The following is a 71,712-nucleotide window of genomic DNA, read 5'->3' as shown; positions in this document are numbered from 1 at the left end:
AAAATGCTTTTTATGTAGAATAAATACCTAAAGCTGCAAAATGTAAAGGATGATACAACAGCTGTTAATTTATTGTGCCATTGAAGCTAAAACAGAAAAACAAAAAAGGGTTCATAACAAAGCTAAAAACATCTACATTCATTGAAAAACTGCCCCAGCTACTGGAACATTCAATCTCTCTTTGGGATAAGAAAAGTATTTTTTCATTAAATTGAAATGAATATCAAGCGTGACGTAACACTGACTCTTGCTAGTTTGTGTGTTCATTATGTTCCTCCTCCTGTTGAGCTATTTCCTCATTCTCTACACTGATTTTTCCACATTCTGGCTACAGATCCTTTCCTTCCTGTTTACCTTCTGTCACAGAGCCTAGCTGCTTAATAAAAATATGCAGCCTTCTGTTTTTCATTTTGTCTTAAAGGTTTTCAGGTTGAGTTGAATAATTTTATGTTGAGTAATACTTCTCCAGTGTTTTTTTATGCTAATCTTTGATTTATTTTCTTGTTCTGATTCTATTATGGGAAGATGTTGATGATGAGACAGTAATAGTTATAATAATAGTGAATAGTGACTAACTGTATGTGCTCTCTTTCATCCTCTGACATGGGAGCTTGCTTGGAGCTTTCATGGCCGAACGAGGCCAGATGTTTTTTTGCATCTTCTCCTTGAACCCCAGTCAGCCTCGGCAAGATGCCGCTCATACTGAGCCCGGTTCTGCTAGAGGTTTCTTCCTGTTAAAAGAGAGTTTTCCTTTCCACTGTCGCTACATGCATGCTTGTTGTAAGGGATTGCAGTTGAGTCTATGCAATCAGCTGGTTTTCCTTAGATAGAAAACGTTGAATCAATCTGACTGTATGAGCTGGTTGAATTGACCCTGTAAAGTGCTTTGAGATTTGTTGTGAATAGGCGCTATATAAATAAACTGAATTAAATTGAGTTGAAAAATAAAAAATGTTGGAGCAAAGAAATTATAGTAAAAGTATTTAGAAATTTTATTAGTGGTAGTATTTTAATATTTTTCTATTTAGAACAGAAATCTTATTTAAGCTCTTTAAATGTGTTATTCAGGATTTATATCAGTTTTACAATATATCTTGAATAAAAAGAAAGTAAAGTATTAATGAAATGTATTATATAAAATGTAAAACAAAATACCTAAGATCATATAAATATTAAGTAGTGATATATACAGGAACATTTTATCTACAAGCTAATGTAGGTCATAATAAAATATTTAAAGTAGATTTTAACACAAATATGCTACCTGATGAACGTGATGACGTTTCAGTCGAGCTACGTAAACTCCAAAGGGTATGATGTAGCAGGACGTGGCTAGCAAGGAGCTAGTGACGGCACGACGTCCGAAACACTTAAAAATCCTTATAAGAATCAGATTTACTTAATGTCGGAGTAAGTAGATCATTTTTTTGAGATAACTCAAAACACCTTGGTGTGTAAATAACTGTTTTATTCTGTGCTACGGTTGCTTATGTCGAGAGCTAATCTGTTAGTTGCTAACAAGGCTAGCTAGCTAGTTAGCAGACGTTTAGATGCTAATCTTGACAACCAAGCTTTAAAGTGTCACACCTCACGCATATTGATAGTTTTTTAACGATCAGGCACACGTTTACATAGGTATAAATCCATGTACTATATGACTCAGTATTAAAAAACAATCGATGTATACCAATAGCCACGGCGCCTTGCTAACTTGTGAATGACATGCTGAGAAAGAAGGTGGGAAAATATCTGTAAATGGCAACCTGGCCTAAATGTCCTCCTTTTTCTAAAACTGGGTCAGTAAGGGGTAAACTAGGACATTACAGAGCTTGTTGGGGGTGTGTAAGGAGATGCACTAATGGAAGATAACCACGTAACTTTGGTTCCACGGTGTCATGTGAAAATGACAACGTTGCCATTGCAGGTTGCTTTTTTTGTATATATAATTATGCAGTATTACTTTGTAACAGTTAACTATTGGTCTGTTTAAATCAAATTGCTTAGAGTCATAGTGCTGTCAAAGGTTTCAATATTCATCCTGTCAATGTTTTAGCGAAAGAAGATTAGATAAATCTTTATCGTGGTTTTTTAGTATATCAAGTGCAAGGCAACGAAATGCGGATGTACAACATTGCATATGATTATATTTTCTATTTTTTGCGTCTTTTATGCCTCTAGTTTCGGGAATGCTGATTTCAGACATAGTTAAGCTGAGTAAATACAATTTAAAAAGTTTTTTTTTTTTTTTATTTATTTTATCTTTAATGTTTTAGGGGAAGTAAGCTATCTGAGCCAGCTTAGCAAAAAGCTAAAAACTGTTTTAAGTCATGATTTTCAGTGTTTAGCCACACCCTGGCTGTTTTATTTAGATTTAGGAAATCCCTTAAATAGAACCTGGCTGACAGCTTCAAGTAGAAGAAAGTTCTCAAAAACCAACAAATCATGCTCTTATCTTAAGAAAGTATTGGCTGTATAGACATCAAAGTTATTCTGGAAAAGGTTTGCAATTTAGTCCATAAGGCACTGGTTCTAGTAAACCACGTGAGAACCATTATCAACAAATGGGGAAAACATTGAAGATACTTAAACCTTCCCAGAATTGAGCAGTGTACCAAAAGTAGTTCAAGCTTGCATTAAATAACAACTAAATTTATTTATGAAGCTTTTGAGTCCTCAGTTGTCTCAGTTAAGTTTCTTGGTCAATGTTAAATAATAAACTGGGAATCTCTTTCCTCATTTATGCTATAGAAATTACACAATAATAAATATTATGAGTCTTAATTAAAATAAAACAAATATTTATTAACAAATCTAAGAAAACATTGATGATAGATAACACATGAAAGGAGCAGCAATATGTGCACATATTGGCCCAAAAAAATTAGGCAGCTGATTATTTGGTCTATCTTTAAATCAATATTAAGTTTTGAAGCAGAACAATGATCAGAATCAGAACTTTTTTTTTTTTTCTGTTGTATAAACAATTTATGTATAGAAACCCTGTAATGTGGCTAAATTAAAACATTGCTACAATGAAGAGATGGTTGAAGTTCCTCCATAGCGCTGTGTTACTCACCAGTAATGGTACACTGTTTGCTACCAGCTATGGCAGAATCAATCAATAAACTCATGTTAGAATAGCTACACTTTTTGCTTTTCATAAATGAGCGATCACCATAGTACCTGCTCTTCTATTTCCTGGGGTTACCTTTGTCTTATTTTACAAATTACTTTTTGTCTTAAACACTGTGTGACACAAAAGCAAAAGATTTTAAAGCTCTTTATGTGTCATTTTCAGGAGATAGATCGATTTTGCCGCTTGTGAGGCATTAGCTAAAGAAGGAAGAGCTGAATGGAAACATTTGAGACATTTTGCGCGTGAGGTAGGTACAAGCAGTGCTTTGCCATTTCATCCTTCACAAGAACTAGTTCGAAATACAGTTTAGCCAGGTCAAAATTAACAGATTAATTTGATGTTTTGGCTATAATAGGGCAAAAAGAATGATATGATTGTTATTCAGGGTATCATGCTGCTCTAAGTATGATTTAATTTAAAACAAGGGTAAGAATCACAGTGAAAATGGCCTGAAATTTAGAAAAGCTGTAGTGAAAATAAAATCTGATTAAATATAAAATATTTTGCATCTTGTTAATAAATGCTGGAGGTTAGTAAATATTTTTTCTTTACTTATTAAATCTCAAAAACTCTAACACTGGAAGCAAATAACAGGGGATTTTTAAAAACAAAATTGTGATATAATTTGAGACACAGAGGAACAAGATCCCACAGTTTAAATGGAGATAAAATATGCTAAGGATGTCCTGATACAACTATTTAATTTCCAATACGATGCCAATATTGCTGTTTTAAGAATTGGCCAGTATTTATATTGGCACAATACGATATTAGCATGAATCATACATACTTTTGTTACTTCTTTTTGTACTGTAAAATGTTATAAAGGGCTTGATCAAGTGATGTTACCAAAAGAGAGAACAAAAGTCATAAACAAAAGTTATGAGAACCACTTACCCACTTATTATTTACCAATGTGTTACAGAAACTTTGAACAGAAGCAGAGTGTTTCCATCAGCATGAAAATATCTGAGATTTTAGATGCCAGCAGATATAATACAAGATTCTTTTTTAGGTAATATCACACTGATATGCAATATTAATATCAGATCAGGACTCCCCTAAATATTTCAACAGCTGAGTCATCATTTCTGTCCACTGTATCAGAACTGTTTCTGTTCCGTTTCACCTGAAAACATACTTATTTGTTTTTTTCTCGTTCTTCTAGGAGGTTGTACGTTGTGTACCATGGGGTACGACGTTACAAGGTTCCAGGGTGAGGTGGATGAAGACCTCCTTTGTCCCATTTGTAGTGGTGTTCTAGAGGAACCGGTGCAGGTAAGGCTTTATTTCAAACATCACCCACTTTAAAGGCTGAAACTATTTTTATACACTGTAAAAAAAAATTAAAAAAATGAAGCCTTTCCTTTTTTTAAGTTTAACCGTTCTTATAGCAGGAAACCTCTTGCCCTTTTATTGCCACTAATTCAGACAATATGACCAAACAACTGGGAAGAGACAATAAAACGATTCTGTTTCTTCATCTAAAGTCGGATAGAGCCACATGTGGGTGTAATTTTGGGTAACGCCTCCAACACCCTATTTACTTGTAACATTATTGGTAAATCAAAAGAATTCTGTTAAGATATCAGGAAAAGAATTGTGGACCTTCACTTGTAAGGTTAATTCCTGGGTCCTTTTTTCAGATTCCTGAAATGGGGCAGTTTCTTCTGTTTAAACAATTATATGCAAGTGCAAACTAAATATAATTGTCCATACATTATACTTTCCAAGAAGGGGACAGTTTCAACTTGTGTTATACAATCAAAGCTAAGACAAATGGCCATTTAAATATGCCTGTTAAAGCTTGAAGGAGAGCAGACATGAGGTTAAGGGCCATTCAAAAGGAAATAGCTTGTAAGATGCACGCAGGTACATTTTTATATTTTTGGAGACATGTCCTGATTAGGTCTAATGCTGAGATTTATTGGCTGCAACCCATAGGACAATAAAGAGAGAAGCTTGCATCTCTGATAACTATTCCTTAAAGTATGGGAGTGGCAGTATTATGCTGTATGGATGTTTTTGTCTTTCGCTGGAGAACAAAAGTGTACAAAATTGAGGTTAAAACGTGGGTATCAATTGGTTTCCCACAAGGAAAATTAGTATTAATATTCTAATTTCATTAGGTATTGCTAATGAAATTAGAAAGCTGATGTGAAAATGTGAGACGATCGGGTGAATGTTTTAGATTGGTCATTACAATGCTCTGTTTCCAGGGCTTTGGAAAATTTGCAGGGATACATATATTGTTCTACAGCTTAAAAGACAAAATATTGAAGAAATGTGCGTAAACTTCTGAACCTAAAGAAATTATTCGTATATTTGTCAAATGTTTTTTTTTAATGTTTTTTTGTCTCTTATATTGTCAATTCAGGCTCCACACTGTGAACATGCCTTCTGCAATGCCTGCATAACCCAGTGGTTTGCCCAGCAACAAATTTGTCCTGTTGACCGCACAGTAGTGACGCTAGCTCACCTCCGGCCCGTGCCCCGAATCATGCGCAACATGCTGTCCAAACTACAAATCAACTGTGACAATGCCAGCTTTGGCTGCACAGCTACGCTCCGGTTAGACCAGCTACAGTCTCACCTCAAAGACTGTGAGCACAACCCAAAAAGGCCAGTAAACTGCGAGGAGGGATGTGGGTAAGGAGCTCCCATTAAGCAGAAAATAATAGATTAGTCATTTCTTTGGCATAAATATTAATCTTTATTTGTGTTTAATACTGGCAAATCTAGAAAAACACAACATAGCCTGAACAAAATGAAGATGTATCCCTGTTATTCCGTTTTGTTTCCTGTAGGCTTGAAATGCCCAAAGATGAGCTGCCAAACCATAACTGTATCAAACACTTGCGGAGCGTCGTCCAGCAGCAGCAGACCAAGATCTCAGAGCTGGAGAAAACTGTGGTGGAACACAAACACCAGTTGGGGGAACAAGTGAGAGCCTTTTACTGATATAACAGAAAGATCAGACAACGTTAGACCCAGATGATGTTTACCTTGTATGGATGAAAAAAAAGGGGTTTAAAAGGCTGTAAATATAGGTTGATAATTTAAGAGTTACAGCTCCATGCAAAATACATTTACACATAAATGTACAAACATATTTTAGGCAATACACAAACAAAAGGAACTGCATAATTGCTTAGTAGAAAGAAGATGATCGATTATTTTGAAAATGCTTTAGGATATTTTAATCTTTACCCCATCTCTGCAGTCTTCTGTAGCCTTTAACTATGGAGGACAAATCCTGCCATAATTAAGAATCGATAAAATAAATGAATACACGGCTAGTTAAAAAAAAAAATCACATTTTTTTTAATAAAAAATAAATGAGAGGGCAATGACATTTTTGGTCATTGTCCTCTAGACTTTTATATTTACATTTTTATTTACAAAAACTGAGTGCTTTAGGTCTTATTGTCTGGAATGCTTTAATTTGAGTTTATTTAACACATTTCCTGCTGTTTTAGACTTAGACTCAACTTTATTATTTCCCTTGGGATTACTCCTTCATGGACATTCTGGTTCCAGTAGCTTATATAGAGTACAGAGAGTTAAGGCAAGATGCCATTAAAGATATAAAATATGACAGACAATATAAAAAGAGAAAACAAAGTTGTAATGTCCTGGAATATGTTTCCCTTGGAGATAAAACATTTCTGCACAGTAGAGAAAGAGAATGGAAGACTAGCTAATAGTTGACTTGGGTGTAGCAAAATTACACAGGCTACTCAGTAGTTGGCATGTGTTATTGCACAGTGAGAGAGAAGATTATTGCACATAAGTGGCAATAGGTAATGTTTGCACAAGATGTCCAAGCAGGGGGTGCTCAATAAAAGAACATTAAAAGAGGGACAACTCTTTTAATGTTCGTAACACTTTAATTTCATCCTCAGCTGTTAACATCATTTTTCCTTTTTCTTCTATAAATATTTTATTTTGGAAAATACAACATACAAAAAAATGACAGTCAAATATTTTGAAACCATGTTATCATTGTCTCTTATGCTCTACGTTATGTTGGTCTATTTCATTGAATCAAAATACTATTCTTGATGCTTGTAATGAAATATGAAAGAGTTCAAGACGGGTCACTCTAACATTTAGATGCTTCCGTATCTGCTTCAAAAATACCATTCATGTTTTTAACATGAACAAAAACATGGAATTTTAAACTTGTTTTTTATCTTCAGACAATTTAATGTTTATACTTTTTTTTTTAAGTCTGTAGTTAAGATGTGGCTTTTTGTGCAGAAACGAGACATTCAGCTGCTAAAAGCCTACATGAGAGCAATCCGCAGTGCAAACCCTAACCTGCAGAACCTTGAAGAGAGCATAGAGTACAACGAGATCCTGGAGTAAGTGAAGTTTCTAGTACCCCCCCAGTTGATCGTCTAAACACCAGCCAGTTTCTTATTTTCACCTTGTTCTTTTCCTTCAGGTGGGTGAACTCCATGCAGCCAGCCAGAGTGACCCGCTGGGGCGGCATGATCTCCACGCCTGACGCCGTGCTGCAGGCTGTCATCAAGCGCTCTCTAATCGACAGCGGCTGCCCCCTCTCGATCGTGAACGACCTAATTGAGAACGCCCACGAGCGGAACTGGCCGCAGGGACTGGCCACTCTAGAGACGCGGCAGATGAACAGGCGCTACTATGAGAACTACGTTGCCAAGCGCATTCCTGGCAAGCAGGCAGTGGTGGTGATGGCCTGCGAGAATCAGCATATGGGGGAGGATATGATCCTGGAGCCCGGCCTGGTTATGATCTTTGCGCACGGTGTGGAGGAGATCTTATAACGCTGCAGCTCGCTGCACACATCCAGAGACATGGGGATCATTGGCTTTCACTCAGTGGAGTGATAGAGGGTTTTTTTTTTTTCTTTTTTTAAACCCTCTTTAAAGTGAAAGCTACAAAAATCTGGCTTATTTAAAACTAAATCTTAGGCTCACTCCTAAGCTTGATACTTATGCCTTAAAGTAAGGACAAATACTCTATGAACCTGGCAAATATAAACATAATCTAATGTCTAAGATGAAAGTTGAGATATGTTTACAAGGTTTATATATAGTGCATTATGATCTGATTGTTCTGCTACTAATATAGTAACAAGCCTAAACCCCCATTTAATTCCCTTGCTTGTACATATGCTTGTAAATAAAAATACTATATATTGAATTCTAACTGTAATACTCCTTATTGTAATTAGTTTGTGATTTGTTTATTGGTTCAGTTTGAGCCTGTGTTACTGTCTGGGGGGGGAAGTCCCCTCTAAAGATATATGTGCGCTTGCTTTATCATTTAATTTCCTGTGAATATTTCACAAAACATTGTGCTTTCTAGTTTAGATCAAGACCTTCTGTGCCATTTGTTTTATTTATTGTGTTGCCTTTCTTGTTTTTTTTTTTTTTGCGAACTTGATTGAAGATGTTACCATTTAGTATATGGGAAATTGCCTTTGGTAAATTTGAAGTTTGTTGCTGGAAGTAAAAAAAAAAAAAAAACATTTTTATTTTATTTTTTTTGTTCTGTTGTATGTCGGGTCCAGTTGAGGTGTTTAATTTGCAGTTTATTTGTAACGTCACTCAGTGCTATTATTTGGAAAATTAATATAGTTCACTTGATACATAAGGTGATTTATTTTCAGATTAAAATGTAGAAATTGAGGTTTTTACAGTCTGTGACATCTTTAAGTGACACACCACAAAAAAAAAAAAAAAAAACACAGTTTGGAGATTGTATAAATGTATGTGGAGTCTTTTAATACTTTTGGAAGTAAAGAAGATGCTTTGCCTTTTGTCACTGTTGTAAGAGGAACAAACTTTGATGATGGTATAAAAGCTCTTACAGGCAGACTGTACCCTTTTCTTTCTTAATGTTTTTATTTTGTCTGTAATGTACTGTGTTGTACAGACAGGTAATAAAACTTTAAACCTCATTATAATCATGATTTTTGCTTTTAAATGTTGATGTAATACCTATTTCTACCACAGTATGTCCTCAGAGATGTTTCATTCCTTCAGAGGATAACAGATGAAAACATAATATGTGAGTCAGTAGTAGACTGTGGGGGCGTTAAGGAGAGGCAGTGGGAAGTTAAGTGGTAGCGTTTAAGTTTACCTACTGGTCTCAGACGGAGAGGTCTGATCTAACAGATCGTCCTCTTCACCATCTATCCCAGACACCCACATGATTCCCTGTCTGGTATCCTCTCCTGCCAGCTTCATCCTCATTGTGTAGCCTAATCCCTCACTATTGTGATCAGTGGAATGAGAAATCATGTGCTTTACCAAATACCATGCCTCAGTTATTCTGCACCAACATTAACGTGGCATACAGCTCTCTCCTGTGCTGATGAATGTTCTGCACCTCAAACGATTAAACCCCAATTACAAATGAGTATTTTTCAGCAAAATTATACAAACCCAAAACAGTTTGCAATAATTACATCAGAAGATGGAACAATTCAAATGGCTTAAATCAGCTATTACATATACTTTTTGAAATCATCTCATCAGAAACCTTCCGTTATTATGAACATGATTAACATCAGACTCCTGCTTAATGCAGCGTTCCTGGAGAACCTTTGCTTTGTTTTCATTAAAAAAGGCCTTCAGGTTGTTGATGTTATTGTCTCTCTGTGTGCCTTGACAAATATAAGTTGCAGAGTCGTTCCTGGGAAGGAGATGAAAAAAGATGCTGACTCTTTCTCTTTTCTGCTTCTTTGTGAGTTTTCATAGACCTGTCCTCAGCAAGCTTTAAAAGTCCAAGTTTGCATGTTTACAGTTTTTTTTTTTGTGTTCAACCAGCAGTGTTATTAGCTTAAAGGTTTTAATTGATATGCCTTTACAATTGCATTTAACAGGGTTTATTAATTTCCACTTTAATCCAGCATATCTGTAAAGGAAATACTTCCAAGCATAATCCAAAGTTAAACTACTCTTTAGTGTCAGCAGCAAATAATATAAATATAACAGCCAGAAGTGGGTACGCAAAATTATTTAGTTTCTAATAGGAAAAAGTTTTCATCCAAGAAGTTACTCTAGTAAGAGAATAAAGTATTTGATTAAAAACGCTACTTAAGTACAGATAATTGTTTACTAATTGTGGACAAAATGCCCCTTTAAGTTTCAGCCTTTTGCTCGTTGAATAAGTGGCGTCATCATTTGAAGTCAGGTGACCACAAAGAGCACCTAATAAGTTTAATTATTATAATTTTTTTTCTAAAACCAAGCGTTGATGGCTGTGGCAGTTCTAGACCAAATTTACAAGGGAGGGTGGGGCTATTTTTTTTTTTTTTTTTTCCATCTGGGCACCGGGGCAAAAAAAGGAAACCAAAAACAGTTCAGATGAAAGTTCATTGTTTAATTGAACCAAAGAGCCATATGAAGCTAAAAGTGCAACCACCTAAAGGCCGAGTAAAATGTGAAATAAATATGCGGTCTCAGTTTGTCACACCAAAATGAGTTCTGAATGATCAAAAAGAAAACAAAGCATATAAAATAAGGTCTCATATTAGTGAAAAAACAGTTTTCTCTACCATGAGATGCTGAGGGTGCTTTCTATATAGGGCCACTGATTCCATGACCACTCGATAGTCTATATCACTGAAACAGTTTTAAAGGAGAAAAATATGTTTACATGCAGATTTTTATTTAAGGGCAATCAGTGGAAGCTTCAGGCTTGCGTGACTCATCTTCAGTGAGGAAACAGAGGAGAATCGCTCTGCTCTCTGACTTCAGACATGGGCTGCAGCTGCTGCAGGTGCTGCATCTGAGTCCCTGTGAAGAGGAAGAGGAAGAGGGAGGGGATAGCTTACTAACTGTTCACTAAAAAAAAAAATGTGTCACCAAAGTCTCCATCAAGACAGGACAAAGCTGCTAAATTTTATTGTTGTCACTAAAGGGGTCTCAAAAAGCTTTAAATATAGCAAAAAAGTAACTAATTTGGTGACAATGCAGAGGCTGCCTTGCTGTTTGTGTTTATTCTGCTGGGACAGCAGAGGACAGCTGCATGACGACATGACGCCACTAATTTAGACACACCCAGAAAATCTTAAAACACAGAAATATTGGAGCCCACATTTAATTCTAGCACCACAGTGTAGGGCTGGCTTTGCCAACAGGTAAAACAGGCTCATGGCTGCCTGGGGCACCAGCTGCTGAACAGGAGCAAAATTGTAGAATGAAAAAACAAATAAATGGATAGATGTATCATAAAAATCTCTATACATACTCAAAATTTCCCACCAAAAGACATTAAAATAAAACCTATATATATATATATATATATATATATATATATATATATAAAACCTATAAAATATATTTAGCAAAAATTGTATTTTCATTAGTTAACAGCAACAACAATGTTGTTACAATATGCTGTAGTTGGTCCTACAGCACACTGCCCCTCGCAAGATGTTTAAACAATAAATAATACAGCCTCTTGCACCACTTTTACAAATTAAATGTACTTTCAAAACATGTCCAGATGTAATGAGACAATATCATCTTGGGAACCAAAGAACTCTTCCACAGTGCGATCATAAAAAGGTTGGGAGACTTTTTACACGTGTAGAGCAACACATTTATGGCGTTTTAATGTGTTTACAAGAAATCTGGGAAAATCTCTTTACACTGTCTTTATTTGTAAAACAAAAACATTATACAACTGTAAAAAAAAAACTATAAGTGCATATCATGAGTCATTTATGATAAATGTATTCTGTATTATGTACTGTATTGGCCAGAATAAAAGACAATTTTATTTTTCGTTAAATAATGTGGGGTCGTCTTATAATCGAAGTCTAACCAATTATACAGGCTAACAGTTGTCTGGGGTAGCTACATGAAAGCAACAGCAGAGGGCGCAAGTAAAAAAAAGCCACTGACCTCACTGTGGCTGCGGTAATGTTTTTTTTTAATTACAACAGATAAGAAGTGACTAGAATGCTACAAATAGAGAGTCGCTACCCAGAGTGTAGTGGATCAAAAGTTACACAAGTTTGCAAACATTTGAGACATTGGATGATGCCAATTTTAAAATAACTGTGGTCAATGCAGCTGAGGCATCAAACAAGTGTCAGGCAGCAAAGACCTACAGAGTTACAGAAAGCAATGTCAGAAAATGGCACATTCAAAAAGAGAGGAAAAATGCAAACAGCAAAAGAAAAGCTTATCAAAAAATTGCAGAACTGCAGGGTGAGAACACATAGATGATGGACAAAATTTTGATTTCAGCATGTTTGACCATCCAATCATAGACCCGATACAGTAGCGCATCAGATGTTTGTAAAGTGAGCTTCTTAAGGCTGATTTATACTTCGAAACTAGGTCGTCTGTGTAGGTTTCACAGTGAACACAGAGTCGTCCCCGACCCCTCTGAATACACTCTGCTGCACCTCTCCCAAATTGTAGGTGACCGCAGAGAGAAGGCCTCTGATTGGTCAAATCTACATCTGCTCTACACCATGCATATTTCCTGTTTGGTACCTTACTTGCTTGTTTGTTTGTATGACCGCCATTGTGGAAAACGGCTTCTGAAGTTGGACCAGCTAGAAGAGCGAGGTGCGCAAGAAAGCTTGGACCCTTTAGGGCTGGTTATACTCCCCGCAGTAGTGTGTCGCAGTGAGCTTGACGCAGACATTTTTGATTTATGCTCAATTTTGAAGCTGTTATATTCCATGGCACAACGCAAGAGAATCAGGAACTAGCTGTGGGTCTAGATACGGCCGAGGCGGTGAGGAAGTGGGAGCAAGTTTGTCCGACAACGGAGGGGCATGAGGGCGAAAAAGAGCGGGAATCCAGGAGGAACAAGGGTCCCAGCGTTCTCGCGCACTTCGCTCTTCTAGATGGCCCATCTTCAGGAGTTGTTTTCCGCCATTGCGGTCATAAAAACACAACAAGCCAGCCTCTTGTCTGCAACACTGTCTGCGGTCACCTACAATTTAGGAGAAGTGCAGCAAAGTGTCTGCGGAGGGGGCGGGGACGTCTTTGCGTTCACTGCGACACACACGCAGACGACCTAGTTTCGAAGTATAAATCAGCCTTTTTTCCAACTGGATCCTCGCTCTTTTTCGCCGTCATGTCTCTCAGTTGTCGCACAAACCTGCAACCTCTTCCTCACTGCCTCGGCCGTATCTAGACCCACAGCTAGTTCCTGTTGTCCCTCTTGCGTTGGGGCGTGGAATATAACATAGCGCAGACCACGCTTCAATATTGGGCATAAATCAAAAATGTCTGCGTCATACCTGCGACAAAGCTGACTGCGATACAATGCGAGATTATAACCAGCCCTTTAGGAGTGACAGCGGTGACAGCCAATCACACAAGAAAAGACACAATCAGGAGCTAATGGGTGGTCTAAACTCAGGAAAGCAGGCTTCAGCTTGTCCTACCGTTTTCCACTTGGTCCTAGTGCTTGACAAATTCTGTGTGATGTAGCTTAACATTGTTTTTGGATAGTAAAATGTGCAGGGGACCAAAAAATGAAAAGTGCAAAGTTGAGATTGCATTTGAGTTGAAGTGTTGCAAGATTTCAAATAAATGTGTCATTACCATGTTTTTTTTTTTTTTTTTTTTTTTTTTTTTTTTTTTTTACTTTAATTGTTTAATTGCACAAATCTTTCAGTGCAGTATTATTTAAATAAAATTGTTAGCACTTAAATATAAAATATTTTATTAAAATAGTCCTTTTTTTTTATTAATTAATTTATTTTTGGTCTTTTTGTTTTGTTTCTAAAAACTGGTCCTGGAAAGAGGGGGTCGTCTTATAATCAGGGTCGTCCTATATTCGGGTCACTACCGTATTTGGTACAAGGGCCAGTTAGCCAGTTACTAGAGGGACACTGGCCCCTTTTGGCCCCTGTTTAAAACCGCCTATGCTTAGAGGTCTTTAAGATATGATTGGAATTATTATCCTGTTTAAAAGTCCATATCCAAGCTTCCTGACAGCCTCCACCATGCTTAACTGTAGTTGTTTTTCACAGTTATTTGTTTACTAAAAGCATGAAGTGTATCCTGCATCGATTTCCTTTAAGTGATCCTAATGGAAATGATTATTTTTAACGAGCATTACTTGACGGCTTCACAGCGCCTCTGTGTGTGTGTGTTGGTTTATGAGGAGGGGTGTGCACGCAGGGAGCAGCCGAGGCGGTGCTTATGGAGGGATATTCTCACTCACTCTCTGCCATGAACTACTTCACCGCTTTCAGTCCCTCCGACCTGCCGTATGAAGTTCCCCGGCTGCTCGTCTGAAAGGAGACATTTAAATAGACAAGATAAAAAAAAAAAGATTTAAAAGAAAATCAGAGGATTGGTACCCCGGGCTGTAGGGCTGCACTACGGCGAGCTCAGACACAGCGGAGCATCGACAGCAAGGTAAACGAGCCGACAGCAAACGCGCCCGGGACTCTATCTGATTGAACTTTCGTTGCGCGTTTTTTAGCCGCAGATAAACAGCAGCTTCACTCCCTGCAGCGGGATTATTTTAGCCATTAAAAAAAGAAGGGAGGCTGCGCCAGTAGCTGAATATAAACCCAACTAGTTCTGCACAGTAATAATAAATAAAGCGAATACTTCAGCTGAAAAAATAGACATACTGTATATGAATGCCTCAATAAAGACGCTCAAACAGCCATTATTTCAGTTCCTTTTGCAGGCTGTTATGTATTCTTTAATTACAATTGGTGTTCCCTGCTCATGTGCACTGACACATCTGATTTCTCTGGGACCCAACTGTAGGTGCTGCTCTGTTTGGTTTCAGTGTGATGATTTACAGCCTAATAAGTCTTTAGGCCACTAAACAAACAGGTTATTTTTCCCATGAGATAGGATCTTATCTGGGTGACCCTCATCTATGATCATATGTGTATGCATGGAGGGGGGTGCACTAGCTGCAAAACTGAAACCTGAACCAAAATACACATTAAACACCCCTCTGGTGGGGGTGGGGGGTGTTATGTATTTGGGTGTTTGTAGGAACTGGGATGGCAAAATCCTTTATGGTGGGGAAGTGGGCGGTGGTTTGTATTGCCACTTCTGTGAGGTCATAGTTTACTCACAGCTGCTTTTTCCAGTGTCTTCTAACAGTAAACGGTGAGTGTAACTTTCAGTTCACTCATTATCTGACAAAGACACATTTAATCTGACTTGCACCCCCCCCCCCACTTTAGCTCTCTGAAATTTGTTCTATCAATGTGATCCAGAATTTTTTTTTCTATCATAAGCAGACAAATTAACTTTATTTCAATGCATGTTGTCATTTGATGGAGACCAATGGTGTAACTATCAGTAAACTGAGATTACAGTTGCTTAGGGGCCCCTTCACTGACATCTGGTTGGCCCCCCTATGCAATTGTGGAATAGGATGTCTCTTTGCAGATGTAATGGTGCAAAAAAATCCTCTTAAACCCACCTGATACTATAGATTACCTGACCGGACCTTATTTATACCCCAACACATGGCAGATTTCAACATGATGGGGAGCCGTTTAAACACGACACCAATAGCAAAGCAGTGTGGGTGGTACTTTTAATTACTATGTTAATAACTGTGTATAGTTCACTAGACGGTTGGTAAAAAATACACTAATATATGTTTCAAAACGCAATAAAGATCTTAAAAGAACGGTGTACTTGAGTATTTTATTTTTTTACAATACGACTTGGAATTATGGGTAATCCAGAGCATAGATTGGGGTGCTGTACTTCATATGGGTCCCACCCCATATGTTCTCTACGTATTGTTGTGTTGTTACGCCATTGATGGAGGCGACTCCACTTTTCTGTTTTCCTGTGGTTTGTTTGAGGCTACTTGCCTTAAAATACTGGTAGTTTTGTGATCTGATCCTTTATAAATATTTAAACCAACTGAGAAATGGCTGTATGGATTATATGACGTTGTTAAAGCAGGGCTGTCTTGCATTTATCCCGCACTCCCTGTATTTTATCACCATGCATCTGGAATGATCTGTTAATAAAAAAAAAAAGCTGGGTCATACTTCATAAAGGACTTGAAGGGACAGTAGGGACACATGTTTTGGGAGGCACTGATGATATATTTATTTTTAAGTATATGCTTTTTTTCAAACATTGTAAATTAGGTGAAACTCATTCCCCCATATTTGGTGAGGTGTTTTTTTTGTTGGACCTTTTTGAAAGTAAACAATACTCATGTATTTGACTAACATGAGGTCACTGCCCCGCCTTTGACCGAACCTTAGGAAAATAAATCTAACAAGAGAAATAGGTAAAGGTCATAAAAAAAACATGAATATTTCAAAAATAATACATCCACAGAATGCCTAGAGTGGTGAAAAATATTAGTACTGTATATAGATAATTGTTTCATAAATGTCTTGCAGGTCCAAAATATATAAGTAAATACTTCTGGTTGTGATGCCAATGGTGACATAAAAGGATTCTGCACCAATAGGAATTGTAGGTTAAATTCACACGAGGAAAAGCTTAGGTGTTGCCAGATCCTAAAAGCTCCTTAACAGAGCTGAGCAATGCTTCTTTCCTTTGTTACATTTCTACGACTAAAGTGAAGGAAAAAAAAGAAAAATTTTGCAGTGAGGCCCAACATCAAGCGTTTGACGATTGGTGTTGACTTTAGGAAACAAACAACCTGCTGCTTTATGTTATAACTTGTAAGTTACTGTGTGCTTTAGTTATCATAACAGACCTGGGAACTGGTTAGCTAACAGCACAAAACGAGAGCAGACAAGTGCAAGGGCGCCAATTACTGGCCGGAAGGAGTTAAAGCTGCAGCCATCACCTTTAAGGGAACCTCCTCCTTGGAACGTTCTTTCTAGCGTTTAGTGGTTGCACATTCATGACATAAAGCCTGGCCTTTTCTGAAAAATCTTTTATTTTCATGGGCTAAACTTTTCAAGAAACACTGGTGGTCTGGTTTGACCTTCAAAATTAAGGCTACACCCTTTTTCTTAAAAAAAAAAAAAAAAAAAAAGCATGTGTCAGGGGATTAAATTGATGCTGCATCAGTTCTTATCAACTGATCTGTGACCCGACCGCACAATCAGTTTACTTTTGATGAGTTGAAGAGGTTTGTGTGGGTAGGGCACCAAAACTGGCTCCAGCCCAGGGGTCCACATCCAGCTGAATCCGGCCCTGTTCATAAAGTACCATGAGTTGTCATGAAAAAGTTATCATCATCATTTGACTTGCTTTCAAATAGGAAAGTGACTTTTTAAAACTTTATTTGTAAATGATTTGTTTTCTGAACATGCATAGTAATGTAATAGTACCTTTGGTGTTTTCTGCTTCGTTCTGATGAATAAGAAAATACATGTTTTATTTTTAGTTGGATTTGTAGGCGAACCGGTTAAGACCACCCCCTTTAGAAAAAGAAAAAAAGAAAAAAGCTGTGTGGTTGTTGTATGACAGCATTCTACCTCTCAAGTCTGGTCAGGTTTTCAGATTTTTTTTTCTTCTATATCTGAGAGCAGCTTGTCGTTCTACAAGACTGCCTCCACAAAAAAGAAAAAAAAAAAAAGCTATTATATAAGTCACATTCAAGTCTGAACTCAGAGTGATGGGCAGTCCTCACTTTGAAGCTGGGGAATGAGCAAAACCTCACCCACATTTTCCAAGAAATCCGTGATTCATACTTCTGTGAATGTAGTTTTTTTTCTGTTTTACAATCTATTTCTGTGTTGTTCCAATTTATCTGGTGTTTCTCCTTGGTTGAGCTTGTAGTTTACATAACATTGAATTCCTCAGATAACGCCATGCAGTAACAGACAAGGGGAAGCCTTGTTTAATAGATTATACATGGCTATGCCCACACAGTAACTATTTATTACCAAACAGATTTATTTATAATTATAAGATTATATTAGTTCCTCAGTTTCGTGATATCATGGTATAAGCATTAGGCAAATGCTGTGCTGTGCAAAATTATGTCTGTTCTGCTCTTCATAGGGTAACACAAGTGTTACAAGCTGGTGGTAGCTGGTTTATTAGCGCCTGCTGCTTAACAGAAGTCCTCTCCGCAGTTTGTTGAATAAAAGTCATAATCAGGTGTTAGTTCTGTAGTCTTCAATGTTTTTTGTTTTTTCTTTTTGCAGCAAGAAAATATTTACAAATGAGCAAACTGATCTTTCTTGTAAGTAGGGGGGACATTTTTTAAGCCAGCTGACGGTTGAAAATGTATGCATCTGATTTTGTCATGTTGAAAGGAACTCAGGACTGCAACATGAAGCTCTCAGAGATAGTTTGGGTGCATCTGGACAAGAACTTGGACAATGCTTTTACCAGCATTAGGTGGACCACTATTCTGACATCATATTAAAGGGATTTTATTCATTAGGTATGGTATAATGGGATGTTTTTGAAACCGTAACCTTTTAAAATCTGGACAATTCTTTAAAATCGGAGCGGTGGGGCGTAGTGGGGTGGTCTGCAACCCTTTTAATCCAATTTAATCCAAGTCCATTTGAATAAAATTGGTTTAAAAATGCAAATTTTACATGAGCTTTTTGAAATATTTGCCATAGGAAATCTGTTGCCATTTATTTGTAATTTTAGATGTTAAAACAATGAAAAAGTATAAAATTCATGGATTTTCTCTTCTATGATGTCAATATTTGTAGAAAATTATGTAAAATAAAAACATAGTTTTCAACATTCAGTTGATACCAGAAAGAAAAAAGATCTATAAAACAGATTATTATTTTTTTTTTATTTAGTTCTTTAGAGAAAATCTGTCTCAGAAATTATTTAGAAGAGCAGCTAAAGCTTTGAACATAAGGTATTGTTTTTATACCACATTTTAAACCTTTAGTTGATTCTTTATGATGTTTAACCACTTTATAGAGATTTCAAAGAGCCACTTCTGGCTCCGTAGATGTATGCTGCAGACCCCTGGTCTAGATCAGATTGCCTCTGACTTCATTAATGTGCTTCAAATCGCACAGTTGGCTTGCAAAAAGCCATGCAATCTACCTAGTTTATTGCTGTTTATTGTTTTCCTGCATTGTCCTTTGTTGCAGTGCTTTTGTTTTTATATGTGCAGTGCTTTGTTGCACCCGTGGATGTTTTTAAAGTGTTCTATAGATAATAAAAGTGGTAGTAGTAGAAGGTACATGCAAAAGTTTGGATAATTTTTTTTGTTACCAACCCTAACCCTAGTAGCTTCCGGAGCATGAACCCTGAGCTAACACACCGTTTATAGTAATAGAGTATTCTCCCATGTTGCTGGAATGACTCACAGTATCATCTGCACGTTGAATGCTGTTTAGAGCTTGGCCTCTATTTTTGAAGGCCTTTGGCATGGGAGGTTTCGTGTTTGGAGGGGGAAGACTCAAAGCTAACCACTGCCCCTACCCCTCCCCTCCAGCCTGTGGATCCTCCTACCTGTTAGTCACCCATAGCAGTGCTTTGACAGAGAGCAGCTGATGGAGGGAAACACTTTCCATAGCAACCGTGCATGTCGGTCCTTCCCCTCTATTAATCTGATGCAATGTGCTCACACTTCACTGAAGAGAAGTGTTGTAGTTTCAAGACAAAAACAGAAGCCCAGCACTATTTGTAGACTGCATTTTTTTTCTCTTTCATTTCTTTTTTTTCAGAAAACCCAAAACAGTCTTTTCCAACCACAGGATGACAAAGTCGGTGACTTACACTCTGCAAGAGTTGCAAAGCAGAAGATTTCCTTGACAAGAGGCGTGGGCGTTGTGCGAGCTCGCACAAACATTCACCCCCATTGGAAAAAAGGTTATCCCCAAGTGAAGGGAACATTTTTTTGTGTTTTTTTTTTGATTTAGCTTTATGACTAATAATAATAATAAACAACCTGTCATGAAGATGAATTATTGCGTTCCGTAAGCTTATAAAAGGATTGTGCCTGAGGGTTTTCCAGATAATTCATTCACATTCACATACATGTAAGGTTTTTTTTGGCAGTAATGCATTTTTTTTGGTGAGCTGTTGCATACTGTTGATATTTAGACCTCTCCAGCTCATGTATTCTGTACAGCTGACGTGGAACAGCAATTTGTTTAAACAAAATCACATCTCGGATGTTCTATCAGCAGAGAAAAACAAACTCCATGACTGTGAATGGGTCCCCTCTTAGCCAGTATCTCGATCTTTGACGTCTATGCAGCCGAAACTTTTCCAGAGAAATGTTTCTATAAATAAGCATAAACAGTTTCCTCATAAAGCATCAGCCATTAAACGTTCGCTCCAATAATGTAACCAGAACCTGTCATACAGTCCGTATTAAGCCTTTTTAGACCTTTCTGAAACCTTCCCTAATAATAAGCTCGCCTCAGTATACTACACCCATTTTGTCCATGCAGTTGTTTTTCAGCGGTCGCTCCCCTGTTTGTGAGCACTGACAATCTGCTCTGAATATATGAGGCAATTCATTACTCCTCTAAGTACATGGAACGTTTCTTCCTGTGCTCCATGTTCTGACTGGTCCTGATTCCCCCCATCATCGAGCATGCAAATCATTATCTAATCAGGAAGTGCGGAATCAGATTACTCAGATAGGATCGAGATTGTGTTGAAGTAGACGAAAATGATGATGATGCCCGGTTGGTAAAGAGACAGTACATTCAGTTGATACCAGATATTAACAGATGCAATAGTTGTTTTTTTTGTTTTTTTAATTCAATTTCTACTTTGAAACTAGACCAACTTTTCTCCAAGTTTTACACCAATTGTAGTTATCAAAATGATTCATATTAGTTAATTAAAGGCCACTTTTTTTAAAAGTTGTGTTCTCTAAAATTACTGCAAAAGCTGATCAAAAATGAAATGTTTAAATAAGATAATGGATGTATGTTTTTCTCATTTTAAATGTAAATTATTCCATTTCAAAGGCAAATTATCACCACCTCTCGAATTAAGGGAAAATGCACTTTTCACAAGAAAACTTGACTTACTTAGATTTCAGTTTGCATAAGAAAGATAACTGTGCTTTTAAACACTTTAGAAGAATCGAGGCTAGGATGTGAAATGAATGAACTACACCAACACAACACTTCCGTATATGACATCATGGAAAATGAAAAGAAAAACAGGAAAGAAATTATGCAGGGAAGTGTGTCATCCATTAGTTTGGTTCATCTTTAAAAAACAACTTCATATGCATGAAAGTGAAGCACTTTTCTGTTTAAAACAACTTATTCAAGTAGAAACGCAAAAGAATTAGCCTGTTTTAATGCAAAATCTAAAGAAAAAAAAATCAAGAAGTTAGTAAAAAATGCTGATTGAAACATGGCGGAGGATGACATATCTGTAAAACAGGTAGAAGCCATCACTCTACAAGCAAAATCCACCTTACCTCTGCAACTTGTCCATGCAGTGTTTATCTCCAGCAGCCTATTTAAACACACCAGTTAAGCTAGTAGTCATGATTTTAGATTGTGGGTGTTAAATACCCTTTGAAGAACCCAAGAATGCAGGGAAAGCATGCAAACTCTATGCATGAAGACCTTAGGCCAAACCCAGAACCTTATCGTCGCAACGTTATGTTGCTTCTGGAGGCTTATGCAGATTTATTTTATTTAAATAAAATAACAGTGCTTCAACTTCACCACCACACAAGCTCCCAGGAGTAACGTAAAGAGCTTAATAAGAACTAGTCAGGGACAAAAACTATTGAGGTTTTTGTTTGTTTGTTTTTTTGCTGCAGGAGGGACTGGTGCACTTTTCCATCACGAGAACAGTAAATGTGGGTAAAATATGTGGGCAACCTCCAAATATCTGCAGGGAAGTTAAAGCTTGGGTGCAAGTGGGTCTACCTGTGTGAGCAAGGCAGCCTACAAACTGGACTCAGGGACAGCAGAGATTAGGATTGGACCAAAATCCCAGCAAACCTTTGAGCTTATGCAAGAAAACACAAATTATTTGACCTATGTAATACAGTTTAAAGGTCGGCTCTACTGTATATGAAGGAAATGGGGAGAGGCGGCCCACTGGTTAGGGCTTAGACCCTTAACCTCACACTGCTCCCTGGCTGCAGCATAATGGTAGCCTACTGCTCCCCAAGGGGATAGGTTAAATTCAGAGTTAATTTCGTTGCTCTGTACTTGTGACAGTGTAATAACAATAAAAAGCTGAAAAAAGAAATATATGTGAATCTGGAAATGTTACTCCAGCATTTAGCCAATATAAATCATTTAAACATTAATACTTTGGTCTGATTTTATAGTTAGATATTGACAGACTATGGTTCTCTTTGTACAGTGTGTGTAAAAATCTGGTTACAGCTGTAAATACTGTGTTGTTCCTGACAAAAACAAAAGGAAGATCATTCAGACGTTTCTAAAACAAAAGCTTCACAGTAAATTTAGCGGGCTATTTTTAGTCGGTTTATGACTCACTTTCTCGACGATGGAGTCAGGAGATTGTGTTAAGCAGTCTGTGATCACAAGCTATTTTATTTTCCTGATTCCTTCAGGTTTCCCTTTTCTGGCAACCTCATCGGGCCACACAAACAGAACTGCTAGGCAACGCCGCTGACCTTTTGAGGGAATTAAGTGAGGACAGTGTGAACCTTTCAGTGCCCGAAAAGAGTAACTGCATCCAAATCGCATGTAGGGAGTTCATGGTATTCCATATTATTCCATCGGTTTCTCTGTTCATTTTTTTGTCCTTTGAGCAGACTGATTGTCTGCTCAGTGCAGGCACCCGTCACAGATTTGTGCACCAGCTGCAGTTGAATGTGTGATAAAAACCTAGGGACAAAAGTGTGAAGGAGAGCTTTAGAGTGAGCCTCTTTTCATCAGCCTGCAATGAAAAACATCGTCCACTTTGCTTTCATTTTGTGCCACTGATACGGATGCATTCATATAAAAGCTTGTTTTTCATTTCTTTGTCAGTGTGAAGAGTTTGTAATGTTCCTTTTCTTAACAGTCTTAATGTTTTGTGTAAATTAACTGGAAGGGATCCAGGTCCGTAGCCTTTAGGTAAACAGATGGCTTTATAGGCTGAACATTAGCTGAAATTATTTAAGATCGGCATTAAAGTTTTCTTACTGCTTTGTTTTATGCAAACACTGACACATTTTATTTTACCAGAAAAGTTGGAATACACTGTTATAATTTCCCATGTAGGGTTTTAAATAAATAAAAATTTTGCATTAGCACCTTCTTTAATGTTGATGCAAAGCAGAAAATGCTCATTCATATTTTCTTTTAACTAATCATTAATCAACTATAGATTACATTCAGAGAGGACTCACTAGATAGAAGATATAATGTATGCAGGGCTTAAAAAATGCAATCTTTTTTGTCTAATGGGCAAATTTTATTTGACAGAAGCTGGATATTGTCTTTGTTTTTTTTACAAATTATTCAATTTCCTCCCATTGCACAATTAAACTAATATTAGCTCATTCATTTCCTGAGCTACGGAATGCATCAGGTGATTAGAGAAGCACGTGTTATCTTTTATAGCGTCTGTTGTTACAGACCTGATGGAAAGATCCCATTCCCTGTATTTTAACTCCATTATGTATTCCATCATTGCAGTAATGATCGGTCTGTCTTTTTCTTACTGATCTGTTTTTCTGTTTCTTCTATGATGACACTGTGAAACAGGATGTTGTTACCTGTCCATTAATTCCTTTCCTCTTTCCTTAATCATTAATGAGGTGTATGTTTTCCTGCCATTATGGACTTTCCTTCCATTAGGGTTTAAATGCACACCTAATGCTGGTAAAAGCATTGGTAACAAATCATCCGAGTGCTCGTTCAGGCCCACCAAACTATCTTTGAGAGCTTCATGCTGCAGCCCTGAGTTCCTTTCGACGTGACATATTCAAATGCATTGTTCACCATCAGCTTTGGGTGACATTTAAGTTTTTGCCTTTTGAAATGCAAGGGGAGCCCCCCTCCACAACCCAAAGCGGTTTTTTTTTCTTTCTAGCATGCAAATCATTAATTTCCTAATTGTTGCAGACCACACCACTGGTTGATTTTCTTAACCAGCTGCTGTTTGATGTTTTTTTGGAAGCTGATCTAGGCCAGGGAGTGGATGAAACAGATTTTGGGTGCAAAGCCTCCCCAGAGTCCAAGTATCATGGGTGCTGTTTGGCTGAAATGATTTCTGCCTGACCTAGTTTTAAGTGGCTAACTGCATGTTTTGATGGTGTGAAGTCTTAACAAAGACATTTTATATGCAAGCTTGGAAGAATTTGATTCTTTGGAAATGCAACACAAAAGTTCAAAAGTATTCAAACCCCCTTCAGGATTTATTTTTTTCAAAGGGTTTAATCTGATGGAACAACGCCTATTTTTATGTAGTTGTTTCTATGTGTCTCTACAACTCTGAATATTTCATCATTTCTCTTTCTCAAAGCCGAGTTTGATGAAACGCATCTTAGATTAAACATTTTCAAGTTTCAATTTTCTATTTAGGTATGGACTTTGACTGGGCCATTTTTGCACATGAAAACACTTTGATCTCAACCACTTCCTGGTAGACCTGGCTTTATGCTCAGGGCTGTTGGCCTCCTGGTTAAGGTCTTCATCACACCTTAACCCGGTTAAGGTCTAAAGTCTTCATCAGCCTCTAATAGGACTCCTTCCTGAATTAAGCACCACCCATTTTTCCATTAACTATTATTTGTTTGCATGTCTCTGCTGAAGAGTAGCATCCTAGACAATGATGCCCCCACTGCCATACTTTGACATGGGAATGATATATTCAGAGGGATCACACGGCATAGTGATTTACACATAGGGAAAATAGTCTATTTTATTGCCGTCTGAGCAGAGATCTGTTTTTACATATTTGCTGTCTCTCTTAAATCGCTTCGGACAGACTGCGAATGGCTTTTATCTTGCTCTAGTTTCATAAATAACAGATTTGAGGCTATAAGTCCTGTCAGCAGATTCTTGCACCTAAGCTGTAGATCTCCATCAGGGGCGGTCCAAGCCTCGATTTGGCCCTAAGCAAGATTAGATTTTGGTCCGATGATCAGATCTTTCATTCACCCACTATAAATTCATTGCATCTCTGGCAGTGCTGTTTGTATGGATCATCTACTATTAACACAAGCAATAAAATAATCTAATATGCTGTTTAATAACAATAAAGGTGTGATGTGGTTTATACTTTTTGGTTTCAGCTGCCAACAGAAATGTGCAAAAATTAATTGTAATGCAAGAAGAACAGCAAACAAAAATAGCTTTGATGAAAAGGAATGATACATTTTATGAAGACAGTCATATTTAAATCAAATAAACTTTAAAATAAAGCTCTGCTTTCCAAAGATAAGTTTGTCTAATCTGCACGAGTCCTTCCTTGTCTGTTTTACTCTGGCCTCAAAGCCCATATATTTTTCATCTTCATGTATAATAATTTCTGCATATATTATTGAAAAAAATGATTTTTTTTTTTTTAATAAATTTACACAGAAGTTATTTTAAATGCAAAAATACCCTAAAAAATGAATTGTCCTTAAGGGGCCCTCAGCTTCAGCTTAAGTTATTAATGTCCTCTAGAATGAACACTTGCTTATTAGATGCATGTCTGTATTAAGTAATAGGATGACTTCCAGATACCATTTGGTGCTTTGGATTTTATTTAGGGGTTCCAAAGTAAAGAAGGGTGAATATAAATGCATCCCAGAAATTTAATACTTTACGGATTTTTATATGTAAAAAAACTTTTAAAAACTTTGTATTCTTTTCCATTTGATTCGAACCCAGTGGTTTGTATTGGCTTTTATCAAAACTGCATTTTTTTTTCATTAATTAATTTGTTCTTTTAAATTAATACTTCTACAAGGCACCGTATATGTGGAAAACTATATAAAAGTAATATTACAAAATTATTTATCATGCCAGATATTTCTGTGTACAAACTTCTGTTTAGTCTTTTAAAGTTTTCTGTCGAGCTGCAGTTCTGGATTTTCTACGTTTGTCAGATGAGGAAGATGCTATCTCTCGCTTGCAGCCATGCTTTTATGTTTTACAAAAGAAGCAGTCTGCTGTTCACCCACCTTCTCTTTTCTCTCTGTCTACATCTCACTGTTTCTCTCGCCTTTGTGTATACAGGCAGGCAGTTAGTGCAGAAGCAGGCACCATGTCCACCCCCACAAACCCAGAGGTGAAGGAACTGAACCCTGTCGACTTTATCCAGCTTCAGCAGTATATCGAATGTGAGTACAGACAGACAGGCAAGCAGGCGGCTTCTGCAGCGCTTAACATCCCTCCCCGCACACACTTCCACCCACACGTGCTCATTTACCCTCGCTCATGGTTTCTCATATCTAGAAGCACCAGTAGTCTACCGCTTGTTTTTTTTTTTTTTTTTGTATCTCAGTCATAAAAATATATGCTTATACTCTATTTAAATATATTTTAAAGTGTAATTTCAATGACTGCTCGCAAAGGAATCAAATTCTCATGAGTAATTACAGAAGTGCACATGTGTACATGCCCGTATGACCTCTGTGTTTCTGCTTCCAGACTGCAGCCTGAAGGTGAAAGACGTGCTGAGGGAATTTGATAAAGATGGCAGGCTGGCCCAGCACAGGCATGGAGAGGTGAGGGGACGGGGCGTCCCGCTGCAGTCGGTCGAGTCCTCGCCCACACTGATGTTAGCTGCATGGGGAACGAAATGATCAGAGCGAGCGCAGCTGTTTAGTGTGAAACGGCTCTATGATTCATGCATCTTGTCCGTTATTAATAATCCTGCGCTGCTTAATTAGAATTCCAACCTATCGATCATGCCGTTAAGCTGATGCTATTGAGCGAGGCTGCAAGTGTAAATTGCCTCCTTAGATTTGCCCACGCAGCAAGGCTGAGGCTGCTTTTCCTCATGCTGTGCAAACATAAACTTAAACGATGAAAGATCCTCTAATAATAGACGGTCCTGTTAACTAATCTGCATGTAAGCAAAGCTAGTAATTACTGATGAGGTACATTCAATTTAAAACTAAAATAACATTGAAGTAAAGCTTTTGCAATAACAGTAATCAGTAAATTCTGTTGAGGAAAAAAAAATACACCAACTTTGTTTCTATAGTTTCTTATTCTAAATGTTTATACCTGTAGAAAATAATGGGTCAACATGGGTGGTCTAATACATTGTTTTCCATGCTATGCAACTGAATAATAAAATGATTTATTAGGTATTGGTTATAGGGCTCTTTTTATTTTCTCTGCTGTTATTTTATTTTATTTTTTTGCTTGTACATTATTTCCTTTGTTTTTGGTGATGTAACTGCCTCGATGGAGTGTGAAGTGCCACCGGGGCAGCCCTGCAGCGTATCAGCTGAGAAAAGGGGAAAAACATCAACATGAAATGGGTTTGTGGTTCTCCACCATCAAGGGAATACGGCTTTTTTTGCCCTGCTGCATAATATCATGTGATTCCAGTCCATCTGCCAGGTCAAGGAGACGGGCCAGAATATTAAATCAGGAGATACTTTAAGTTAGAGCTTAAATCACCCTTTTTACACTTTGCAGGTTTTTTTATGCTACAAACAACAAACTTCAAGAATTTTTAAGACATCTGTACCTGATTAACTATGCAGTATTTCAAAAAAATAATCAGATGAGCAGGCAAGAGACCCATGGTATCTTTAGAATTCAGTGTATAGAACATGGATTAAAGGAAAATTAGTCAGGGGAACAAAATTGTACTTTGCAGTCTATATGCCAAACTTTTTTGGTCAGGAAAACTAATAATGTATACCAATAAACAGGACATCCCCAGGGGGCAATACGGTGATGGCAGCATCATGCTGTGGGGATGCTTTTATTCAGCTAGAGCTATATACACATTGATATGCAGGTAAATTTGCCAGAAGCTGCAAAAGACTTAAAGTCAGTGAGTAATTTCTGGTTTTAGCATTAAAACAGCCCTAAACCTCCAGGTATTAAAGCCATTAAATGTTTGATTGGTCCAATGATTATCTTCACAAACACTAACTGAGCTTGGGCTGTTTCAGATAAAAAAAATGGGCGAAGATTTTGGAGATATGCCCCAAGAGAAGGTTTAGACTCATGGGGACAGAATGGATAAACAAACCATAACGGTTAGTTTCCACCCAACAATTATGAACTTTAAATAAAACACACTGAGTTTGATGTTGAAGTCTAAAAAGATGCAGAAAGGCAGAAGCAGGCGAGGCGTATGGCTATTATCTGAGGCTTCATAAAGCTTTTTCACATAAACCACAAAGAGCCTTCAAACATGTTTCAGGGTTATTATTGTGATATGTTAGCAAGAAACTTTAGCAATATGTGATGATCTTCTTCCCTTATTTTAAGAGGAGTTGCATTAGAAAAAAGGAAGTTAACAACCCAAACACACAAGGGGAGTTACACGTTTTTTTTATATGCTTGTAAGCTACTAAACACAACTCATTCATTTTGCCCTAGTGTATCGATGAGGAAGGCTTTCGGCAGTTCCTAAAGACCTACCTAGAAGTGGACTTCCCCTCAGATCTCTGCCAGCGACTTTTCCGCTCCTTCCAAAACTCTGAATCCACCAAGGAAGACGGCACAAGTGAGATTATTCTGACATCGTGCATTCAAGCCACTCATTGCCTGCTCTTTGCAGCAGGCTCTTATCAATTTACATTAGGGCCTGTTTGGCGCAGAGTCATTTCTCCCTGGATGTCTGTTCAGGACTGTTTGTGTAGATATGGTAACCAGAGCATTTACAGCCTGCTCTCTTTCCTCCCATCTCTCCCATAGAGGAAGTCTACCTCAAGGATGTTTCATGTTACTTCTCTCTGCTGGAAGATGGCCAACCCAGGGACAAACTGGAGTGTAAGCCGTTAGTTTCTACTCTGGTCAGAAACAACGGGCTAGAGGTTCCACTTTCATTTCCTCTCTCTCTTTCCAGTTGCTTTCAGGCTTTATGACAGAGATGGCAATGGAGTCCTTGACAGCTCTGTAAGTTGCTTAATAAATTGTTCACTGTAAGTTCAAATGTCATAATTGAATCATATCAGGTGTAACTGACTTTTCTTTTACTCAACAGGAAGTAGATCGAATTATAGCTCAAATGATGCATGCTGCCGAATATCTCGACTGGGACGTGTCCGAACTCGAACCGGTAATTCCCAGAATGCAGAGCTTCAACCTGCAGATGTGCTGTTCATAAATTAACGTGTGCAAACACTTTGCAAATGGAGTAAAATTGCACACATTAAAGCATCATTACTTTTTTTATACAGCAATAATCAGAGTAAGAAGTTCTTTATGAAAAACTTTTAGATTTATTTAGATGACTAGTTTCAGGGGACACACAGTATTAAGTAAAAACTGGCTTCCATTCAGATTCAGGTGTTGCTTATTCTGTCACACTTAAATGTTTCATATCAATGCAGATAGCTCAGTTAAATACAGAAAGTAGATTTAAAAAAAATACTTCATTTATAAAAGGAACAAAAAAGTATATTACACTTTAGTCTTAACTATTGTTGAACCCTTAAATTATTCTTCCTTTTTTATATTAACAATGAATTTATTCAATCAGAGGAATTGTTTCTGGTAGGATATAAACAAAAACAGTGAGGTTTTCATCACTGTGGAGAAGTTTTTGAATTTAGCCTTATTGTTGTGTGTTTGGAATAAACGACCCCAGCAGTCACTTAACTCAGGACTCTGACTAGGCCATGCTGAAAACTTCTTTCTGTTTTCTTGGCCATTATGAGGACGACTTCCTGGTGGAACCTCCACATTGCTTTGGACTTTAGACAATGAACTGGTGGTCACACCTTCTCCAGGATATTTTCTTCTAGATGGTTAATTTGTCCATCCATCCCTGCCACGCTTATCCCAAGTGGGGTCAGGAGGGGTACTGGTGCCTATCTACAGCTGCCTAACTGGGCAGAGACAAACAGGACAAACAACCATTCATGCACACACTCACACCTAAGGAGAATTTAGAGAAGCCAATAACCTAACAGGCATGTTTTTGGAGTGTTGGAGGAAGCCGATTAATTTGTTGTTTGATGAATTCACATTACATTAAATCATTTACAATACTACCACCTCTTCAGACATTTAATCTTGATATGCATATTCCAGCTGCTTAGACAGTGAGCTGTAGCTGTGGGGAACGCAGCTCACAGAGGGCAGTCAGTGTTTACAACACATTTTCTAAAAAGACCTGTAGGGGGAGCGTGACTTGAACTGGACTTAGTTCTGCTTTAAAGGAGAACTGATTGTAACTCATGATACTGGAGTCTGCAGTAAGGTTTAAATAGTTTTTATTTTTGTTTAGATTTGACTTCTGACTAATTCTATATTAGTTTTGATTTTTTTTGTACTGTTATCTAGTTTAGTTTAATTGTTATTTTTGAAAAAGCCTAGTGTCAGTTTAGTTTTTATTAGTTTTAGTTATAGTTTTTCTCCTTTATGTAATACAACTTACAAGACAAAAATAAAAGTAAAGCAAATAAAATCCCAGATAAGGACAGATCGCTGCATCAACACTAATAAGCCAGATGTTGAACCTGCCATCTGCTGATGTACAGAGGAAAAAAGGGAAAACAGGAACCAGGAACTAGACCTCATATTAATGCTTTATGATAAAGACATAACAAAAATTTTTTTTTGCAATTTAAAAATGTTTTCCTTTTAATTAGCTTTGTAAACTCTTGTTACAGTTACAATTACTGTTATTTTTTTTTTTAAAGAAGTCTAAAGTTTTTAATTTTTTAATTTTAGTTAGTTATGAAATCGTTTTTTAATTCTAATTTTCATTATTTCCTTAGTTTAGTTATGGATAATAACCTTGGCCTGCAGTGCTTCGGATGTTGTTTTAGGTTCTCTTTTGAACCGTTGCTTATATAACCTTTACAGTTTGGGGGTAGTTTGCTTGGCTGTCCTCTGCTGGAATATCTTTTTTCTATTTTCTATTTGTAGGTAATTTAACTATCACAGACTAAGAAATGACTTTGTTTACCTTTCCAGAGTGACAGACAACAACGACTCCTTACATCCTTTTGCCTGCTTCATGTTGCCAGTTAGGTTCCATTTGAATGTGGTTCAACAGATTTCAGTTTAGTTCATTTATATAGTACCAATTCATAAAATATTTCATCGTAAGGTACTTTATAGAGATAGTTAAATCAATCATACAGACAATTAAATGTTTTCTATCTAAGGAAAGAGATCAGGCTTTTATAGGGTTTGGTTATACCTGTCAAATAGGACAAAAGTAAATTAGTTTAGCAAAATTTATGTTATTTATTGATTGATCACTTTGGTTTGAATTGCCCCTTCCCCCTGAATGAGTGAAAACTGTATTTTTTTCATTTATTTTGTCTATGTTTGTCTGATGATAAAAGGTATCAGATAAGATGAAGCATTTTTGTGTGAGAAAAGGGACAAAAACAGTAGGACCCTGTCACCCAGATACCTTTTCACAGCAGTGGTAAGCAGAACAGAAAGTAACGACTGAATCTTTTTTCATCAGGTACTGAAGGACATGATGACAGCGATTGATGCCGACTGCAGCGGCACAGTGTCTCTGGATGAGTGGGTAGAGGGAGGCATGAACAACGTCCCTTTGCTCGTATTGCTGGGTCTAAAGGTGCGTTTACTGCTGCAAGCCTCTTTTTTTATGTGGTTTGGACTCTGAAGGCAGAGCTGAACATGGTGGATTTTTACAGCAGGTGTTTAACTGTCAATGATCTGAAGCCCTGGCCTTGTATTGCGGCTCCACTGTCCTTTATCTCCTCCTCCCTGCCTCTAAGGGCCTTTATGCCGACTCAGTGTTACAGGGTGTGGTAATGTCATCCCCCCTCATGCAAGCCTTTGCACCATCATAATGCTGCTATTCTTTTTCCCACCTACTTCGCACCATCAAAGTTACAGCATAAATTATGAACTTTTTCAGGCAAAATTCTATATTTAGCTAAATGAAATATGTATATTATATATATATGTTTTGTAATACACTAGAAAACAATCATCTTAGCACAGTAACAGATCAGATTACTGCAGTGAGTCCTGTTTAATGCATTGCACTGAATATGAATAAGTGCTTTCTTGCTGCATCAACGTTAAACCACAAGCTAGACTCTGCCCAGTGGTCTCTAAGACAATGCGAGGGACTTCCCCTTTGGCTATTTCTAGCCACAGACATTCGAAGCCCGGGGTGTGGAAATTCATCCCCCTCACAGTCGCCGCTTGCTGCCCATTCTACCTCATACCGCGGATGATTGGCAGATACATTATGTCATTAAAAGAACGCACTTTAGTGGGCAATCTGCACAAAAGCTCTGGCTGCTCTTTAGACAGATTGAATCCAATTGCACAGCTGTGTTCATAAAATCACTGCAGTTAGTGTTGTATCTCAAAAATTTACATTGTGCTGCTGTGAATAGTGTCGTCAGAGTGGTTTAAATTTAACCTAAATAAGTGATGATTGTGACGAAAACTGATTTCTGAAATTCTGTTTCATTTGTCTATATATATAAATGGCAACAATTATTATAAAGTAATGCCAGGGAAAGCCAGACAAACCAAAGTCATATCCACTCACTGTCCAGGATTATCAAATCATTTAGACAGATTAAAATTCAATTAAAAACAAAAAATATATATTTTTAAAAAGGTTGCTGAGGTTTGAAAACCTTTACTTTTCTAGTCCAAAATTGCATGTTTTTTTTTTTTGTTTTTTTTATGATAATGAAAGCAATAACATTTTTTTCCCTTTTTGATTAGATGACCCAAAAAGACGGGCAGCACCTTTGGAGGATGAAAAATTTCAACAAGCCTGTTTACTGCAACGTGTGTCAAAGCATGCTGCTGGGTTTGAGGAAACAGGGGCTGTGCTGCACCTGTAAGTACCTGAACTCACCAGAAGAGGGCGATAATGCAGTGACACTTATAAAAAAAAACATAATCTTTTATTTAAATCGTTTGTTTTATTTATTTATTTATTCATTCATTTATTCATTTAGTTACTTAATTATTTATTTACATTGAATTAGATCTTTTTAAACAGAGATGACAAATGGTCAAAGCACATCTATTTTTCAAGTAGGTTGAAGGAAGCTTTCTGACATGAGATAAACGATTTGTTTTTTAATAATGTAATCCTTTTTTTTTGTTTAGTTTTTTTATGTTTCTAGTTTCTTTTTTATTAATTAATTCATGATTGTTTTTTTATTTATTTTTACTTGATTCTTATTTGTATTTTTTTCATCAGTTGTTTCAGGAAATATTCAGTTTGAATTACAGAAAAAAGAAAATGTTCTAAAAAAAAAAAAACCCAAAGTGTTTTTTTTTTTAACACTCACTCTGTGTGTCATCTTGTGCAGGCTGTAAATACACAGTTCATGGGCGGTGTGCTAACAAGAACCCAGCTCCCTGTGCCAGGACGTACGTAAAGTCAAAGAAAGAAACAGGGGTAAGCTGCCTTCTCTATCACAGTTTTATCAGAAAAACAACATAAAAGCAATTTGAATTGGACTTGATTTCATTTAATAAATACCGGTATATACTTCTTGCCTCCCACTTTACAGGTTCCAGTGCATGACTGGGTGAGTGGGAACTGTGATTCAAGAAAGTGTGATAGATGCCAAAAGAAGATCAAGAGCCTCCAAGGTTTAACAGGGAAACACTGTGTGTGGTGCCACACGATGGTAAGTAACCATCTTTCTGCATTGTGGCTTAATTTTTAGACTTTTGTGATCCAAACTGTTCAACTTCCAATTCAAATTCATAGTTATTTCTGTTAAAAACTAAAGATAATATTTTTATATATTTTTAATCTGCATTCAAAACTAAATCTTACATCAGTTATTTACTCCACATACTGAATTTAATTCTTCCCAAGAAGACATGTTTTAAAATCAAGTTTAACCTTATGCACCTCCTCATAAAACCAGTCAGGTGCTTCATTAGTGCATCAGATGTGCTTAACATAACAGAGCAAATATAACTAAGCTTTGGATTTGATCAAAAACTCTCAACTACGACAAAAAATATGTAACTGAAGTTATCAGCCACATGGTTTTGGTTTCCATGCTAAGGTGTATGAAGGCCTCCATGCCTGAAAAGCAAGATGAACCAAAAGCTCAAAAAGTGGTCATGTCCAGGTTTCTGCTCAGATTTTAGGCCTAAATATCTGCTGAATGTGTGGAGAAGAATGAACAAAGCCTGAGGTAAAGCACGGTTGAGACTGAGTGATGCTCTGTCACTTTTGTTTTTACTTTCTCTTCGACTGTAAACCTGCAATGTGTGGAGAACAAGATGGATTACATCAACATATCAGAAAAAATTTAGGCAGAAATGCTCCCTCTAAGGAACATGAAGCTTCCACATTGTTTGACCCTTTAGCAGCAGCTGACAGATAGAAAAACAACATGGCTGCAACACTCAAACATAATGTTTGAACTGGAGGTCTCCTCGTTTAAAGAGAACCACTTCCACTGATTGAAAATGCTCAGTGAAAAATAAACTTCTAACAAATCACAGAGGTTAATTTCCCTGGTCACGACTTAACAGATGAAAAGAGAAACCCTTTGACCACATTTAATAATTGTGTGTGAGAATAATACAAAACAAATAGGGGAAAGTAATTTTTATGAAACTGATACAGGATGTCTCTGACCAAAATGAGGCCAGACCCTTTTTCTACTCATCTAAGGAGAGGATATACATCTCCCTTAAACCAAGGATATCTGTTGACAGTATCTTCTCATTTTCTGAAATAAATGATGCCCTAAATCTTCCTTAGATACTTTGCAGAGGCCTGTGCTTCTTTGCCAGCAGTGAAAAAACAATCTTTGGCTATTTCATGCAGCAGGCCATGATGCTTAATTCTAATGTTTTTGCTGAAATCCACCTTTTTGTGCATGGTCGTTCAGACTGCTATTTAAATACAGCCACCATCAGACTCTAGTCCAAACGTTTCGCAGTAGAGCTATGTAGACGTCATACAGCAGCAAAACGTTTATGGAGATCATTACTGATGTCTGCATGTCTGATTTATAAGATGCTGAGTAACGGCAGTCGGTGCTATTAGACAAAGAAAGGTGATAAAAAAGAGAGCAGAGCGTTTCAGAATGTGCTTTTGTGAAGCCGTCACTGTTGTACTGCAGAAGAGTCTGTATTAATGAGTATTCAGGATATTAGGATTTAGAGTCAAATGTGGGGAAAAATAGGATTCGATCACATTTGCCTGCAGTGAAACCTGAAAATCTGGCTAAGATTTCAAGTGGCTGATTTCAGAGCCTTTTTTTTTTTTTTGGTCATTTTTTTTTTTGTCCAACCAAGAGTCTTCCTGACTAAAATCTGACTGAATCTTAATTAAAAGCAGTTTAGAGCTAAAACTATGACTAAGATCTCCATACTGAAACCAGACTAAAATGGTAAAGAAGTATTTCACTGCATTTTGAGTAAAATCCTTCTCATTCTTGTGGTTAGACTAACTGTAACACGGTTAAATATGAGATTTAATTTGGACGTGTCTCTTTAAATAATGTGATAAAAGAGAAGACAATAGATTAAACTATCACCAATGGTCTGCCATCCATTTCCCTGGTTTTATTGATGGCAGCTTATTTTCTTCAATTTTAAATTTTTTAAGTGCAAGATTTAAGAAATACTTCACAGGTAGTGTGGTATATCCATGCATGTAGTAGTAACCTGTCTTTTTACTAGCAGCTTTATCAAACCTTTCCTACCTTATTTCAGTCATTTTGAATATTTTTATCTCTAAATAAAATATATTTATCTTTGTCAATTTTTCATTTTCCCTTTTTTGTGTCCCTGTAAGTATGTTTTTCTTCTGTCTTTGCATTTTTAGCTCACTGTCATCAGATAACAATATGGTTCAAATGAGAGCAATTGTCCAATTGATTGTCTGAACATCATAGTGGCGCCCCCTCTAGTATATATATGAGAGTTTACTCATTTTTTGTGCCACTGGTAATTAGTAACCCGTTGATCATAACATCTGATTAGGTTTGTGAACATTTTTATTAAAAAACAGAGAAGTATAAAGATTATTTATCTGTGTTTATATATTTTTGCATTATTTAAAAGTGAGCTGTCAGTAAATGGAGTTGAGAGAAAGGGAGGACATGCAGCAACAAAAAAATCTTTAAAATGAATAATATCAATACCAAGCAATGAATCCAAGCAGGAAAACCAAATTTTTTGCATGATATTAACCTTTTGAATCCAATATTTGTGTTAGTTCAGATATTTACATATATGTTAGATTAAAGCAAAAGATTCTGACTTCACTTGGCCTACAAAAGGCAGAAGTAAAGTAGCTTTACATTAAAATAATATTAAAAGCAGAAGTAAATAGTTTTAGGCTCTAAAATGTTTCCTAGAAGTGGTTAAAATAAAATTAGCCTGGAAAATATAACTGGTTAAACATAACTAGTTACTGCTCATCTCAGGTTTTCAGCATCGTGAACATTCAGCGAACCAAACAAGAGAGAAATCTCTCAAAAGCTAAGCTGGATTGTGTTGGTCACGACCACACTGAGGTTTGATGTAACTCCTGTTTGTTTTCACCAGCGTCATGATGAATGTGCAGCCCTGGAGCCAACAGAGTGTACCTGTGGGACGCTCAGAGACCACATCCTGCCTCCATGGGCCATATATCCTGTAATAAAGGTACACAGTAACCCTCAGGCACATCTTAAGCACATGTACAGTACAGTCTGCACCCACGCAGATCAATACATCAGTTTGTTTTTTTTTCTGTTGTGAGTAAACACAGTCTACGTGAAGCTGTTTAATGCAGCTGATGCTTTCATAACGATAACATAGTCCTATTAAAAGCGTTCTGGTTGATTTACACATTTTCTCCCCAAAGGAAAGACCAAACAATGTAAAAAATGGCTGCTCAGGGTCTACAGATGACGACCTCAATATTACTCCTGACGGACAAGTGCTACAGGTAGTTTTCCTGATCGTACATCAATCTAATCTCTCAAACCTTTTTTTTTTCTTTTTTTTTTTAAGTTAAAAGTACAGATTTATTTTATTTTGATTTTATGGACTTCAAGAAAGTTTTTTTTCTTTAAGATATTGTAAGGATCATCACAGCTTCCATGTTGAAAAAAAGAGTAAAAACAGCCTTAATTCCCTATAGAATTCATTAGGTATTTTTGAATTGAACTGAATTGAATCCTATAACAGAAAATTGGAACAAAAGATGAAATATTATCACTGTGATCAACAGTACAGTAAACAGTCTTTGATTCTATGATCTGATGGTTTTGTGCCGTTTTCTAAAACCATTGGTCCAAATAGGGTGGTGATGGTTCTGGTTCTGGCTCTGACTTTGACTCGTCTGGTGTTTATAATATGCTGATCAGGGAGAGAAATTCCCAGGCCAAGTGCTTTCTGCCGTGCCGTGCAGTTCCCACACCTCTCTGCCATAGCTAGTGTTGTAGTATTTACCAACCGAGACCAATAAAATCCAAGACCTTGTCTTGGTCTTGACCTCTGAAGGTTTTGGCCTTGTCTCGGTCTCAGCACTCTTTGGTCTCAGTTGGTGGCGTCATGACTACAACACTAGTCGTAGTTCCAAAAAATATTTCCTAGAATAAAAAACTGTCCCTTTTTTTTTTGTGTGTGAAATTTATGGCCTTTATTTTCAGTAGATCAACAGGATAGGACCAGAGACAGAAAAAGGGAAGACATTAACCAATGTGCTTCACGTTCAGGATTCAAGGGCGAGAAATTAGATCCAATCTTAAAATAAAAAGTTTTAACTTAAAAAAATGCTTTTATTTTATTAACCACTCTTTTTGCTTTTGCTTTCAATATGGCCTTCAAAAGCTCCTAACCATTAAAGTTTGGTTGGTATAGCAAGCATTTTCAAAGAAAGAGAGACCCATGTCCAGTTCTTGCTCCATTGCCAGAGTTTTTTTTTTAAAACATAAGAATAGAAAATAAAACCTTAAAACATTAGAAAACTTCTTCTATAACACATTTGACAAAACCGTTTAAAGGAGTCATTACATGGAAATATGTATTTTTTCACTTTTAAATGTTCATGTTGGATCTGGGTTCAGTTAAAACCGAAAAGTCCAGTGTGAAAATGGCTTAGAATGTTTTCTTTTTTTAAACCAGAAAATCCCACAAGGGCGTGCTGGTCACACAGCAGGGTATTAGTCCTCCTCCTTGATTCACAGCATCATGGAAGGATGCTAAAAAAAAAAGACCGCCTTGCTAATACCTCTTCCATATCTTTACCAAAAAGCGGCGATTAAAACAATTAGGGATTACCCTTTACCTATTGTGTAAAACACTATGAAACAATGAGATATAAACCATAGCAAACAGCTGATATGGCTAATTCTATGTCCACACAGGAACACATATACACATATGTAAAATTCTTCAGTGTACCCTCCTGAGGAAAAGAAGGTGTCCTCTGCTCTAATTATTTATTTGTTTTTGTCCTAAGAATGATTAAATATTAATTTAAAGATTATCTCAATAGGACTGCAAATGTAAAATAACAAGTCAGAATTGTATATTGTGAGTAAAACAAAATGAAATAATTGCAATATATCTTTGAACTTTTCTTAAAAAGATCCCTGATTCTTGTGGCCCTTGAGTATTTTGAAATAAATTATGAAACGTTTGAACATCTCTGGTGCAAAGACTGGAGACTTTTACATGTTTAAGTTTGTAAAATGTCTCAGATCAATCCAACTGGACAGAGAACATTTTTAAAAATCACTTTTCAACACTAGCCACAGATTGTTAATTGGATGCAGGTCTTAACTTTGACTAGGACATTTAAACTTTTTTAACTTCTTTAATCACTTCTATCTAAACCTGTGCGCTGTGGCTCTTAGAGTTAATGTCACGTTACCCAATCTTGAGTCTTTTTGCAGCTTCTCTGAAAGGTTTCTATCCCCAGATTTCCCCGTGTTTTGCTCCATCCATTTTCCTACGAGTTTTGACCATTTTCTCCGCTGAGGAATAAAATCTCTCCAACATGATTTTACTGCGGTGATGCTGTATTTCAAATTTAACCTCATTTATACTGAGATTAAATGACATGCAGCTGAAATCTGACCCATTTGTTAATAAGGTGGTGAGAATTTTATTAATCATTATCAGAGTAAAGGGATTTAATTACCATTGCATGTCATACCTTCAACATTTTTTATTTTGTTTAAAAAAAATCATATTTTTATACTTTGTGTTGGAAAATATCATATGAAATCCTTTCAAGTTGTTCAAAGTCTTGACAAAATGTGGAAGGAGAACTAACACTTTTCTCCAGGAAGAGTAACGTGTAAAATAACTTCTGTAGATTGAGTTATATTTTAATTTATCTGTGTATTAAATTTATCAAATGTTTACCAAACAGATCAGCCCTGTGCCAAACACTCATCCTCTTCTGGTGTTTGTTAATCCTAAAAGTGGTGGCAAGCAGGGAGAAAGGTGAGCTCCAAAAATGTATGACTTTATAATAAGAAACTTCAATTTGATCACAGTGTTGAGCTTGTTTTGTTTTCCTTTTATATTTCAGAGTCTTGCGTAAATTTCAGTATTTGCTGAATCCAAGGCAGGTGTACAACCTTTCCAGTGGCGGCCCTGGAGCGGGGTGAGTAATTTCAGACTGTATTCCTCAGCCTTGTTTTCATGTCCTGCTTGTGAAGTTCACAATATCATCTGAATTTCAGGCTGAGTTTCTTCCGAGACCTGCAGGACTACAGAATTTTGGTGTGTGGTGGAGATGGAACAGTTGGGTGGATTCTGGACGCAATAGGTTAGCTTATTGCGGGAATCTTTTTTCTTTACTTAACAGATTGCTTTTACGCATTTCCTTTACTTTGCCCTTCTGTACTTTTCTTGCAATCAGATAAAGCCAATCTGCCAGCTCAACCTCCTGTTGCAGTGCTTCCTCTGGGCACAGGAAATGACCTTGCAAGATGTCTGCGTTGGGGTGGAGGTGAGAGCAGGTCCGTACTTTACAAAAATGCGTAACATTTATGCACAGGAAGTAACTCCGTGTTTCCTCTGTATTTTTTTTCTTTTCTGCAGGATATGACGGTGAAGATCTGGCTCGTATTCTGAGAGACATCGAGAACAGCTCTCCGATGCCGATGGACCGCTGGAACGTGCAGGTTATACCGGATGAGATCCAGGAGAAGGGTGATCCAGTGCCCTATGAGATCATCAACAATTACTTCTCCATTGGAGTTGTGAGTTTGCCAGAAATGTGTCACACAAGGGGAAGTAGGTCATTAGATTCTATGTTGTTTATTCCTGTTTTGTGTTGCATCGGCAGGACGCCTCTATTGCACACAGGTTTCATACAATGAGGGAGAAACATCCTCAGAAATTTAACAGCAGGTAAACCCACTCACAGTCATAAAAGCATTGTTAAAAAGAACAAAACAATGCAATGTTGGTGAACAGCGTCTTCAGGCTGAGCAGCACAGGTGTTTACAGCAGCTGCAGCTGTGTCACCTCAAGACTTCTCTTCCTGAGAGACGAAAAGCGCCAGTTACACCTAAAAGACACACTTTTTTTTTTAAATCTGCAGAATGAAGAACAAGCTGTGGTATTTTGAATTCGCCACTTCAGAAACCATCTCTGCTTCCTGCAAGAAACTCAGTGAAAGTTTGACAATAGAGGTGAGCACGTTTCACCAGAGGCACCTGGATGGGCGTTTTTTTATCTTGTAGATAACCGCTGCTAATCCCTCTTTCTCTTCCTCTCTCCATCAATTTGTGACCTGCAATTGTTTTACCAGTGCTGTGGCACTCCTCTAGACCTCAGCGCTCTTTCTCTGGAGGGGATTGCTATCCTAAACATTCCCAGCATGCACGGTGGGTCCAACCTATGGGGGGAGACCAAAAAGGCAGATACTAAGGGCCAGGCGAGTCAGGAAGAGCCTGACGTAATTATCAACCCGGAGATCCTGAAAGTTACTTCTCAAGGTAATTTCTAATAGACAGCATCAGCTGCACTGAGTAGTGAAGTAACCCTCCCACCCCCCACCATGTGACTAGAGTGCAATATTGAGGTTCTTTGCTCTGCAGAACCCATTAGCTAATTGTTTTTAAGCAAAGCCAAATCCAGATTTCCTGATTGCAGCTGCTATCAGTTAAAAAGCTCATAAACTGAACATCCAGCACAGACACAACAGCAAACCACAAACTGACTAAATCCCAGTAAAGCTCGCCTGCCTTAGGGCCTGTTCTCAATTGGCTGCATGTGAAAATACAAAAAACAGACACACCAAACCAGCTCTATACCACCAAATAACCAGCTGGATAGGTACACCATTTACGTATTTTACTGGAAAGCTCTTTTCTGTTGTTGGAGTTGATTTTCCCTTTATTTTTTGCTGCCAGAGGCAGGTGTACATATACATAAAAAGCCTTCATCAGTAGTGAGTTTCCACCCACATCACTTAATTGCAGTCAGTAAATCATATCCTGCCTCTGTAGAGGCCGCAGAGGATCCCTCTCTCCATAATGCAGACAGTGATCGGTACATTTTGTTTCTGATGTAATTTGTGAAAACAAGAAAGCTTTTGTCAGCAGCAGCAGATGTTTGTGTTATTCTCTATTCTCATAATTTCAGACGTTCTGCAGAGGTGCTAAAGTTAGCATCAGGGCTTAAAACTACATGGACTTTAATTAAGCTTTATCTTTCTTTGTCCTGTTAGAGGCGGGTAGTAACTGGTTACATCTACTCAATAACATTTCCTTCAGTAACTTCTAGGGATAAATGTACTTTATGTATTTACTGTAGCTTTCACTTTAAGTAATATCCTTGTGAGAGCATTGCTGCTTATATAAATTTCTGGGTATTTGACCCAATGTGTGTCACCTGACCTATTCAGAGTTCAATCAAATAGAAAATAAAATAAAAAATAAAGTAAAAAATCTAATTTTGTAGATGTAAGTTCTTTATCCTACCCTTAATATACATGCATTACCTACTTAATTTTATGAGTTTATGTTTTCAAACTTATTTGAAAAAATGTTTCTTTTGAGCAATTTTTTTAGTTAATTAATTTGTAATCATGTTATTTATTCATATTTGTACTTTATCTCATTCCTTTAAAATACCATCATCTGCACTTTATTCTGTATGATTTTAAACATTAAATCAGATATTATGAGCCAGCATTTACTCCGTACTCGAGGAGCCATTTTACTAACTGCTTTTTTAATTTAACTTCGATAACCTTTTGAATAACTGCTTTTTTAATTTTACTCTAGTAAAATGTTAAAGCAGTGCTACTCTTATGTGCTTACATTTTTCTAGTTACTGCAATCACCTCTATTAATGATTAAATGGATAAATGTCAATAGTTTGAAATAAGTCAAAAGAAAAAAAAAACAACCTTTGCAGTCAGTTGGATTGGCATTCATTCTGCAGAAACCTCTCAATACTCCTTTTTGGCCACTTGAGGGCGAAAGAGACACTCTTTTTAACCTAACATCCAGCTTTCAGGTTTACTTTAGCAGGTTATGGCCACTTTAACTGGTAAACCTGCTGCAAAGGGGTTGGACACCCAGTTTTCTTCAGGACTGATTTAGTTCTTTACAAGCATTAATTCAATGTGGTTCTTGAAACTTTCCTTGGGATTTTGGTCCATATTGATACGAAAGCCTCAAAATCTGCAGATTCTGTTTCACATTCAACAACATCCCATGGATGCTGTGTTGGATTAAGATCTGGTGACTCTAGAGACCTTCAGAGTACAACAAAACACTGAAGTAATATCTGCTTCATGTCAGTGAATGTATTTATGATAATTTGTGTTGGTAAAAGTTTCAGTTTAAAATAAACAGTTTTAACGTTATACATGGGAGTGAAAACCCCTTTTATTTAATCCCTTCAAAGCAGGAGGAAAGTGCTACTGTGAGGATTTGAGACATTTTTACAAATGTTGATGGATCAATGCTTCCAAAAAACAGCTGCAGTTGTGGGTCGACCCCCATCTGCAGTGGTCAGTGTCAATTACAAGCAGTGTTGAACTGGAGACGGACTGTTGGCCAGCTAAGGCTGATGTTAATGCAGAGCGTAGGCTGGATGCAACAGAAGAGTCACTGTAGCTCAAAGTTGCAGCAGAAAATAATGCAGATTTTTGTGGAAGAGTTGAATAAAACAGTGCATCACTTTATGTTGCTGCTGACCAAATAGGGTGTCCGTGCCTTTCTCTGTCTATCACCACAATGGATCTGATGGATAGGATCCTTATATTATAGGATAACTTTCTTTACCATAAGGATCGGTGACTTTTACAGTAAAAATACAATTTTTCCATTATGTCACGCTAAATGAAACCTTTTTAGAGCTCCATTGGTTATATGACCTTTTATTTAAAGAAAAACAACAACTCATAATTAATGATAAATACCTACCAGAACTGTAATTTTATTTATGGTTTAAGGTCCAATTTTAAAGAGAACTCAAACACTGTCCAACTTGCAAGAGAAGACATTTATTTAGGTTTCATCATACATTCATCAGGCGAACATTTCTGGTTTATGAGAAGCCATCCTAAATAAGGTTGAGGCTTTTTGCAGACGCCTGCTTTAACACAGACCATCTACCTGACCATTGCTGCAGACCAGCCTTTCATGGCTTTGGCCATGATATGGCAAACTAAAAACAGTTTAGAATTGTTAAAGAAGCAAGATAAATGCTTCAGATGTCCAGTCTTCAAATGTCCCAGATCACATTCATATCAAGCATCTTAGGGTTTTTCTGGACAATCCAGTTTGAACCAAGAAGGCTCCACCTCCCAACTTATAGATCATAAATTATTAGACTTGTGTTCATAATGTGTTTTTTTTTTCTTTTTCACTGATAAAAAACACTTAATCTGGATTTTGACAAAACTGAGCTGATCTTTTCTGTTTTCAGACATCAGTGACCGCCGACTGGAGGTGGTTGGCCTGGAAGGAGCAATGGAAATGGGACAGATATACACCGGACTCAAAAGTGCTGTGAGGCTCGCTAAAACTTCACAGATCACCATCCGGTATGAACGAGTCTCCTGTTGTTTGTCAAGCCTAAAATCCCATAGTGAGAACAGCTCATAGTTAAGGTAGCCACAGGTGAAAGAAGCTGCTTTACATTTATATAAGCATTGATGACAGCTCTTTTTAGTATCGTAAGTACATAAATGAATAATAATGGCTCCATGCAACCTGCTGATGTTCCTGTGTTTCACACCCAGGACAAAGAAACCATTGCCAATGCAAATCGATGGAGAGCCATGGATGCAATCTCCCTGCACGGTAAATAACACTTTGAAACATCCTTAAAGCTGTAGTGAAGCAGGGATTTCTGATACTTCTTTAAAAGGGTTAAATAACGACATCTACAGTTTAATATCTAAAGATATACTAAATATGTCCTAAATATTTTCAGATTTTACAGATATTCATTCATTTCTTCACACAAACACTTTGATTTTTAAGAAATGTATTTTATTAAAGTTAAATATAAGTCAATGATTTGGCAAATAGAATAAGATTTTTGCTATTAAAGTAAACAAAACTCCCTCCACATTGTCCTTTTCCCGAATGTATTTGTCTAAATGAAGGGAACAACACTTATTTCAAGACATTTTGGCTAAATTTTAAATACATTTTTGAAGGGTTTTTGGGGTTACAAAGTCTTTAAATATTTTGTATTTTAAAATTGATATGCTTTTATAAAACATGCAGAAAACTTAATCTCTACATTAGCTTTACAATGTTTGATTTAGTTTGTCTTAACCACAGGAGGTTTTACATTTTCTGTTGTTTTTCAGATTCATATCACACACAAGAATCAAGCAAGCATGTTGATGGGTCCTCAAGCCAAACCATCAGGTTTCTTCAAATAAAACTGACTCTCTTAATGCATGTTTACTCTATAATCAGGACTGACACTTTTTGATATAGAATCAGTGTATGATCTAGTATATTTGCATTATCAGAAAGAAAAAGTGATTTAACACACATTTCAAGCATGGCTTCATATGAATACAGGCAGAATTGTAAGCTATGTTTGGATCGTGGCCAAAAGAATCTTGACCAAACTATCTCAGTGTTTTAGTTTTACTCTCCACTCCTGCTCTTTCTAATCTTGACAGTGGGTGGAGGTGCTGCTCTTTAGACACCTTAATAAAGTTTAAAGTGGCTATGATTTTAAATAGGACAGCTATTTGGCTTCATGTGCCTTTTCTATCTGTTCTGTTCTGATTAGATAGAATTTCTGTGTATTTTTGCACTTGGAGCGTTGACCATGTAGTATTCCAGCTTTATTGTGGCTGTAAATTTGCTCTGAAATGTATGTCATTCAAGGAAAAAAAAAAGGTGCAGAAACAAACTCCTTCATTTCAATTTAAGGCTTAAGATATTTTTTTAAACTAATTTCAGAGATACTTGAAAGTGTTTTTGGGGGAGCAGAAAAGCAAGCATATTTTTGTTCCTCTGTTTTCTAATTTTATGTGGACCAAATTTGGTTTGTCTGAGTTTTAATTAGAGCAGAAAGTTATTCTTTTAGAAACTTCAGTAATAATCAGCACACATTCTTTTCTGAATGTGTTAAAGTTATAGACTATTGAGTGGGGCTATTTATTAAAGTATATAGTCTATTTAAATGCTTTATCAGCTGTATGATTTCAGTATATAAGCAGAATGTAAAAGTAATAACTCAATGTAATCATAATAAATTGTCTGGGCTTCAGTTTGTGTTGTGCTTATTTTACATCTATTCAACATAATGCTGTAATTTACCCATTTCACCTCAAGGGGGCAGAATTCCCCTTATGTATGTATCAATGAAATGCTTCTTTTTCTATGTTAAATCAAGATGTTGATAAGTTTACTCAGAATTGGTTGATTTATGGTCCCATTACTCTTTTTTTCTGCTCGAGATTTTCCAGGATAACTAAATAGCCCCTTAATAACATGTTTTATCACATCAAATCATAATAAAGTATTAAAAAACAAAATCAATTTAATTATACCTTAATTTCTATTTTTTATTTTTATTTTATTACATTGGGCAAGGTGTACACAAACAATATGATCATAAATGGAAATGATAAAAGCTCAAATCTGACTTAAAGCTTCGAGTTATAGAAACGTCTTTAGCTGCTTTTTAAAGGTCCTGTATTATTCTATATTTAAAAATTTAAAATATCAACAATAAGGCCCCCCGGGGAATGATTTTGTGCAGAAACATTTCTCTGAGAGTAGGCGGAAAACCTTTCCCATATATAATCGTATTCAGCCCTCCTCTGGCTGAGTTGTTGTGGCTTTCCATTGCCTTGTCTTACCAAAGGTCATGCCCCCATCAACCCGTCACCATGACAATCAGTCAGAGTTCGTAAAGATAACATAGGAGCACAGAATATTACAGATGAAGGCCGTAGCTTGACCAAACGGCTGCTACAGACCACCCTGGACAGCTTATTTCCCCTTATGACATCATAAAGGGCATGGTTTTCAAGAAGATACATTAGATAAGAGGTCAGGAAAGGCAATAATATAGGGAAATGGGTTTTTTTCTCACCTATGACTGTTACAGAATATTTATGATGAGAATTTTGCATAATATGGGACCTTTAAAGTAAACACATAAAAAAAGCTGCGAGAGCTTCTGTCTTCTTGTTTTCTGAAGCAGGTGTTTTGGGAAAAACTACAGTGACCTCAGACAACCAAAGCTATGTATTGAAATCAAATCAGAAATATAGAAAGGAGCCTGTCTATGTAAAGCTTTGAAGGTTGACACAAAAATGTAAAACTGAAATCTAGATCTAATTGGCAAACAATATAGTCACTTTAAAATAGAGATTTTCTTGTTTAAGGGAGCCATTCGAATAACAGTTTTGGTTAACCTGAGAATGACATAGTTCCCTAAACAACAAGGAAACAGACCATAATAATAGTCCACTCATTTAGAGACTGAAGCACTATCAACCATCTTGAGTTCACTTGTTCACACAATTTATCTATGCTTTAAGAGGATAAAGCAGGATCTTAATACAGTATATGTTTTAAATGATGCTACACAAATAAAAGCTTTTTAGGTTATGCTGCTAGTGGGAGAGCCCTAAATCAAACAGCTGCTGGTTAATGTCAGATCTGCTGCTGTCCTCAATTATTATGTAAACGATGAGTCAGTGGATCATTCGTCCAATTTATCTAAATATAGATTGTCTTAGTTAATTGACATAAATCAACAATTTTTTTAAAACTAAAAATAAACAAGTGCAAATCTTAAATGCATTAAAAATGTAAAAAAAAAAAATTAAGGCACAAAAAGCAAAAGTTCAGAATTCAGGATAAAGCATATTTACACAAACCTTTTTTTTTTATCTTAAATGCAAAAGGTATATGTTTTTGTGTTTAATGTGTTTAACATAATAACTTTTGTTTTCAAGCAAATTACATGCTTTAGAATCTAGTTACCGAGTGATTGTCTTCTAAATTGGTCGACAAGTATTTCAGTAATTGACTAATCAAAATCCAATCTTTTTTTTTTGCCCTAGACCAGTGCAGAAAAAGTAAATAGAGATTCTGTTTTGTCTGTTTAGCTGTTTGTAGTTGTTATTCTACCACTGTCTAAATTTGTAGAGATGAGTAACATCAACCAATTGCTGAATTATCTGACTTGAGAAAAAAAACATATATCACAACAACAGCACTGGGAACAATAGTTCCCAGTGCTGAGCCCTGAGGAACTCCTGGTAGAATTGCTATATGTTTCAATGTGATTTGGTTTGCAGACACACTAAAAGTCTTGTGGGAGATTTTATTTTATTTTTTTTTAAACAGGCCCAGAGGGGAATTCTTAAGGCATATTTTTGTAATTGTTGCAGTGAAACAAAAAGTGTCTTTGTTATTGAAAAGATTATGCGTTTTTTTAAACACATTTCTAAAAGCAAACAGTCTAAGCCTTGCATGTACAAATACAGGTCTTTCAATTTAATATGATACACTACTTTACTATGACGGTTACATTAAATAGTACTGCTGTTCTAAAAGCATTTAATTCAATCTTATTTTTAAACATAAAGCTGACAGTCTCAGCCATAAAACCAAAACTGGACTAATCAAATTAGATTTGGTAATTAACAAGCATAATCTGTTTGCGTCTTCATTTATAAATGCATAAAGGATGCTTTTATTCCTTTGACTTTTTAACTCACAGTATTTATAAACAATATACTGTACTTTCAGTTTGACCTTGGTCTAAAATTTGTTTTTCACATCAACCTTTAGTTTAAAACACTGTTTGTGTAACACTTACACATGTGGCCACCAGAGGGTTCTGTCAGTCACTCAGTCCTCTGGTTGTTACATAAATTCAGGCCTGTGGTTTTTTTTGCCTGTTTAGTACAAAATAGTGGCGATGAGGGCCCTGCTCCAATTCTATTCCACAGAAAAGACAAGAAACCATTACATCCAATGACTTTGCAGTTTCTGTTTCTTACATAACACAGTCTCACACCAAAATATCCCAACAGCTTCATTGGCACTCATTCTTTTCTTAAAGTTAAGTACTATTTAAACTCTCGCCTGAATAAAGTACTATCAAAGATGGGAGTTTTTCTGGGTCTCTACTTCTTACAGTGTTTACATGATCATATATCATCAGTTTAATGTTACAATAGGGCCAACAGAATCTAATGGATCTAACATTTTCCTACTTTAAAGGTAATTATAGATTATTTATCGTATTTTCTACTAAAATAATTTGACCTGTTTTGACACATTTATGCTGTGGAGCATATTGTGAAACAACTGTGCCCAAATGAGGTGAGAAGTGAGAATCAACATAGCTGTCAGTGACTTTACATTTTTTCTTTGCTGATTTATGCAGACTTATGTATCCACGATAGGTGCCCAAAGTATTTGTCTTAACATTTCTTTTATTTCATCAAGAAAAAGAAAATGTAAATAAACAATCTGTTTTGTGTATACATGTAAACAAGAAGAAGTGATATTGCTTATATCTTTCTGCTTTACAATATAACCTACAATTGCAGTCTTTTTCAGGTCTACATTTATCCTGTAAATGAAACTATGGAGAAACAATATTTATGTAACCACCAACAGGTTCTTCCACTCATTGTTAAATATTAAATCACATTTTCTTGTGCTGCACACTTTTTCCCCTAAATATGATAAAGGAATCTCATTGATAAATTATTCTCTAGGTTCTTTTTTACGATAGCCTATCATGTAAAACTGGTCCCTAAAATTTGTGATAAATGTTCTTTTAAATCAATAATTGCTTATTTTATATAACATAATTTTTTCTGTCAATGGGTAAAATTAATTTCTCTCAAATCGCCCTATATCAGTGGCAGTTCTACAAAAATTTAGTAAGGAGGCCAGGGTGGGGCCGGCATGTTTTAATGAGGGTACCGAAAAGCATGTAATAATAAACTGGGCAATATTCTATCACTTTAAATATATCAGGAGAGCCATAAAACCAAAGAGCCAGGTGCAGCTCTGTACTTAATGATATGAAATTTACACCTCATTTAGTTCAATTAAAACGTATGTTGTTAAAATAAAATTTGTGGGGGGGTTTTTTGTTTAAAAATCTTAATTTTATTTACTTAAAATAAAATAAACATCTTTTACCAGGATCAGAATAGACTACAATTAGTTGTTAAATTAATATTAACTAAAATACAAAATACAGCTATTCTTTGGAATATAATCTTAATGTACATTCAGAATTCAAGAAAATTACATATTTTTGATAAATTTTGAATAAAAAATGTATTCAAACTGGGATTTAAGTTTAAATATGATTGACAATCAGCTGTAACAAATGTGACTTTAAAAAAAATTGTTTAAAACGATATTTTAGCAGATAAAAGTTGTGATCTTATCTCTGTATCATTTAAATTATCTTAATTTAAGGCCAAGACATAGTAACCTATCAGTCAGTAAATCCCTGCAAAACACATTGTAGCTTTACATGAACAACAACACTCGTTGTCTCCTGAGTTGTAAAATAAAAAAAAAAGGCAAACGGCCGAGGCGTCCCTGAACGCACCGCTGTCTCCGCCTCCTCAGCCTGTTGAGCGGCAGCACTGAGAGGAGACGCTCAGAAGTTTCACTCAACTCCACGTTGAGGCTCAAACATTCATCTCAGCATCTCTTTCCGTCAACTTGTTCCACGCTTCTATTTTTCTTTTTGTATCGGAGAAGCCACGGCTCGGGTTCTCTCGTTATTCCCAAACAACAATGACTTTCAGGAGGCTGAGGAAGGTGAACTCCAGCGGGGTGGACGGAGGACCCGCATCCCAAGACAACGACATTTATTTCCCTTCGTCAAAGTCGGACAGCTGCAGGACGCTGGAGCTCCCGGCCAACTCCTCGGAGGTTTATAACTACAAGACCCTGGCTTACTCTGGAGGGACGCTGCCCAGAAATTTCAAAAGGGTAAGAATACAAAATATTTATGCATTTTTATGTTAACAGTGTTAATTTTTTTAAATAATATTTACAGTTGTACTTCCATTTAAATTATTACCTTATTTACTGAAATAAATATTTGTTTTTATTTAATTGAATTATTAAAATCTTATAAACATTTATACTTGTTCTTTTTTATAACTGTATTGAAAACATGTTCAGACCTGCTGCCATTTAGGACACAGCAGAGACGGTCCAAGCCCATATGGGGCCCCTAACAGAGTTTATGGGGGCCAGGAGGCTTCCAACCATCTCAATTAAACTTACCTCTGATCAAATATTTTTGCAGTAAGCATCTACCCACTTCTGGATATTCAAAATAAATAAATGTGTTTTGTATTTTGGTTTGAAATGGAAAATTCTGTCATTTTATACCATAAGCTCTGAAAGCAAGGTTTGTTTTGGTTACCTGCTTTGACCTTCACTTTAAATTAGTTTTCTAAACCTTTTAAACAGCGATAAATGCATGTGGTGTACCTACGCTTCTCATATTATCTACCTTTAATGCTTCTAGTAAATATGTTAGTGTTCATTCAGAATGGGGTCGCTGATTGTTTTTGATTCAATGAGAGTATTTTCTTTGACCGTTAACTACCATAATCAGAAATAAAGGAAGCAATCATGATCAGTTGATATTATTTTCAGAATATGCAGCTAAAGTTAATTAAATAATTGCTCAAATGTTTTTTTTTTTTTTTTTTATCAATAAGTTATTAAAAAAAATAATGTAACTTGGTTGGTGAAGGACATTGTTGTTGGACAGAATGTTTTATGGTTGTGAAATGGAAAAATGCTGGAGTTACCTGGTCTGACATCATGGTGAGATCATTTAACTTCAAAAAAAGTTATTTATTAGCTTTAATTGATACATTAATCTTAATTCTGATTAAAGCTGGGGATGATAAAAGAGTTGATTATTTTTGTTTCAATGATCAGAAAACACCCAGTTGATGATAACTGTAAATATTTGTATTAATCTGCAGGGTTTTAATGCAGCGTAAATACCCAATACTACAATTGAAACTGTAGTTTAGTAACTTGTGCAGCACTAATGGTCACTAAATTAATCACAAAATCAGTCTGACTGGTTTAATTTACATTCAGAATTTTGGATACTGTCGGGCAAGTAGTTTTGTTCTTGATGTAAAAAAAAAAAAAAAAAAAAAAGCTGAGCTTTAGTGGGCTTGTTTTTTTTTGTGGGGGGCAGTTCCTTTTGTTTGATCTAGATCTTGATCTAGATTAGAATGATAAGCATGAAATATGTGAGTCAAATGCAGAATCTCTTTAAGATGTGATCTTGAAAGGAGTTTGCTGCTTTTTGTGGTTTTAAAAAGAAACCAGAGTTTAGCCTAAGACAGCTGAACTCATCTTCCTCTAGTTGTCATGATTTGAAGAATCAATACAGTTTAAAATTGCTTACAATTCTTCTTCTACTCTGTCCAATAATGACACCAGTGGCGGTTTAATCCTGGTTCTCGGTTCTCTGGCTTTTTTTTCCCCCTCTGGTTGCAGAACTGCAACATTCTGCAGAACGCAGCCTGTTTTCGCAGCTCACTGTACAGCAAGAGTTAGGAACCCCACCCTCCACCAGTAGCAACAGCGCTTCATTGTGCACCCTCCTGGACGGAGGGACCCCCGTCAGGTCCACCCCCGCCTGCTCCATGTGGGTACTTGGGAATAAATGCACTCATTGAGACAAGTGCTGGACAATTCTGTAAGTGTTGGGTCATAAAGAAAAGCAACATTTTACTGGGCAGAGAGCTTCTGGCACAAAGCGGGCTTTGATAGGAGCAACACTGAGGTGGAACAGAGGAGGACTGATTTTAGGTGTTTTAGTTTTTTCTTTAGAGGAAGCATTTGGTAAAGCAGGGACCTGACCTGCTGCTGACTTTGGTTTGTCTCTCAATGCTCTTATTGTAACCCAGTGTTCACCACAGTGTGTTGCGTGTTTCTGTTAATAGCCTGGAGTTTGTGTGAACAGCTCTAAATGATAATGTTCAGACAAATCAACAATTTATCGGCCCCGGGGCTAAATGATCTGCTATAAAAAGTGAGGCCAAACTTAGCCGTAAACAGATCCAAAGTAAACAAAAAGCAGCACTGGCTGCATGTCTGGTTTCAGTGACATTAAAGCATAATAGATCACTAATATAGACACAAACAGGTCTCTTGCCAAGCGCGTGCCACTGAAAAAAAAAAACCTGATGAACCAGTCGCAGAGGTGATGCTTACAGTAAGGTGTGTCCTGCACATGATGGAGAGGGGAAATCCTTCGTGAGTAGTCTTCACGCAGGTGTCTCGAGATGTTTCATGTTTGTTTTCGTTTTCTCCTCACAGGGTGAGAGCTCACGAAAGTGGAAACCCCTAACGCAGCCCCCAGAACCACAAAGGTACAATCTCCTAAGTTTCTTCTTCATTATAAGTCACTGTTTTGTTTTTGTTTCTCCCTCTGATGTCATGACTACGTCTACCTCATGTCAGAGTCGGCACTGATCACTCAAACAGCGACTTTTTTTCTTTCTATTTAGGCAACCTGTGAGGTCATTAAAGGATTCTGATTAATATTTAATGTTGTTTGCTGCTGAAATGTCCAGCGCTGACGTTTTACAGTCTGACAGATCATTGTGCTCTGTGTCAGAGTGACGTCCACAAGCTGCTGGGCACAGAGGGCATCCTGTGCAGCCAGAGACACGCTCTCTTATGCATTTCAGATAAAAGCATCAGTTAATCCACAATGGCCTAAAAGCTTCTTGAACTTTTCCAACTGCAAACTTAAATTCATGATATTTGGAATTCATGTGAACAACAGAATGCAAGGCATTATTTTGATGGATGAATAGATACTTTGGAAAATAGACTGAGAACTCATGGATGTGAGGTTAGCCTCCCAGACTAACGTTTTTTTTCTCTACTTTATATAGCTTTATTATTTTGAGGTATGTCACCACCTGCATGGTGCATCTCAAATATTTGCCCATCCTTCTTTGTAAATCATGCTCCGGTGTGAGGAAGAACAATTTTAAAGCATTGCATCAGATCATCAATTAGATTCAGTCCTGGAGTTTCCAACCATTTCATTGTAGCTCTTGCTGTATGTTTATGTTGGTTATCCTGCTACAAGTGGAACCTCTGCCTCATTCTCAAGATTCTTTTAGCCCCTAACAACTGCCACCAGCTTCCATTCCCTCAGCATGATGCTGCCGCCATCGTATTTCAATGTTTTCTTCACAAAATGTCCTCTGTGTCATCTGACCAGAGGAATCTTTCTCAGCTGTTTGCTTTAATAAATCAGAAATTGGAATGATTGCGGCTTTCTTTAAATAGTGGCTTCATTCTTTTTCCAGCTTTTTACACCTGAGCTGTGGCGATCTGCAGCTCCCTCAGTCTTACTTTGCTTGGCCTGTCAGTTTAGATGGACTACCATCTCTCGTAGGCTTACAGCTGTGTTTCAGCTCTTTGCATTGCTCATTACAGTAGTAACCCTTAAAATGTTCCCCACTTTTCTTGATGGGGCCCTTTGCTGGTTCCCTGCAATGCCTTTTTAAACATAACCATTTACACTTCTTTCAGTCATGATTTGTGGAAATGAAGATCTAAAGAGAAGCGTCATCTCCTGGTCAGAACCTGTAATTCAGTAAAAGGGTAGAGTCAGATTAAACAGAAATGAATGCCCAGGAGAAGGAGGAGGTCACTCCAGTGGCTGGAAGTTGGAGGTGATTCTGCTGGGAGTTGTAGGGAAGTGGGCTGCTGTTTGACTGGCGTTTTACTGGGAAGGGCCATTTTGAATGGCTGCTATTGTAGATGGGCTAAACATGAGCCTAGGATGTTATTCTATAACCTATCTCTACTTAAATCTCCTTTACTAATTATTTAGTTTATCTCCAGTTTATCTCCAGCTGCTGAGTTCAGCCTTCATGAGGCTGTTTGTTTATGTTCATGTTCTTTTTGAGGCCTTAAAAACTTTAAAAAGTGCACAGAGATTGATTCTGTTTTATTATTGAAGAAATCTCTCAAGGCGATAGATTCCACAAGATTTTATGAAGGCTTAAATTCAAATGCATGCCACACTTTTCAGATGCATTGGTAAAGCGGTCGTTAATGTCATCGTTTCCATTTCCCGTCTCAGTTGTTTGCTGTATTGTTGGTCGGTAGAGGGGTGTTCCAGTCAAGTTCTGGAGAGATGCTGTTCTATAACCTTCAGCTCCATCGCTGCTCCTACACACCTGATTTAAATGACCGTATTCCTTCACTTGGAAACAAGATTCTCATTTGATTCAGGTGTTTTGGAGAAGGAATGCATCCAAAGGGTAGCAGCCCTTGTCTCCGTTTCAGAAAGAATTACCGTCCTATCCTGAGTAGAAAGCAGATGCTCTCAGTATTTCTGCTCCTCTCTTCGCTACTCAGTTTTCAGTTTCATAGAAGGTGATATAAGTCGGGTAACTAAACTCAGAATCTATTCAACTGAGTTTAGCTCGAGCATATAGGAAGCCCTTATCAATGGGAGACCGCTAACGAGATTCACCATGGCAACGGCAGGACAGAACAGAAGCCTCAGGCCTATTGGTTAACTTTGCACCGTAGGTGTGGCCGCAAACATTTAACTCTGAGATTTAAGATTTAGATTTAACATATATATATTTAGACTTGTGATATATTTATTTGATGATATGAATTTAAAAATAAATTTAATGTAATATTAAGGTATAGGTATAATATTTATTTTTAGCATTTGGCATGAAATGTGAGAAGAAAAAAAGCCCTAAATTTGATGAAAGTATGTTAAATAAAAAAGATGATATAAAAGTTTTTCATCCTAAATGTATAATATTCGGAGCACCATAATTTTTTATGTGCATGTATTGAATATGTGTATAGTTACAACATAACAGAAACCAACTAATGATATGATTAGCAAAATATTTCATATGTAGGTGATCTTTGCACTGCCAATATCTCCTACGGGACATGTACTTAAAAATGCTCCTATATCACTCTTATTTAGTGCTTGCTGAACATATTAAAATCTGATTTCTTTATTAAACCAGATTTTAGGAAGAGCTACTCCTTTTTAAAAGATGCAACATTTAACTGTACAATAATCATCCTCTCCTGAAAGAAGTATTGTCAAAGTATTTGTGCTCCAACCTCTGCAGCTTCTTCCAGAAAAGGACACATCCTTCCCAACACTCGTGTAGATCTTGGCTAAAAATAAGGAATACTTTGGGTCTTTCAGGGTTCAAGGAGTAACTTGTTTGTATCATTTTACTCACAATAGTGGCTTTTAAAGTGGAAAATCCAGAGTACGCAAGAATTTACCCCCTAGAACTTTCTCTGGATTCCCACTAACTGTGAAATAGTGCCAGACTCATCTTTCATTTTAAGAAAAGTTTTTGCTTCCTAAAATGTCTCGATAACTGACTTTCATCCTGATCAGAGGGTTTTTCTTTTCAACATTGCATAATTTTTAAATCATATTTTCTCTCTTTCTCTATGTAGGAAGGTGGTGGTCTTGGAGAAAAATGAAGAGGAGGCATTTGGGTTTGAGATTCAGGTAAATTGATACAGCTTTCTTCACCATCAACCTGATCTCAGTCACCAGGTATCTTACCTAACCTAAATGAAATGATTGTGTCCTGCATCTCTAAAGCAGCTCGTTTCCAGCCACCAGCAGGAGTAAAACAGTCATGCAGTGATCGAATAAGTCATTCATGTTAATCTCATGACCGGAGCCCCTTTACCCCCTCTCTATTTAAAGCCCTGTGGTTTACTCACACGCATTTAACGTAACATTCTACTCTCTCCCACCATGCCGGCAGGAGCTTTCCTCACAAGACTCTGAATATTCATTCTTCGGATAGTTTGCAGAAATTATTAATGGCTGTGTTTATAACTCGGAGATTTTAATGTGCTGGCACTCGCAGGAAGTCACGGGAAGTCTCAGTACTTCTTCTAGGAAAACACAGTGTTCTATTTACGCTTTTGTTAGACGCTCCCGCCCTTCCTGCCCGGCTTTGGCTTAAAGGAAGTAAGGCCAAGAGGAGCAGATCAATGGTCAGTGGAGACCTCCATGTATGTAAAGTCCCGCGTTTTCTGGTGCTTTTTCCACCCTCATAGTCCGTAATGTGGAGGTGAAACCGAGAACTCGGCATGCAAATATGATATTCGCTGCTCAATGATATTTGCATGCAAACATGTTTATCTTGCTGGTGGCTGAGAAGGAAGCCGGCAGCTGTAAATACAGGCCAGATCTCAATCATTGCAAATTTTACATTGACAATCTCATGCAACCTTGATGCGTGCTCTAATTGGAGCTTCTGGTGCAAGCAGTAGGGAAGGTTGATCAGTTTACTGTCAGTTTTTAGTCTTTTATTTAAATAGACAATACTTCATTTTGCAGCAGCGTGTAAAGAGTCTTAAAGGGTGTCTAATATGAGGAAGTGTATTTTTGGTGCTGCAGCTTTGTGGCCTTTGTGCAGAGATGCTGTGGCCACTGAAACAAGGAAGAGAATGGAAACACATGTGGGGGTTACAAAACGTTTCCAAGACAACAAAATATACATTTGAACACCAGCAAGGAAGTAGACGGATAGTTTGGACAAATAAAGCCGTCAAAACAAAGAAATGTTGTTGTATTTGACAAATGTAGGCTGCAAAACTACAGAAACTACAGGCCTGCTGCAAGTACCTTGGCGATGTCCATATTTACTTAACATGGATATGAAAATCTTTAATGTAGGACTTTTAAAAAGGTTATTGAAATGTTTTGTTTTTCCTGGCTGGAAAATAATACAGCTAATAACTTGACTCATTTGTAAAAATTAACAGACCATACAATTTTGCTAAAAAATTTTTCTTATATACACTTTGAAATTATCCATGCAGGCTCAAATATAAATGCCTGCATCCCCATAATGGATTAAACAGTACTTTTTCTCTATATTTCGGCCTGTATATTTGACCAGCTGGATGAAATACATTTGACCTGACTTTCAGGTGTATTACATAAGTTTTCCATAAGAAGTTGAGGCCATTAAAAAGCCTAATGTCAGTCTGGTTTACCCATAATAAAACCAGTGTGAAAGTGTGTTTTGGAGCGTTTTCCTATTAAAACAACAGATAAAGTCCATATTTAGCTGATTTGAAGTGAAGTGATGTAGTTATCACTTTAAATCCCCCCATCAAGACAATGAAATAACTTGTAGATTCTATTTTTTAGCAAACAATTCATTCGGTCTTTTCTGTCCACAAAACCTTTATTCAGACGACATTGGCTCCCTGCATGTAGGTAAACAAAAAATTAAATCCAAGTCTACAGACTGAGATCAAATGTTTGCAAGTGAGACAATAATTCCAAACACAAATATAAAATTCAGGTTTTGAAAGGGATAAAGCAAACATTGGGCTTTTAAAAAATCAACTCGATGATTTCTGATCATTTATGTTTGCAGTTTTGTTGCATTAGAAAACAAGTTGGCAAAATAATTGCATCTTAAGTGGATATGGAGGAAGGCGTAGTTACAGTCTGTTTATGGATTTTCATTGATTCCTTCATTTCTTTTCTGATACGAGAGGAAGTGGACCTCCTCATTTGCTTCGTGTGCGTCACACATGTGCGTCCTCAGTGATAAAACAGTCTTTCCGGCATTGTCCGTCACGACTTCCCCTGCATGCGGTTCAGTGGTTTCTCCTTTTTTCATCTGTTGCATCATTACCGCAATATTTCAGAACAACACACAAATGTCAGGTTTTGAAAGTTAGATGCTGGACTTCTGAAGAGAGGAATTTATGTTTAATCTTTAATGTCTTTTCTCTTTACTTTAGACCTACGGCCTTCACCATCAGGATCAAAACTCAGTAGAGATGTGTACGTTTGTGTGCAGGGTGCATGACGACAGCCCCGCTCAGCAAGCAGGACTTAAAGTTGGTGAGGGAACTTTTTTTTTTTTTTTTTTTTTTTTTTTTTTTTTTTTGTACTTCATATACCGGTAATTTTTGTGTCGGTTTTTAGCTGAATTTATAGGAATCAAAAGATTTTTCAAGTAAAAGNCTACTCAGTTTTCAGTTTCATAGAAGGTGATATAAGTCGGGTAACTAAACTCAGAATCTATTCAACTGAGTTTAGCTCGAGCATATAGGAAGCCCTTATCAATGGGACACCGCTAACGAGATTCACCATGGCAACGGCAGGACAGAACAGAAGCCTCAGGCCTATTGGTTAACTTTGCACCGTAGGTGTGGCCGCAAACATTCAACTCTGAGATTTAAGATTTAGATTTAACATATATATATTTAGACTTGTGATATATTTATTTGATGATATGAATTTAAAAATAAATTTAATGTAATATTAAGGTATAGGTATAATATTTATTTTTAGCATTTGGCATGAAATGTGAGAAGAAAAAAAGCCCTAAATTTGATGAAAGTATGTTAAATAAAAAAAAATGATATAAAGGTTTTTCATGCTAAATGTATAATATTCGGAGCACCATAATTTTTTATGTGCATGTATTGAATATGTGTATAGTTACAACATAACAGAAACCAACTAATGATATGATTAGCAAAATATTTCATATGTAGGTGATCTTTGCACTGCCAATATCTCCTACGGGACATGTACTTAAAAATGCTCCTATATCACTCTTATTTAGTGCTTGCTGAACATATTAAAATCTGATTTCTTTATTAAACCAGATTTTAGGAAGAGCTACTCCTTTTTAAAAGATGCAACATTTAACTGTACAATAATCATCCTCTCCTGAAAGAAGTATTGTCAAAGTATTTGTGCTCCAACCTCTGCAGCTTCTTCCAGAAAAGGACACATCCTTCCCAACACTCGTGTAGATCTTGGCTAAAAATAAGGAATACTTTGGGTCTTTCAGGGTTCAAGGAGTAACTTGTTTGTATCATTTTACTCACAATAGTGGCTTTTAAAGTGGAAAATCCAGAGTACGCAAGAATTTACCCCCTAGAACTTTCTCTGGATTCCCACTAACTGTGAAATAGTGCCAGACTCATCTTTCATTTTAAGAAAAGTTTTTGCTTCCTAAAATGTCTCGATAACTGACTTTCATCCTGATCAGAGGGTTTTTCTTTTCAACATTGCATAATTTTTAAATCATATTTTCTCTCTTTCTCTATGTAGGAAGGTGGTGGTCTTGGAGAAAAATGAAGAGGAGGCATTTGGGTTTGAGATTCAGGTAAATTGATACAGCTTTCTTCACCATCAACCTGATCTCAGTCACCAGGTATCTTACCTAACCTAAATGAAATGATTGTGTCCTGCATCTCTAAAGCAGCTCGTTTCCAGCCACCAGCAGGAGTAAAACAGTCATGCAGTGATCGAATAAGTCATTCATGTTAATCTCATGACCGGAGCCCCTTTACCCCCTCTCTATTTAAAGCCCTGTGGTTTACTCACACGCATTTAACGTAACATTCTACTCTCTCCCACCATGCCGGCAGGAGCTTTCCTCACAAGACTCTGAATATTCATTCTTCGGATAGTTTGCAGAAATTATTAATGGCTGTGTTTATAACTCGGAGATTTTAATGTGCTGGCACTCGCAGGAAGTCACGGGAAGTCTCAGTACTTCTTCTAGGAAAACACAGTGTTCTATTTACGCTTTTGTTAGACGCTCCCGCCCTTCCTGCCCGGCTTTGGCTTAAAGGAAGTAAGGCCAAGAGGAGCAGATCAATGGTCAGTGGAGACCTCCATGTATGTAAAGTCCCGCGTTTTCTGGTGCTTTTTCCACCCTCATAGTCCGTAATGTGGAGGTGAAACCGAGAACTCGGCATGCAAATATGATATTCGCTGCTCAATGATATTTGCATGCAAACATGTTTATCTTGCTGGTGGCTGAGAAGGAAGCCGGCAGCTGTAAATACAGGCCAGATCTCAATCATTGCAAATTTTACATTGACAATCTCATGCAACCTTGATGCGTGCTCTAATTGGAGCTTCTGGTGCAAGCAGTAGGGAAGGTTGATCAGTTTACTGTCAGTTTTTAGTGTTTTATTTAAATAGACAATACTTCATTTTGCAGCAGCGTGTAAAGAGTCTAAAAGGTGTCTAATATGAGGAAGTGTATTTTTGGTGCTGCAGCTTTGTGGCCTTTGTGCAGAGATGCTGTGGCCACTGAAACAAGGAAGAGAATGGAAACACATGTGGGGGTTACAAAACGTTTCCAAGACAACAAAATATACATTTGAACACCAGCAAGGAAGTAGACGGATAGTTTGGACAAATAAAGCCGTCAAAACAAAGAAATGTTGTTGTATTTGACAAATGTAGGCTGCAAAACTACAGAAACTACAGGCCTGCTGCAAGTACCTTGGCGATGTCCATATTTACTTAACATGGATATGAAAATCTTTAATGTAGGACTTTTAAAAAGGTTATTGAAATGTTTTGTTTTTCCTGGCTGGAAAATAATACAGCTAATAACTTGACTCATTTGTAAAAATTAACAGACCATACAATTTTGCTAAAAAATTTTTCTTATATACACTTTGAAATTATCCATGCAGGCTCAAATATAAATGCCTGCATCCCCATAATGGATTAAACAGTACTTTTTCTCTATATTTCGGCCTGTATATTTGACCAGCTGGATGAAATACATTTGACCTGACTTTCAGGTGTATTACATAAGTTTTCCATAAGAAGTTGAGGCCATTAAAAAGCCTAATGTCAGTCTGGTTTACCCATAATAAAACCAGTGTGAAAGTGTGTTTTGGAGCGTTTTCCTATTAAAACAACAGATAAAGTCCATATTTAGCTGATTTGAAGTGAAGTGATGTAGTTATCACTTTAAATCCCCCCATCAAGACAATGAAATAACTTGTAGATTCTATTTTTTAGCAAACAATTCATTCGGTCTTTTCTGTCCACAAAACCTTTATTCAGACGACATTGGCTCCCTGCATGTAGGTAAACAAAAAATTAAATCCAAGTCTACAGACTGAGATCAAATGTTTGCAAGTGAGACAATAATTCCAAACACAAATATAAAATTCAGGTTTTGAAAGGGATAAAGCAAACATTGGGCTTTTAAAAAATCAACTCGATGATTTCTGATCATTTATGTTTGCAGTTTTGTTGCATTAGAAAACAAGTTGGCAAAATAATTGCATCTTAAGTGGATATGGAGGAAGGCGTAGTTACAGTCTGTTTATGGATTTTCATTGATTCCTTCATTTCTTTTCTGATACGAGAGGAAGTGGACCTCCTCATTTGCTTCGTGTGCGTCACACATGTGCGTCCTCAGTGATAAAACAGTCTTTCCGGCATTGTCCGTCACGACTTCCCCTGCATGCGGTTCAGTGGTTTCTCCTTTTTTCATCTGTTGCATCATTACCGCAATATTTCAGAACAACACACAAATGTCAGGTTTTGAAAGTTAGATGCTGGACTTCTGAAGAGAGGAATTTATGTTTAATCTTTAATGTCTTTTCTCTTTACTTTAGACCTACGGCCTTCACCATCAGGATCAAAACTCAGTAGAGATGTGTACGTTTGTGTGCAGGGTGCATGACGACAGCCCCGCTCAGCAAGCAGGACTTAAAGTTGGTGAGGGAACTTTTTTTTTTTTTTTTTTTTTTTTTTTTTTGCTTGGTTCTGAAATAACCTGGAAAATGCTTGAAATAAACACAGAGGAAGTGAGCGTGACAAGAATTCTTGGTTAAACTCGACCTTCTTTGTGTTTTTATCAGCTGACATTGAGCTCATTATGTCAACACAAGGGTTTCAGCCTGCTGCTCAGTTATAGGAAGTCCAAATGTGACTTTGTGTCATTTTTCCAGCTGACCAACAATTATTTTAGCTGACACAAACTCTGCCTTGCATTCATTATGTCACATAACTTAAAAGTTATCTTTTATTCTCTGCAATGTAGAATTAATTTGCATTCATTCCCCTTTTTCTCTGAAATCCTTACATTTTCTCCACTGTGAGATAAAGTCAATAAATGAAGTGCTGCATGTTCTCTAAAAGAGACAAGTTTCTATTGGAGGTTTATTGGACAAACAGCATCATGAGGACCCAAGAAAACAGAAGGGTTAGGACAGAAACTAAACCCAAGCGTTTGAGGATTTGGGAAATTTAAACCCAACATCTAAAAATGAAAAGAGGAGATCAAACCTACCAAAGCCAAAAATTAGAGAAGACCAACAGCATTTCCAAACATTTGAACCTGTTGCCACCAAAAATCACAATGCAACAGAGTACTGACCTCTTGAAAATATGTATAATTACTTCAATCTATATTAATTCATAATTATACCTCAAAGTTATTCATTTTTAGATGTTTTTATTCCATTAAATCTCCTAATTTTAAATGTACTTTTGACAATTTAATGTGATATTGAATTGTTTAAAGGTGCATTTTAAAAATGTGAATAATATCTTAAATAAGTGTTAAACATACTTATTTCACGGCACATTTATTATTATTTTTTTTTTTATATATTCTTTTGCCCTCCTTACACCTCAGGAATCGTATCACAATGATTTTGTAAACCATCTCCTGGACCTTTTAAAAGGTCCCACTTTGAAAAGCCCTGATATCGAGAAGAGCTGCAGATATTAGATTTAAACTTTGTGGAAGAGCAGCAACAAGAAAATAAGTGAAAAAAGGGAAAGTTAGCCTGAAATTTGAAGGTGGAAGCACCATCATGATGTGTGGATGCTTTCCCCCCAGCAGCGACAGGGAGACTGGTTTGAGTGGGTGTCGCTAAATGAAGATGAATTGTAGAAGAAAACCTTTTAAAGGCTGCAGAAAACCTTATACTAGGGTGGAAGAAAAACAGCCCGAAAGATCTCTCCAGAGTTTGGATGGAACGGGATAAAAAAAGATTCTCCATATAATCTGAGCTGAAAATGTGTGTAAAAGAAGAGGCAATATTTCCAGGTTCTAAATGTTAAAAACGGATAAGGAGCCAAAAATCCCACCTGATGAAAGGTGGATCTTTAAATGATGGATTCAGGAGAAACTGAGTACAAATGGAGTTAGTTTCCTTTTAATTGAACAATTAGACTATTTTGCTTTGGATGTAATATATAAAAACCCAATGACATTGCTTGAAGCAGTCTGCAAAAACCAGAGAGGTAGCTGATGGTTTAACTAGAAGGAAATTTAGGACAGGAAATAAACAGCAGAGAGTTGTAGCAGTAAATCATCATGGCTCCGTCACAATCTGGCCTCCCTGAGCTTTTAGTATGCATCAGTCCGTGATGACACAGAGAGAGGGAGAGAAAGGTGTTTACCTTGACTAAATCCAAACTGAATGTGCCAGTTTCACTTCTTACATTTCTGGCATGCCTGTCTGTTGTCCTCTGTGCTGCTGTGAACACAAAAGCTCATCACAAAGGCCACTGAGTCCACACCACGTCTGATTCCTTGTGTGGCTCTCAAAGAAGACGAAACTCTGAGGGCTTTAAATCCTAAACATGTGTGAAACATCCAGTTCCACTTCAAGTTCCTTTCACCATAAGGAGACTGCATTGCAGTGACAATGTGGAGTGCCACGACTGCATGAGAGCAGCTCTTCACATGTGCAGCTCACATGTGTCGGGGTGTCGCGCTTCAGTTGGCTGCACCTCCAAGAAGTAAAATCCAGATTGTGACCTCACGGAGACTGGTTGACACGTGTGTTGTTTGTGTGTGTGCAGGGGATACCATCGCAAGTGTGAACGAGACCACCGTGGAGGGTTATCTGCACAAAGACATCGTCCAGCTCATAAAGTCCTGCGGGAACACAATCAGGTAAACGGATGGAAGTCATTTCTTTAATGTCAGATAATTCTGGTTTTATTTTTATTCTTTATTTGATCAGAACAGAGGAGACATTTAAAGGTTAGGAATATTTTGTAAAAAGACCTCTGCTGATGATGGTTGGTCAAGGACATGTTCTAAACATCCTGTGCTTGGGGTTAGTTTCTGAGTTTCATACTGAATTACACGAGTAGAGACATCTGTCCTCTTACCTGCGTGTCCTGAGGATGTGTTCAGGTGTGTCACATTGTTAACCTGCTGATCGGCTCCTCGGTGTTTTCAGCAATCGAGGCATGCATCTGTGAATCAGCTGGAAGTGTTTTGTTGCCAGAAGGTTTGAAATTCGAGTAGAGCAAAGAATTAGAAAAAGAAACAAAAGCATATCTTGGTATTTTTTTAAACAAATTGCTCAGAAATCTTCGTACATTCCGTCCAAATAACAAATTAAATTCCTGTTTTAATTCTTTTTCACTTTTAGCTCTTAACTTGCCTGTTTTAGTATTTCTGAGTGGGACAAAAAACATTTAAGTAAAAACCTTGACACTTTTTTTTTTTTTTTATATTAAATTTGAATTTGCACATTGTACGTAGTGCAAGATTGCCTTAAAACCCAATTAATCAGAGTTTAATATAAAGCACATCTGAGTTTAATTTGATGTCATGGAGTTTAAGTCTTGCAGACTTAATTAGTAATCAAGTATTTTTTCTCTTTGCAGCAAAATGAAAGTAGATAAGAGGAAAAAAGACACATGGCAGCAAACATAAAGTGTTATTTTTAACATTTTTCTTCCTTGTAGACTGAATAATAAAAAAAAAAACCAAAGCAGCCCCTCTATACCTGTCTTATTAAGTATGCAGCCATAGAAATCATCGATTCCCATTTAATATGGGTCTTGTTCCACTTTCATCACTTATGTCGATTGTTTTCCTCCCATATTGTTTAAAAACTCCACCATGACTATTGGTTGCCATTTTTCCTTGGTTTGTTATGAAACCACATTTTCTAAAATCCTTCTTTTTTCTTTTAACCACAAAATGTTTTAGGGTGTATTCATATTCTTTTTTTTTTCATCCTAGGAAAAAAAAAAGACGACACTTTTAACATAAGCTATTTTAGTGTCTTAAATTAAAATCTTTTGTGCATTATTTATTAATCAGAAAATAGGTGTTTTGGTCTGCACACACCTGAACTTCTGTTCACTTCCCTCTATAATTCAGCTCTGAATGTTTCTCTCTAAAAACTTCTGTTTTTTTTTTTCTCCAAAGGGTCTCTTTAACTTCTTATACTTCTAATCTAAAACCCTGAACACATAAACATACAGATGGAGCCACTCTGTTAACTTTTTTTTATTTTTTATTCAGCATCATCTTTACTCAGCACCTCCTTTGTTTTGGCCATTTTTCAAATTTTGCCTTGAACACTGTTGTGGTTTTCCTGTCTCTGCTTTCAGATAGGACCAAAATCACCATAGCAACCAATGACTTAGTACTTCTGATGAAACATTTGAGTTTTTTTGAATATTTGTTTTCCATTAGTGTGTCAAGTCCCTATCTGGAGCATTTTTTTTTTTTTACTTTAGGGAGTTTATCTGAGCATCGCTCTGCTCCTAAACCGCCATCCCTGCCCGTTAAAGATTAAAGGGGCAATTAGGCTGTAAGCTTTGAGGGAACTCTTGTAGCCTCAGGTTTTACATTTGGACGTCATCAAATTATACCCTCAGCTTGACTTCTTTAAACTGTTAAAGTGTAAATGTCCCCCCCCCATCCCAATTACAGAGGATTTGTAGCCTGAGGTGTCGGAGTGGAAACTGTTCATGTCTCTAATCCCTCCACGCTGCCTGTAAACTGCTGTTTGACATCAGACCAATTGCTCTTTTAGGCTCATGAAAAGAGCCTTTCATAGAGTTTTTCTTTTTTATTAGCTGTTTTCTGTGCTTGTAGTTTTTATAAGCGCTTCCTGTTGAGCTTAATAACCACATGGTCTTTTGGTTTTTCACTTGAAGGCTGGAGACGGTTTACAGTGACTCAATCCGAAAGGCTGAGCTGGAGGCCCGGCTGCAGTATCTAAAGGTGAGTGGTTTCCCTTAAGCAAGACCGATGATTTTGCGAGTCAGTTTGTGTCCACTGGCCGTTTGCAACCCCCACATACTCAGATATACATTATGTTAATCGTTAGATCTAGGGACCCCTTCCCCCCCTGCTCCACACCTGTCTCCAAAGTAGCTCCACCTGTTGCATAAAGCAGTCTGTGCAGCAGTCGCAGGGATTGCTGCAGGCATGCTCAGCTCAAGCAGCTTGTGAAGTGGCTCAAGTGAGCAGGCTCTCCCCAAAAGATTACACCAGCTGTCCTGCACTAATCCACTGCACTAAATACTTTTTTTTTTAAATGCCACGGCAGAAAGTGCAGCTCAGCCTATTTGTTTTCATGCATACTTTGATTTTATGATGTTTTTCTTAGTAAACAAATCTTTTGTCTTTGTTTTAGCAAACTCTTCATGAGAAATGGGATGAGTATCGCTCGCTGATGGTGCAGGAGCAGAGGCTAGTCCATGGTGAGTTATTATCCCTTACTGGCTTTATTGATTATAGTTTGTTTATTGTTCATAAAAGGATGTTTGGGTTGAAGGATATTTTATAAGTAGATCTGAAATGTCTCTATTTTTAGTTTTTTATTGGTTGAAGATCCATAGATGTTTACTTTCTGTTGATATAAAGCAGAATATTTGTTTTCTGGATGGCTAATGCTGATCAATTTCTCTCAAATGAAAGTAAAATACAGATGTTTTTATAAATTTTTTTTTTTTGTACTTCATATACCGGTAATTTTTGTGTCGGTTTTTAGCTGAATTTATAGGAATCAAAAGATTTTTCAAGTAAAAGGAGCCGTTCATATTAATAGGAATATGAAAATTAGCAGTTTTAGGCAGTGTGATTTGATTCATTTGATTTGTTTCTTTTTTAATTATCATACATTTTTTATAAATTTCATACAATATTTATGAATATGTCAGATTAAAACCATGCCTCATTGCAATGAATTTAGTGCTAACATTGCTCTTTCCTCTTGCAGGTATTGTAATGAGCGACGCTGCTCTGTATGAGTCGCTGGAGTCGGCAGGAATCTACGGCAGCCTCGGCGCTCCCAGCCCCGCGGCTCAGAGGGCCCTACGCAGCAATGGCAGCACCAGCAGCAGCGCCAGCCTCCTCAGCACAGCTACGGAGGACGACCCGCTCTATCAAACCTGCCTCTATCACTCAGATGGAAATGTAGACTTGAGCAGCACGGAAAAAATCAGCGAGCAGCAGCTTTACCAGAGGCAGCAGCGTCCACGACCGAGCAGCGAGCTCCTCACTGTGACCAAAACTCACCTGACCCGCAGCGCCAGCACCCGCAGCTACGTGAGAGAATCTTCGTCGGCGCCGTCCATCGGCTCGGGGGAGAAACAGGTGGGAGGATTCGGCTCGCTCCGCAGAAAACCCAAACAGAAGAGCTTCCGTAGGCGTCTCCTGAAGTTCATCCCGGGTTTGAATCGGCCACTGGAGGAGGAGGAGAGCAAACTGTGAGCGGCTGGTGTACTCAAAGACCAAAGGCATCAATGACAGTGAAACTAAACGGCCAAAGAAAACTGCAAACAGCCTCCAAAGAGTGAAATGTGAGACCAAAGCAATGCGGCCGTGCAGCCGGGACGACCAAACTGGACTTTTATTTCACAGGTGTACATAACTTTTTGCTTCGGCTTGTCTTGATCTCTAAGTTATTTATTTATTTTTACGTGTTCTACTTGTGTGGAATGAAGAACCTTTCACTTTTTGTTCTGTTTTTTTTTTTTTCCTACGAGGACTTTTTTTTTTATTTTGACAAACCTGTGACACATTTAATTGTGCAACAATTTAAAATGACCCTGTTTTGGATCCTAAGAATAAATCATGTGGCATTTCTAGCTTATGTGCTCTTTATTTTGTAGGAAGGGTCTCATGTTTGTGTGAGCTGCAGCAGCTGGATGACCTCCAGCTGAATGAGCATCCTTGTCCATGTGATTCTTAAATATAGTCATTAAGCCTTCACAAGCTTTTCCACCACCATCCTGAAGGGGCCATGGCGAATACGTTTGAAGGCCAGTATGTGGCCGTGAAGCTCTAAGGCATTTATTTGCGCAAGGTATCCAGAATGAAGGCTGTTGTATCGACTCTGACACGGTTTATTGTTGGGGAAAAGCAGAGAGGAATGTGCAGAGAAAAGCATGACCCCAAATTCCAAACACAACCGCTTTCTTTCAGCTCCTGCGGGGCAAATGCCGATTCTTCTTGTTCCACGCTCTCGTATTCTCATGGCAGCCTCAGTTGTCCAGGAGCTTTCTGCTTCTCTGGATGCGTGCGCGTTTGTTGGATGGGAAGGGGGGTTGCAGGGAGTCTTTTCATTCCCTGGCTCCCAGCTGACCCGTGAGGTCATGCTGGTCACTCTCTGCGTTTGCTCCACACCGCTGATCCCTTTTGTCCTCGGCCTGCTCATTCACAGATGCATCAGTGGATGACGATGATGGTGAGCGATGGTATGTGGCCATGTGTTAGGGTCTGAGCTGTGAAGGAGAGGTGGCGGCTGAGGGGGGGTGGGGGTTGTGTTGGACACTGATATAAAGAGTGTTTATGCGTGCTTGCTGGTGCCTAAAACATTAATGTAGAGAGAATGAGCTGAGTGCATAACGAGGAGGTAATTAGCAGAGATGATCAGACACCAAACCAATGTGTTAAAGGTCCGTTTCACACAGACAGACAGGGCTAAACAAGGACTCGCAGCTGATGCTAAACTCTTAAGACAGCAGTGATCAGCAGAGAAGGCTTTGTCTGTGGTTTCCTTCGCAGAAAAAAAAAATCAGCTGATTTAAAGTTGTTATTTAAGAGTGTATCTTTGCAGAAATAGGTTGAAGCCTCAGGGTTTGTGTACTTCAAACATCGCTCTGCTGTCAGCGTGCAGAATGACAAAGGCTCTGACATCCTCAGCTTTATGAGCTTCAGCTTGTTTATCACTCTGAGAAGGCTTTTCTAAAGCAAATCACTATGTTGTTTTTTTTTCCACCATAACTTTTGATTTCACAGCACTTTAAATACAGAAGATGCAATTTAAGGGTCTATTAAACATGGTGGACTCTGGAAAAATGCTTCAGGACTCAGATGTTCCCGCTACGCCCCTAATGGTTGGTATGCTTGAAAACGACACAGTCATACATTTTTTTTTTCCAAAAACATATCTCATATCTTCTTTTGGTCAGGTTTGTGACAAAGGTTACAAAAGTACACATTGCTTAATGCTTTACACACAGTTCTTAAGAGTCACTAAGAACACAGTTGAAATATAGTGTAAATGTTTCTACTAAAGGCTCTGTTATAGGAAGGAGTCCTTTAATGGAAATTTACTGTTTTATTTGACCCCATTTAAATGAAGATCAATACAATCTGGGGTTTTTCTTTGGTTTTCATAAAAATGTTCATGGTGGGGCGTGCCGGGTGCTCAGTGGTTAGCGTGCACAACCCATGTAAGGAGGCCGTAGTCCTCGACGCGGCCGACCTGGGTTCGAATCTGACTTGTGGTTCTTTGCCGCATGTCTCCCCTCTCTGTCATACCCTCTATTCTGTCACCCTACTGTAAAAAAAAAAAAAAAAAAACGAGCCAAAAAATAAAAAAAATGTTCGTGGTGTTTTTCACTTTAAATTTAAAAACAGTTTAGGTAAGGCTAAAAAAAATGTATTTCTTTATGTCAGGACAAATTAATCATATAGTATAGCAATGATGGTGGTTGCACTGGAAAACAATCTTTAATCTATGTTTACACAGTAACCAAAAATTGTGGAAAGGGGGGATTACTTCTAAAACTGCTGGTTTTACAGTGAGCTAAGATATTTTTTTTTTCCATAAAATGAGCACAAGAGGAAATGTTATCTTTAGCATATAACAGATTATCCTGCCAAAAATATTCTTATGTTTCCGCAGAACTCTTGATTTATTTATTAATTTTTTGGGGGGGAGCAAAAAATAAAAACCATCATCTGTTTCTAAATGGTGTCAAATTGATTAGATAGTTTAATATAAATAATATTACAAGTTCCTTTTAATATAAGAACAAAAGATCTGATTCTAAAGACCACTGCAATCTCAAGCTGAGCTCTTCTTTGCTGTTGTGATTTGCTGAAAACATGATTCATAGATGGCTGCTTTTTGATTATTCAACTGTTCATCTTCATTCTGAATAGTATTATATTGTTTCACTCACATTCTCCACACATTAACTTCAGTATAACAATGTGAAAACATATCTTAAAAATTGAAGTAATATGATTACAAATAGGAAAAAATAACTATTAAGTCTTCACATAATTTTCTTAATACGTTGGCTGCAGTTACAGCTTCTTTTTTAATCTGAAGCCAGCAGTTTAGCTTCTTTCTCTTCAGGCAGTTTGATTTGTTCTTCTCCCCCATACATCTGAAGGCTCCATCAGGTTGGAAATGAGACATCTGTGCAGCAATTTCAGATTTCTCCAGTGACATTCAGTTTGATTCAAGTCTGGTCTTGACCTCTACAGGACATTTACAGAGTGGTTCTGTTCCAATCCTTACAGCTGTGTGCTTTGGGTCACTGCCCCAGCCTGAGAACCAGAGCAGAGTTTATTCTCTGATCATTGCTGCATTCATCTTTCCCATCATCCTGACTAGTCTACCAGTTCCTGCTGCTGACAAACGTCCATTTAGTATGATACTGCCACCACCATGCTTCACTGCAGTCACAGTATTGGCCTGTTTGTGAGTGCAACCTGGTTTTCTACCAACATGACGCTTGAATTACGTTTCTAATATGGACCTTTTGGCTCACATGTGTAACATATGTATAGAAAATACCTAACGGTGTTGTACTGGGAGCAGATCATCCACAATGTAGAGGCTGTATTATGCTGTGGGAATGTTTTACTTCAGCAAGGACAGCTAAGCTGATGAGAGTTGATAAGCGAAATAGAGGACAAACTTGTTTGAAAACCTTTTAGAGACAAGAAAATACTGAAACTGGGTCATCTGTTCACCTTCAAAGATTCCATGATTAGCAGATTAGCAGAACTGAGTACCGCAGCAATGCCTTCAAAGGTCTGCATAAAAAGTTGATTTAACAGCTGCAGCTGATCCAGAATGCTCCTACCGGCATCCTCACCAAAACTAATAAAGTAGAGCCATCCCTGTCTCTTAGAGAATAGAGTTCAAAATGTTTCTGTTGGTCTATAAATTACAGAATCGCATAGCCCCAAAATATATAATAGACTTGTTGAGTGCTACGGTGTTCTAACTGAAATCTACTCTGCAGAACCAGAACAAAATCATGGAGAAGCAGCTTT

General features: G+C 37.2%; 3 protein-coding genes across 4 annotated transcripts; all 3 read left to right on the top strand.

Moving 5' to 3' along the window:
• The first annotated feature begins 1,289 nt into the window (after positions 1-1,289).
• On the top strand, positions 1,290-9,074 carry rnf41 (ring finger protein 41, E3 ubiquitin protein ligase). Of its 2 annotated transcripts, XM_015381138.1 has the most exons (7): positions 1,294-1,410; positions 3,299-3,383; positions 4,305-4,414; positions 5,514-5,785; positions 5,944-6,079; positions 7,400-7,503; positions 7,587-9,074. In XM_015381138.1, exons 3-7 carry the CDS (start codon positions 4,325-4,327, stop codon positions 7,939-7,941), a joined length of 957 nt encoding a protein of 318 aa, XP_015236624.1. In that variant the 5' UTR covers positions 1,294-1,410; positions 3,299-3,383; positions 4,305-4,324; the 3' UTR covers positions 7,942-9,074. The 2 variants fall into 2 exon arrangements, with proteins under 2 accessions (XP_015236625.1, XP_015236624.1); XM_015381139.1 differs by lacking the exon at positions 3,299-3,383 and having other exon boundaries at positions 1,290-1,410.
• A 5,242-nt stretch (positions 9,075-14,316) lies between these two features.
• On the top strand, positions 14,317-45,072 carry LOC107088750 (diacylglycerol kinase alpha-like). The gene is made up of 24 exons (XM_015381113.1): positions 14,317-14,523; positions 26,187-26,290; positions 26,601-26,677; positions 28,521-28,647; positions 28,839-28,913; positions 28,990-29,039; positions 29,128-29,202; positions 31,573-31,689; positions 32,826-32,943; positions 33,425-33,513; positions 33,629-33,748; positions 36,642-36,740; positions 36,943-37,026; positions 39,463-39,536; positions 39,625-39,699; positions 39,779-39,864; positions 39,958-40,047; positions 40,140-40,300; positions 40,387-40,451; positions 40,645-40,735; positions 40,855-41,041; positions 43,989-44,106; positions 44,305-44,365; positions 44,884-45,072. The coding sequence occupies exons 2-24, from the start codon at positions 26,215-26,217 to the stop codon at positions 44,956-44,958; spliced, it is 2,190 nt and encodes a 729-aa protein (XP_015236599.1). The 5' UTR covers positions 14,317-14,523; positions 26,187-26,214; the 3' UTR covers positions 44,959-45,072.
• Positions 45,073-50,176: 5,104 nt separating this feature from the next.
• On the top strand, positions 50,177-68,266 carry grasp (GRP1 (general receptor for phosphoinositides 1)-associated scaffold protein). The gene is made up of 8 exons (XM_015381114.1): positions 50,177-50,527; positions 52,898-52,950; positions 56,057-56,111; positions 58,382-58,484; positions 64,236-64,329; positions 66,342-66,408; positions 66,824-66,890; positions 67,409-68,266. Exons 1-8 carry the CDS (start codon positions 50,330-50,332, stop codon positions 67,900-67,902), a joined length of 1,131 nt encoding a protein of 376 aa, XP_015236600.1. The 5' UTR covers positions 50,177-50,329; the 3' UTR covers positions 67,903-68,266.
• The last annotated feature ends 3,446 nt before the right edge of the window (positions 68,267-71,712 follow it).

The sequence above is a fragment of the Cyprinodon variegatus genome, unplaced genomic scaffold (genome assembly GCF_000732505.1).
Source record: "Cyprinodon variegatus isolate N-32 unplaced genomic scaffold, C_variegatus-1.0 Scaffold228, whole genome shotgun sequence".
In the NCBI taxonomy this organism is placed as follows: Eukaryota; Metazoa; Chordata; class Actinopteri; order Cyprinodontiformes; family Cyprinodontidae; genus Cyprinodon; species Cyprinodon variegatus.
Note: the sequence above shows the minus strand (reverse complement) of the source record. Positions and strands in the feature narration are given on the sequence as shown.

Coding starts and splice junctions, on each gene's coding strand:
- rnf41 (XM_015381139.1), top strand. CDS start 4,325: ATGGGGTACGACGTTACAAGGTTCCAGGGTGAGGTGGATGAAGACCTC. Junction 4,415..5,513: donor TTCTAGAGGAACCGGTGCAG/GTAAGGCTTTAT, acceptor TTGTCAATTCAG/GCTCCACACTGTGAACATGC. Junction 6,080..7,399: donor AACACCAGTTGGGGGAACAA/GTGAGAGCCTTT, acceptor CTTTTTGTGCAG/AAACGAGACATTCAGCTGCT.
- LOC107088750 (XM_015381113.1), top strand. CDS start 26,215: ATGTCCACCCCCACAAACCCAGAGGTGAAGGAACTGAACCCTGTCGAC. Junction 28,648..28,838: donor CACCAAGGAAGACGGCACAA/GTGAGATTATTC, acceptor TCTCTCCCATAG/AGGAAGTCTACCTCAAGGAT. Junction 33,749..36,641: donor GTGTGTGGTGCCACACGATG/GTAAGTAACCAT, acceptor TGTTTTCACCAG/CGTCATGATGAATGTGCAGC.
- grasp (XM_015381114.1), top strand. CDS start 50,330: ATGACTTTCAGGAGGCTGAGGAAGGTGAACTCCAGCGGGGTGGACGGA. Junction 56,112..58,381: donor CATTTGGGTTTGAGATTCAG/GTAAATTGATAC, acceptor TCTTTACTTTAG/ACCTACGGCCTTCACCATCA. Junction 66,891..67,408: donor GGAGCAGAGGCTAGTCCATG/GTGAGTTATTAT, acceptor TTCCTCTTGCAG/GTATTGTAATGAGCGACGCT.